This window comes from Equus asinus, chromosome 26, assembly GCF_041296235.1.
Source record: "Equus asinus isolate D_3611 breed Donkey chromosome 26, EquAss-T2T_v2, whole genome shotgun sequence".
In the NCBI taxonomy this organism is placed as follows: Eukaryota; Metazoa; Chordata; class Mammalia; order Perissodactyla; family Equidae; genus Equus; species Equus asinus.
Window position 1 is genome coordinate 38,348,796 of NC_091815.1, and position 72,089 is coordinate 38,420,884.

General features: G+C 43.1%; 1 protein-coding gene and 2 pseudogenes across 13 annotated transcripts; all 3 read left to right on the top strand.

Moving 5' to 3' along the window:
- Nucleotides 1-2,763: 2,763 nt before the first annotated feature.
- LOC106840891 (leukocyte immunoglobulin-like receptor subfamily B member 3) lies at nucleotides 2,764-9,397 on the top strand. Of its 13 annotated transcripts, none has more exons than XM_070498516.1 (14): nucleotides 2,764-2,892; nucleotides 3,282-3,343; nucleotides 3,505-3,540; nucleotides 3,732-4,016; nucleotides 4,165-4,467; nucleotides 4,690-4,986; nucleotides 5,233-5,535; nucleotides 5,848-5,898; nucleotides 6,580-6,699; nucleotides 7,012-7,087; nucleotides 7,171-7,238; nucleotides 7,444-7,496; nucleotides 8,297-8,455; nucleotides 8,534-9,397. In XM_070498516.1, exons 1-14 carry the CDS (start codon nucleotides 2,858-2,860, stop codon nucleotides 8,675-8,677), a joined length of 1,992 nt encoding a protein of 663 aa, XP_070354617.1. In that variant the 5' UTR covers nucleotides 2,764-2,857; the 3' UTR covers nucleotides 8,678-9,397. The 13 variants fall into 13 exon arrangements, 8 of the variants coding, with proteins under 8 accessions (XP_070354617.1, XP_070354618.1, XP_070354619.1 ...); XM_070498517.1 differs by having other exon boundaries at nucleotides 8,300-8,455; XM_044759709.2 differs by having other exon boundaries at nucleotides 2,771-2,892; nucleotides 7,171-7,208; nucleotides 7,441-7,496.
- A 23,533-nt stretch (nucleotides 9,398-32,930) lies between these two features.
- Nucleotides 32,931-36,717, top strand: LOC106840902 (leukocyte immunoglobulin-like receptor subfamily A member 5; annotated as a pseudogene).
- A 15,330-nt stretch (nucleotides 36,718-52,047) lies between these two features.
- Nucleotides 52,048-65,982, top strand: LOC106840964 (leukocyte immunoglobulin-like receptor subfamily A member 6; annotated as a pseudogene).
- The last annotated feature ends 6,107 nt before the right edge of the window (nucleotides 65,983-72,089 follow it).

Here is a 72,089-nt window from a genome sequence, read left to right on the forward strand (position 1 = left end):
AAGGTACACTCATGGGACTACAGTTAACAATACTCTTCTGTGTACTTGAAATTTGCTTGGAGGGTAGATCTTAGGTTTTCTCACCACACATGCAAAAAACGGTAACTCTGTGAGGTGATGGATGTGGAAGTTAGCTTGATTATGCTGATTATTTCACAATCCATACACATATCAAAACATCATGTTGTACACCTTCAATATAAACAATTTTTATTTGTCAACTATACCTTAATAGAGATGAAAAAAATTGTTTCATGTAATAGATGTGTGCATGTGTGCAACTGTGTGTCCATGAGCGTGTGTGTGTGTGTGTGTGTGTTTGTAGAATTTTCCTTTACTCGTCATTCCTTTAGTCACCCTTGCATCTCACTTTTTCCATTTTGGGCTCATTGCTTGCCTAACTCAACTGCATCACTTAGTATTCTTTTGGCTCAGTGGGAAAATAGTAAAATATCTAAGAACTTGAAGATCCAGAAATGCCTTCTTTCACTCTCGTTCTCTTTATCAAGTTACTTGGAAACATTTTCTTATTTCAAATAAAGTGTAGGGTTCAAAGTGCTAGGAGACAAAAATCCATCAAGGATCCATCCCCCTAAAGCTCTTCTTGTCTCTCATGAAAACATGGCCCCACGTGGTGGGTTTAACCTATGAGATTCAGGTCGGAGTCTCCTGCTTGGGGACTTGCCCCTGCTGACCGTTTCTCCTTTGTCCCTTAAAAATAATTTGGCTCCATATACAATTCTCCACAGACTCCTAATTCCTGGAAAGTATTTCTCCAATCTCTTCTGGCATCTCTTTTTCTATGGGGGAAGTCTGGTCCCAAGAGCTTGTCATTCTATTGATGGTTATTTGCATTTTCTTTAGGAAATAATTTTAGGACTTTTCATAGGGCTCCAGGACAGTCCTCCTCAAATTTTTCTTTTGAGTTGAAATTCACGTAAAAGAAAATTGACCATTTTAAAGTGTACAATTCAGTGTAAGATATATATATATATATATATATATATATATATATATATATATACATACATATATATTTAAATCTACCTTCACTTTCTTCATTTACCTAAAGGGTCAAGACAAAAATGTCATTTTTAATTATATGCCTCCTAGCACTTAGTCTTTCCTCATCTCTGTAAAAAGTTCAATTCTTTATCTCTTGAGCTCTTGCTAGACATCATTTCCCTTCTTTCCCCTGACACTTACAAAAATTATGACATCGGTCCTCCTCATTCTGTTACCCTTGAATCTTAAATTTCCATGTCTTGTCTCTCTGCATGGCATTCTGTAAAACTCCCTCATTATTACATTCCATTTTCATAATTGGCCTTAAGCTGCCTTGTCCATGAGGGATGAATTTTTTTCAATGTCTTAATTCTACTGGATTTCTCATCTCTAAAATTTCTTACTCATTAAAATAGTTTCTTATTCTATGAAAACGATCCGTGTTATTGCATCAAAAATTCAATTTCTCCCTTTATGTTACAGATATTTAAACTCACAATTTAAAATTACTCTCCTATTTTCCTATTGACCCTATTTCTTGCATATGACAATCCCATTAATCAGTAGCTTGTTTCTCACAGCATGTTCATCATGATTAGGACAACTCGACTGTCCATTCTTCTTAGAAGGCTCTGCTCCCACACACCTGATCTTCCAGAGAGGGTTTTCCCAGGGCTGTCCTGGATTCAGGTTGGCAATGGGGAACTGTTGAAGCTGCTCCTGCCCCATGGCATCCAGTCTCTCAAACTTAGCACCTGCTCAGGGTTGTGCCTGGCAGGGATGGCCCAATGGGAGCCTCACATTCACATGTGGGCCAGATGCCTAGGACTGAAAACACTGGATTCAATCTGTTTCAGGCCACACAGTGGAGATTGCTCAGTGCTGACCATGGGCTCTGGGCAGTGGGAAGATATTTCAGTGCCCACCTAGAAACATAGAGAAGGGGGAGCCACAGCTTCCAACCTTCACCTGGAGCCCTGACCCTTCCCTTCTTGTGAGAACCTGGGATCACTTTCTGTGTCCACACAGATGACCTCCCCACCAGGACTCCTTGATGGTCTCAGGCACCAGTGGCCATTCAGCTTTCTTCTCTATGCTTTGCTATGGTTCCCTCTCCATCTTTGGAACTTTGTTGATCTTTTTTGCATTTGTGAGTGGCTACGTATTTCAGAAATATTGTAATTTACATTTATCAGCGTTAAGAGCAGAAGAGAGATCTTGGGTGGGAACAGCAATCATCCACTTGACTGTGGAGTCTGAATCCATGATTCCTTCCTGGTCCAACCCAGTCATGTCTTAACCTGGCCTTGAAATTGATTTATCCCTCTCATGAACCCAACACCACTGGCCAACAAACACTCTGAGGAGTGGAGTTCATGACAATATGCTGCCAATGAGGATACCAAGGCTCAGAGACTGGACATTAAAGCTCAACATCAAATGGGCTGTGCATGTTGGAGAAATATTTAAATAAAAATCATCTCTGTCCCAAAATCGGAGCACTGACCCACTCATTGATCCCTGAAGCTGAAGACAGGACTACAGGATGAGGAGGCGATATTGCCCAAGGAAACAAGGGGTTTGAGGAGGTAAGAATGACTCAGAGGTTTGTTTCCAGGAAGATGGGGCTGGATGTTGTTGCAAAAAAATAAAAGTCTGTGAATTGGGCTGTGATAGAACGAAAGCCCACACTCTTGGGCCATGAGAGGAGTGATGTTTCCTTCCCTTATTTCACTGTATTTCTCCTTTGTGCTCATTCTCACAATGACCTCGACCATAACTGTACAATTAGACATTGAGCGTGTGTCTCTGCTGATCTGAGCTCTGCAGGCAGCAAGAACCTGCATCTTCCATGCAGCATCTGGGCCTGGATGATCAGTGTCCATGGTGAGGACCCCACAGGGATATTCTGATGTGTGGGCTGAGGATGAAGGATACCTCATGGGGGAGGATCTGAAAAGGAATGATGTCCCCTGGGTCACCTTTACCTGGAAGGGGCATTTCAGGAAGACACTGGGTGTGTCTGCTGTGAAGTCTTGTCCCTTGGTAAGATGAGTCCAGATCAGGCGGACAATGTAGATCAGGGGAGACACCATTTCTATTTAAAATGTCTCCAGAGAGCCTGGTACAACATCAGCCCCAGGCCTTGGGAGGGGCACTTCCTCTTCTTGTGGGGCTGCTGACATGACAACCCCATGACTGGGAGGACCAGTCTCTGAGTGTTCACAACTCGTGCATCTGTCTTTCCTTCCGGGTACCCTGATCTCCTCTGCCAGCATACCAGAGGAACCCAGAGGAGACGCCATGACTTCCGCCCTCATAGCTCTCTTCTGCATTGGTGAGATTTGAGGAGGAGGAAGGGAAGCCCCAGTCTTAGAGGGACCCACCCCACAGCCAGGACCTGGTCTGTCAGGGGACCTCAGGACTCAGGAGGCTCATGGGGAGGAGGTGTTCTGCTCAGCTTCAGGGGCAAATCTCTCACAGGGAACTCTCTTCCAGGGTTGAGTGTGGGACTGAGGACCCCAGTGCAGGCAGGTGAGTCTGTTCCCTGGTGTCCCAGATCCCAGGTCCTCACTGGAGACAAGAGACAACTTCCAGGAGCTGGGGAGGGAGAACAGCACTTCTGGGCTGAGAGATGGGGACTGTCTGGGATGGTCTTGTGAGAACTGGGGAACTCGGGGTGGCGTGGGGAATGTGTTGTGACCCAGCTTCTGACTTCCTTCCAGGGACCCTCCACAAACCCACCATCTGGGCTGAGCCAGGCTCTGTGATACCCAGGGGGAAGCCCGTGACCATCTGGTGTCAGGGGACCTTGGAAGCCCGGGAGTATCTACTGTATAGAGAGGGAGTCTCAGTGCTCTGGGACAGACAACAACCACTAGAGCTGAAGGAAAAGGTCAGGCTCTCCATCCCATACATGGCAGAGCAATATGCAGGGAGATATGTCTGTTACTATATCAGCCCCACTGGCTGGTCAGAGCATAGTGATAACCTGGAGCTGGTGGTGACAGGTAAGAGGACGCTCAGGGGTCCCAGCCCTAGGGTCTACCCTCAGGATGGGGGTCTGGTCTCAGGGATGTGTCCCCTCTCTCAGACCAGCTGTGGGGGATAGGAGGGAGTTGTGAGCCCCATTTAACACGCTGCCTCCTCCTCTCCTAGGAATCTACAGCAAACCCACCCTCTCAGCCCTGCCGAGCCCTGTGGTGACCTCAGGAGCGAAAGTGGCCCTACAGTGTGGCTCATGGCTGGGATTTGACAGGTTCATTCTGACTAAGGAAGGAGAACACAAGCCCTCCTGGACCCTGGACTCACAGCCAAAGCCCAATGGGCAATCCCACGCTCTGTTTCCTGTGGGCTTTGTCACCCCAAGCCACAGGTGGACATTCAGGTGCTATGGCTGTGACAAGAACAAACCCCAGGTGTGCTCACGCCCCAGTGACCCCCTGGAGTTCCTGGTTCCAGGTGAGGACGTCTTACCCTTGCCCAATCCATATTTTAAGGCAACAGACAGGGGTCTATACTCCAAGGATAGCCCCAGATGAGAGGGTGGGGTGAGGGAAGCAGGGGTGTCACCTGGAGCAGAGACACACAAGGTGAGAGATAGTGAGGCCTGAGGTCCAGGATGGAAAAGGGGGTTTATGGGAGGAATCAGCCCTGACAATCTACATGAGGTTTTTCTCTCAGGTGTGTCTGGGAAGCCCTCCCTCCTGAGCCAGCAGGGCCCTATCGTGACCTCTGGACAGAACTTGACCCTCCAGTGTCTCTCTGATGTCAGCTATGACAGATTTGCTCTGTCCAAGGAGGGGGGACATGACCTTCCCCAGCGCCTTAGCCAACAGTCCCAGAATGGACGCTCTCAGGCTGGTTTTCCCCTGGGCCCTGTGAGCTGGTCCCATGGGGGCCAGTACAGATGCTATGGTGGACACAAGCTCTCCTCCAAGTGGTCAGCCGCCAGCGACCCCCTGGACATCCTGGTGGCAGGTGAGGAGCAGTGGATTCCATCAGGGACCCAGACTCTGCACAGACTCTTCCAGGGGGAAAGCTCCAGTTGGTGATGCTGGAAAGAAGGATGTGGGGTTCCCAGAGAGTGATGGAGACAGAGAGATGGGATGGGTAGGGAAAGACTAAGAAAAAAAACAGACAGAGATGATGAGAGTCCTCAAAGAAAGGCCTGGGGACTTAGTTCATAACAAAGTGCAGCCCTTCACCGACACTTAATCTCTCTAGGAGTACTGCTTGACAAACCATCCCTCTCGATGCAACCAGGCCCCACAGTGGCCTCAGGAGAGAACGTGACCCTGCTGTGTCAGACATGGAGCCCGAGGGACACTTTCCTTCTGTCCAAGGAGGGGGCAATGGATCCCCCACTACGTCTTAGATCAAAGTACCAAGCTCAGCAGTACCAGGCCCGATTCTCCATGAGTCCTGTGACCTCAGCCCACGGGGGGACCTACAGGTGTTATAGCTCATACAGCACTGCTAGCCACCTGTTGTCACACCCCAGTGATCCCCTGGAACTCGTGGTCTCAGGTGAGGGGCCCTGACCTTGTCCTTTCTGAGTCACTCAGCTCAAGGCCCTGTCCCCAGAGAGCTTTGGACTGGGATGGGAGTGAGGGGGCTCTGAGGAAGGGGCGCCCAGAGAGGGATCTGCCCTTCAGAGTGTAGCAGGGAAAGAAGGCTCTCTCATGCCAGCCCGTTCCCACATCCTCATCACCAGAATCCTCCAGGTAGGCAGAGGGAGAGACCCAGGGACCCCAGGGCAGATGCAAGAGAAGAGTGTGGACAGAGACAGGGTCTCTGGAGAACCTGCACACCCTCATGTCCTCTTGTCCTTTCTCACAGGACCATCTGGGGACCAAAACCCCCCAGTCACAGGACTCAACTTAACATCTGGTGAGTCACAGGGGCCTCTGTCCAGAGAGTTCACAGTTTCTCCAGGCTTGTCTTGAGACTCAGCTGACCTGACTCCTAGTTCCTCTCTCAGCACAGCTTGTCTGCAGGGGGCTGGGAGTCAGGCAGAGATGGGGGATCCACCGGGCTCCAGGCCTCTTAGGCTGGGTGGATGGTGAGTGGGGCAGTCATGGCAGAGGGAGATGTTGGGGTCTAGCCTAGGGGAGGGGCATCCTGGCTGAAGTGGGGAGAAGAAGCCCCCCTCACCTCCATCCTGATCCCCAGGAGGCCCTGAGGATTTACTTTTCCCAGTGGAGTCAGGTGTGCAGTGAAATTGTATGGGTAGGAGAGGGGCAGGACAAGGGTCTGGGGCATTCAGGCCCTTTCCCTTCACCTCAGGGTGCTCAGATGGAATGGAAAGTACAAGGTCTGGAATCAGCACCTTTGAATTCTGGTCCCAGCTCTGCCACTTCAGGCTGGGTTTTCCAAGATGTTTGATTTACCTCTTGGTGCCACAGTTTCCTCATCTGTGAAATGAGTGGGTGGGAGTGGAAGCCCTATGTTGTGGTTGATTGTTGGGAGTTAGAGGAGATGAATGCACAAACCCCAGCACACACCTGGCACACAGTAGGCACTCAATTAAATAGCATCAGTCACTCATTCTTGACATCACTGGTGCCCAAGGTCTCAAGTGGTACCTGAAGGCTGTGATCGGGATCTCCGTGGCCTTCATCCTGCTGCTACTCTCCCTCCTCCTCTTCCTCCTCCTTCAACGCCAGCGTCAGGGCAAACTCAGGACATCAGGTGAGTGGGGAACAGGGTGACCTGGGTCAAAGGAGCAGGTGGGCTTAGGGCACTAGCCAGAGGGAAACCAAATAGACGGGAAAGTCAGCCTAGAAAAAGACTTTTCTAGAATCTCAAATCACAAAATACTATAGAAACACTTGATACAGCACACATACACATTTAAGATATTCTTCCACCTTTTCAGTTTCATGAAACATTGAAACATACAGACAAGTATGTGTCAAGGTTTCCTTCTTTCCTCTTGAATCACATGTGGAGGGCGGGTGGTCATCACCTCCCAGGGCTGAGACTCTGTCCGTCTTGACCCAGCCCAGAGACAGGCTGATCTCCAGCTTCCTTCAGGGGATGCAGACCCAGAGCCCAAGGACAGAGGCCTGCAGATCAGGTAATTCCTGCCCTGAAGACCGCAGACTCCCACCCCGCCCTCGGCCCCCTCTCTGCCCCTAACACTCCCGTCTCCTCCCCCAGCTCCAGCCCAGCTGCTGACGCCCAGGAAGAGATCCTCTGTGAGAGGAAGAGGAGGGATCTCCCTGGGGGTGGGGACAGAGATTTCAGTGGGCCATGGGGAGATAGGCTGGGAGGGTCTGGGGATTCGGGGTGAGAAAGACTGAATTCTGAGTGACTCGGGCCATCTCCACATCCCTGGACCTCAGTGGCCCATCTGGGAGCAGAGGGGCCTGCAGCCCTGAGAGACCTCAGGGAATCCTGACAAGAGACACACCCCTTGTTCTGCCCCAGCAGATGCTGCCGTGAAGGACACACAGCCTGAGGAGGGGATGGAGCTTCACCATCAGGTGAGACCCCTGCCCTGTCCAGGCCACCAGGTACCTTCCTGTTGCCAAACTTAATCCATGGGACACCTTGCTGTCCTCACATCACCCAGCTCTCAGCAGCGTCCCACACTGACCTCTCCTCTCGGGCACCTGGGTTGTCCTGCTGTGACTTCACTCCTCCTGGTTTCTATGACCTCGTGACCCCTCCTACATGGTCTCCTTTCTTGATTCCTCATCCTCTGTCTGACCTTCTGGTTGTTGGACTCACCCCCAGGTCCCAAGAGGATGCATGAATTAGTGAGTCACCCACAAGTCCCCTAGGCTCCCCTTCTTTCATTCACCCAACCGTGTGCACAGGGAGCTCACTGTTTACCTGGCTCCATTCAGGTGCTGCATCTACAACAGTGAGAAAAACTTTCTCCACAATCCTTGAGCTCACCTCGTGGGTGAGAGACAACATGAAAATATGTGGGCATGGTCCTAGAGTGCACAATGATGTTAAGGAAAATAAGTAAGGAAAGGGGATAGAATGCTTGGAGGGGTAGAAGGAACAGCAGGTTCAAGGGTCCTGATACAGCAACATGCTTTTTCAGGAAGATGGCCTGCGTGGCTGGAGCCAAATAAGTGAGAAATAGCATGTTAGGATAAGAATCAGGACATCTGGATGCTTCCTATAGCATCCAGATGTGCAAAGCTTAGGAAGTCCCTGAAGATTCCATCAGGAAAGTGATCTCACTCTGGCAGCAGTGTAGACAATTGATTGAAGGACGTCAGTTGAGAGATCTAGGAGACAGTGTTTCTAGCCCACTCTCTCCCTCCAGCAGGATCCCAAGGATGAAGATGCCCAGGGAGTGATGGATGTCCAAGTGAGCCACTCAAGATCAAGGTGGGGAGTGGCCATCTCTCCTTTCCCCCTGTCAGGGAAGTCACTGGACATGAAAGATAGACAGGACGAAGAGGACAGACAGAGGGACAGACAGGTGGGTCCCATCTTTCCTGGACCCCAGGCTTCCCCCACACCAGCCACATACCTATACCCTCCTCTCCCCCTGCTCCAGGCTGCTGCATCTGAAGCCCCCCAGGATGTGACCTACGTCCAACTGAACCACTTGACCCTCAGACAAGAGATGACACCCCTTTCCTCCCAGTCAGAGAAGGCCCCAGCAGAGCCCAGTCTGTACGCTGCTCTGGCCATCCACTAGCCCATGAAGGACCTGGACCCCACATTCCAGGGAGGCAGACTGCAGAGACCCCAGAAGGCACAAGATCTGTCCCCAGTGGACACTCAGCTAATGACCCCCAGCCAGCCTGGGCTCCTAACATGGACCACCAGGAGCTTCTGGGACTCTTTGGGACTCACCTGATTCTGCTGTCATGATAACTGATATCCTTGCATTTGGGGAACAAAGCAGCAGACTTCTCAGTAATCCACGAGTGAAATGAGAAATCCAAAACAGAAATGAGACCCTGTTTTAAATTGAATGATTATGTAAATATTTCACATTAAACCTACGAAATGGGAAAATTAAGAATCACAGATGAATATTAGAAAAGGATTAAAAAATCAATGAACTAAGCTATCACACCAAGACTTTAGAAAAAGAATAGCAAATTATTCCCAATGAAGGTAGAAAGAGGGAAATAATAGAGACAGCATTAGCTACTAAAGAGGGAAAATTAAAAAATAGAGAAAAATCAATAAAGCCAAGAAACCTCATCTTTGAAAACATTAATCACACTTATAAATCCTAGTCACAGCACTCAAGGACAAAAGAGAGAAGACACACATTACATCATCAGGATAGCATTACAGATCCTACAGACGTTCAGTAGATAACAGATAATTATGATCAATTTTATGTCAATGTATTAGAAAATGCAGAAGAAATGGACAAAATGCTCAAAAATACAATTTACCAAAATGATGGACATAAAAGTAAGTAGAAAATCCGAATTATCTTATATATTAAATATGTTGAATCTCTAATTAAAATTTTCCCAAAAAGTGAACTCTGAGTCTGGAAAGCTTCACTGGTGAATGCTTCTGAACACTTATGCACTTATGAAATACACACATACACACACCTGGATACACACACACAAACACACATGGACACACATACATATATACACATAACAAACTTAAACTTCTTTCAAAAATAGTGAAGGAAGCAATATTTATCACAACACATTTTATCAGGTGAGAAAAAAAGCTGATATGAAAACCTGATAAGGAAACTGCAAAATGGGAAAATCCCCGGAGGCTCTCTCACAGCATCTTAGGTGTAGATTCCTAAACAAAATATTCTCAAACAACACTAAGTGATATATAAAATGGACGATATATCATGACCATGCTGGTATGTTTTTTTCAGAAATTCATGGTTCGTTTCATATTCAAATCATTTAGCACAACCAGAGGCATTCACAATTAGAATAAACAACTATATACTGGGCAGCTTTGGGAAGAAGAAGAAGGAAAAAAAAAAGATTGACAACAGATGTTAGCTCAGGTGCCAATTTTTTTAAAAAAACAAATCAATCAATACATTTCAAACATAAAATGATTAATATAAAAATGATAATAGCATCAGATTCAAAACTTCTGATAAAATACCTCACCATTTATAATGGAAAAAAACCTCCTCGTCAGTAAAAGGGAATTTCCTATCATTTATTGAAACATCTTTAAAAATCTACAATAGAAATAATTTTTGCCGGTAAAATCTTGAAATCTTTCCACTTGCGATTGAGAATGAGACAAGAATATTCACTATGGCCTCTTCTATTCAGCACAACTGTAAGAATCAACCAAATAAATAAAGCAAAGAAAAACCATGATATCCACTGAACAGATGGAATTAAAGCATATTACTCATGGATTACAAAATTTCGTACATGGAAAATCCAAAATAATATGAACATCCATTAATTAATTTGAAGAGGATTGATCCAATGCCACTGGATACCTCATCAATATATAAAAAAAATCAGTAGCATTTCAGACATCCAGTTTTGGACCAGAAGGAAGTAGCAGTATGTCTCCCTAACTACCCATAAGGCACAATAAAACTCCTGGACCTCGTATATACAAGGAACATGAGAACACTCCAAACAGTGGAGAAAAGACAGCAGATGGGCTAAGACTGTTAGGACCCCAGGAGTGACAGAGTGGGTGTCAAGGGAGCCACATGGGGGACCTGGACTGTAGCCTCCACCTGACAATAATGAGCCAGTAAGAGCGAGACAAGAGGATCAGAGTCAGCAGTAGGAAATGCGATGATGGAGTCAAGAGGTTGCAGTGATGGAAGGAAGGGCTCAGGAGCCAAGCACTACAGGCAGTCTCTGCAAGATGGAAAAGGCCAGGAAACTGATTCTCATGGCAGATCCCCCAAAATCAACCACCCCTGCTGATACCCCAACTTTGCCCAGTGACTGATTTTTTTGATTCATCCTCAAGAACAGTAAGATGATAAATTTGTGTTGTTTAAATCCACTAAGTTTGTGATAACTTGTTACAGCAGCAATGGGAAACTTAGGCAGCCACTTAAGCTCTTTTAATTAATGTTTGCATAATATATTTATCCCTTCACTTTTAAACCATGTACATGGTTGTATTAAAGTGAACCTCTGGCAGACTGAATAGAGTTGGTCATACTTGTTGTTATTCCAACCCTACAATCTCTGCCATTTAATTGCACTTGCACCGTTTATATTTAATGTAATTATTGAAGGTTCTTTTTTGGGTTTACCATTGTATTTTTTCTTTTCTGCTTGTTCCCTCTATTGTTTGTTCTTCAGTTTTCCCTTTCCTGCCTCTTTTGGCTTTTTGGAATACTTTTTAGTATTCCATTTTAATTTATCTATCGGTTGTCTAACTGAAACTCTTTGCATGTTGTTTCTTCAGTGGCTGTTGCAGGTATTATAATTACATGTCTAATTTCACAGAGTTCACAGAGTGTTAACATTTTACCTTTTCAAGAGAAATCTAGGAGTCTTTACATGTATAGGTCCTTCCACCCTCACTGCTTTGTGCTGTAGTTATTCTGTGTTTCATCTTCACACATTAAAACTCTACCAGACAATGTTATCAGTTTTGCTTTCAACAGTCAAACACGTTTTAAAGATCTTAAGAGGAGAAAAATATGCTGTTACATTTACTTGGATATTTATCGTCTTTTGCTCTTCATTTATGCTTGAATTTTCAAATTTCCCTTGAGAATAATTTTCTTTCTGCCTGAAGAACTTACCTTATATCTTTTAGAGCAGATCTACTGGCAACAAATTCTCTCAATCTTCCTTCCCCTCAGAATCACTTTATCTCACTTCCATTCCTGAAGAATACATCCAGAAAAATTCCTGGTTGTCTCTTCTTGTCTCTCATAATTTTAATATCTTCAGACCTTGATGGTTTCTGATGTGAAATCTGTAATCGTTCAAGTCATTTTTCCTCTGTGCGCTTCATGGCATGTTTCTATGGATGCTTTCAACCTTTTTTTCCTTTGGTTTTCAAAAATTTGATTATGGTTACAATGTGTGTTGGCATGGTTTTTAAAGCTTATCCTATTTTCTTTTGCTGAACATCTCAAACGTATATTTTTGTGACTTTCAACAAATCTCTGAAATGGTCAACTACATATTTCTTCAAATATTTTTTCTTTGTTAATATCATCTCCTTTTGCTGGAAGATCAATGGTATAAATTTTCTTGTACACCCCTGAGTCTGTGTTAACTTTTTAAAGTATTTTTGGCCTCCAACCCATGCTCTCACCCAGTTCTTGGGGAAAGAACTCACATTATGAGATGGAGAGTTCTGCCCAGGAGAGGAAGTGGCACTGAGGAGGCAGAAATGACTCAGAGGTTTTGAAGGAAGGCAATAAATAAAAAGATAGAAACTCATAGAAACAAGAAAGTCAGTCAAGGGAAGTGTTTATGGGTAAAAAATCCACAATCCTGGCTCAGGAGGGAGGGCCATGCTTTCTTCTGAGTAATGGTAGTCAGTATTCTAAGCATCTCCCCAAGCCTCCTTCTCCCCCAGGGTCATCCTGCCTGTGAGGGCCCCACTGGCTGCTCCGGGTACCAAGGCAGAGAGTGGAACAGCCCTCAGTTCCTCACTCTCTTGCACTTCACATCCAATCATCAAATTCACACCACCACACCCCTTGTGTCCTTCCTAACAATATCCCTTATCTATTGCAAGACTCAGGACATCTCATCTGTGTCATCACATCAGCCTCCTTCCTGGTCCTGCAATCCAGGCCCCCACTCCTTTCTCCAGTTCATTCCCCTCTCTGCCTCCAAAGGACTCTTCTAATAACCCTGTCTGGTCTGATCCTGCCCTGCTCAAAACCCTTCCAACAGATTCCGTCTTCAAGAAAGATTCAAATTGAACCACCTGATGTTCAAGATTGACAGTGATCAGGCCTGAACCAAACTCAGCAGCCTCAGCAAACACAACTTTCCTCCTTAACCAAACTCATCATAGTTAACCACACACATCCACAAACACACATGCAAACTGAGCTATTTAACAATTCTCTGCCTTCCTTGGGCTGCTCCCTCAGCCAGTCTGCACCTAGCTGGCTCCTTTCCAAGCTGAGGGAACAAGAAGCCATCCTGTTTCATTCCATTCAACTTTAAATATATTTTGTGTTATAATTTTGTTCAAGGGAAACCACATAAATGACTTAAAATACTGATCAACACACCATCCAAGGACCAGAGTAATGTTGGAGTTTTATTATCAATAGAGACTTCCTGCATTACATTTCTACATGGTGGTAGTCATTCTAACACAGAAACCTGTTCATAACGTCTGTTTCTTGAAATCTTCCCATTGCCTTAAAGATAAAATCCAAAATACTTGCATAGTGCTCAAGATCTTGTGTGACAAGGCCCAGGCTTCTCCGGACTGCTCTCAATTCTGAGAACAGTTCAGGTCTTTCTGGGAGAGGATGCCACCACCATCTCTGGGCTAACCTCTGCTCATGCCTTGGATCACCGCTTCCCCAGAAGGACCCAACACAACCAGGACCCAAGTTGCAGGATGACTACCTGTTAGTTAGGATCCTCTATTATCTAATCTCCAACCATCAAGAATTTATTCCGCATAATACACGTCATAGTGTATAATTACATACAGTTTGTGATTAGTTATTTGATGTCCATCACATCCCCAAGACAAGTAGGGATCAGAGAAAAGGATCCTTGTCAGTTAAGCACATATTTTAATTTTCATACTTAGCACATTGTGTGAAATATAGTTGACATTTGTAGATAAAATTTCACTGAATGGGTGTATGAGTGTAAACGAAAACAGAAAAAATCACTTATTTCATACACATGGACACACAAACACACACACACTCCAATATTCAATAAATCAAGCCAGCATCCACCCCTGCTGACTTCTCTTTTAATTTCTGTAAATTCGGTCCCTCTCTTACTTTCCTTGTCCAGGATTCCTCATTTTCCAATCCACGCATCTGAGACATAGCCAAAAGTTGATGAACCAAAATGAGGCAATCAAATAGAAAGCAAAACCGTACAAGTGGAATTAACTACATAACTGATGGGGCACTGTGTAAAATGAAAATGCAAGGCCCCATGTTCATATGTCAAGATGCTGACAGCAGAACATTAACCCAGTTTGGAGCCCTGTCTGGTTGTGCAGGTCACCACCCATGAAGCCAGGTCCCCATAAAGCAGTGGGTGACTCTATTACAGTACACTGTGTTACAGACCAGCATTTTCTGATTACCTCCTGGGTGCCAGGACTTTGGCTGAGTGCTGCACACATTACATCACCGAGTAGTCACCACATAATTATTAGCTTGGGGTCATCTTCTCCTTGTAAGGATGATCTCAGGCTCATGAAGTAATTTATCTAAAACACACTGGATTAGAGCAACCACCATCTTACTTGTAGTTTTGTTTCCTAGTTCCTGTGCATTCCTGATCACTCCTCCTAACTTGGTCCTACCCAAGCATTGTGCTTAGTATCTGGAAGTTCCCCCACCCCGCAGCTTCATAGTTCTGGTCTGTGTTTCTCTGAAAGTCTCTATAATTTCAAGCAAGGAAGCTATGTTCAGGGGGTGCCAAACCCTGAGTCATGGTGATATGGATTCCATTCACAGATAGAAAGTTGCTGGAAGCTTGAACTTGAAGAACAGACCCAGTATCCCTAAGCTTTGGTGGCGGCATCAAAAGGGGAGATAATGTTTGAGTAGTAGAGAGGTTCCAACAGAAGGAAAAGCTCCAATGACAGGCTCTGCAATAAAGATACCCCCAAAACAGTAGTTCCTTCACTTATAGAGCTTCCTTCTGGAGAAGAGAGCAAAGTTAGACCCCTTGAAAAGAGACTCCCAATCCCTCCAGGGCTCGCCCTGCACCTAGAGGCCAAGTTTGCCAGACTTGTTCTCACAGCAATGAGCATGTGACCCTCTATACCTGGAAATGAGGGATGCTCTGAGTTCCAGGATGACCGGGCACATTGAGATACCAGAAAAACATAGCAGTCTCCAATCACTGAACATGCACAATGACGGCAGGCATTGCAAATGTTCCCAACGGAAGGAGTCCCTTGGGTGATGGTGACAGGTCAGTGGCCTTCAAAACCCACTCTCTTACTCTCTGCTTTTGTCCTTAGTCCAAACACAGGCCTTTGTCTCCAAGTGGAGCCCATCTGTACCCAGTCCCCATATGGTGCTGTATGGACTAGACCTGGCTCACAGAGCTGCTGAGTATCACAGTGTCCCCATAGAAATATCTCTATAATAATGTTTGCTACCCTTCAGATAACAAGGAGACATGTACTTATGAAAACTTTTAAATGCAATAAATAATTTGAACTTCTCGTAAATATTAGAAGGATGTTACTAATATCATCCACATTCTCAAATTGAGGAAGTTAAAGTTCAGAGAACATGCAGCAGCTCAGAGTTTCAGAACCAAAAAGTGGAAGATCCAAGAATAAGCCATAATTCTAGAGGCTAGAGCCCAGTCTTGAAAATACTACACATTTCTACCTTGTATTAGATTCCTGGGGCTGTCATGACAAACTACCACAAACCACATAGATTAAAACAACAGAAATTTATTCTCTTACAATTCTGGATACTAAAAATCTACAATTAATGTACAGGAAAGCCATGCTCATTTCATTGGTTTGAAGGAAATATCCTTCCCCGCTTCTTCTTAGCTTCTGTTGGGCCCAGGCTCTCCTAGGTTTGGGTAGCATAACTCCAGGCTCCACCTCCATCTTCACATGCCTGACATCTCCTTGTGTGTCTCTGTCTTCACATGGCATTCCTTCCTATGTGTCTCTTCTCTTCTTCTTAAAAGGACATCTGAAATATTGAATGAGGAATCACCATAATTCAGTGTGAGCATCTCTTAACTTGATTACATCTGCAAAGACCCTATATCCAAAAAAGTCATATGTACTGGGGCTGAGGACTTCAGCCTATCATTTTAGGTGACACAATTAAACTCATAACAGTATCCAAGGGAAAATATAAAGAGGAATGAATTTATTACAGGTGTTGCAATACTTATACACTACTTTTCTTTTTAAATCTGGCGAAGAAAATTTTAAGACCTACAACAACAGAGAGACATTCAAGGATCACGGCTTGCAAGATTTAACACTGTCAAGATGCCAACGCTCTCCAAGGGAATTTACAGGATCAATTCAATCCTGATCACAATAGCTCTCAATATAAGAGCTAAAATTATAAACTCTTAGAGAATAACATAGAATAAATCTTCATAAACTTGGTCTTGACAATAGATTTTTAGATATGACACTGAAAGGGCAAGCAGCAAAAGAAAAGAAAACTATGTGAATTGAACTTCTTGAAAATTTACAATGTACATGTGTTTAAAAACCTGATCAAGAGTATGAAAGACAACTCAAGAATTTGGAAAAAATAATTGCAAATCATATATCTATTAAGCATCTAGTATCCACAACATATAAAGAATACCTTTACTCAACAGCGAAGAACAAGCCAATTAAGAACTACTCAAAGGAGTTGGTTATACATTTCTACAAAAAAAGAAATACAAATGAACAGAAAACAAGAAAGACAGCCCACTCATTAGTCTTTAGGGAAATGCAAATAAAACCACAATGAGATAAGACTTCACGCCTGCTAGACAGGCCATGATTTGAAAAAACATAGTAAATGTTGAAAAGGATGTGGCAAAATCTGAACCCATGTATGCTGTTGTGGGGAATGCGGAATAGTTCAGCCAGAGTGGAAAGCAATTTGAAAGTTCCTAAAAGAGTTAAACCCAGAATTGCCATATGACCTAGAAATTCCCCTTCTAGACAAGAGTTTCAGTTATGTGAGACTAATAAATTCTAGAGTTCTGCTGTACAACTATATGCCTATAGTTAACAATTTGCATTTATGGAATCTCATTGAAGAGAAGTGACTTACCTCAGATCCCACAGGTTCTATAAAAGGCAGAGTCAGATTTGGAACAGAAATTGTGCTGGCTCCTCTCCTGCCCTCTTCAAGCCTCATTCTCTGGGACGAGTGTCACTCTCTGTATTTGGGTTTGGCATGAAGTGGAGGCAGAGTGTGTGGGATTTGATGAGTCTCAGATCTGGTCTGAAAAGTCCCCAGAACATGCTGTCTTCTCAGTCTCATCTCAGGGAGAGCAGAGCGAGGCCCTGACAGGGACTGTTCCCCTTCCTGTGAGACCACAGATGAGGACCCTGTGATGTGTCTCATGGAGCCTAGACTTTGTCACACACCTTGCATCTGTCTGTCCTTCCAGCCTACGTGGATTCTATAAATTATATGCGTATCTGAGGACCATGAGAGGAAGTGCAGGACCCCAACCCTCACTGTCCTTCTCAGCCTTGTGAGTTTTGGGGAAAAGAGGAGGGATAGGTCCCCTCCCCTCCAAGGTCCTAACTTCTGAGATCCCAGGACTCAGGATGCTCAGTGAGGGCAGAACTTCTGGAGGACAACAGATGTGCTAAGTATCACAGATGACCCCAGCCCTCAGGGGCCCAGACTAGGCCTGTAGCTTCTATGTGTGTGTTAGGGGGCATGCTGTCTTAAGGAACTCTCTGCCAGGGCTGTTTTGGGGCCCATGGTACCAGGCCCATGTGGGCAAATCCTCCATCAGTTCTCCAGGTTCAGCCCAATAATCCCCCCCAGGTAGCTTGGGGGAGATCCAAGGGTCTGGGCTCATGGTTGTCAGTCTCAGAGGGCCCTTAGACTGACAACTGGGGAAGCTGGGGGGAGAAGGGTTCCCCTGAAACTTCAAGTCTGATTCCTTTCCAGAAGCCCCACACAAGCTCTCCACCTGGCTGACTCAGGCCCTGTGGTCACCACAGGAAGCCCTGTTATTGGCTGGTATCAGGGGTTTCTGAAAGATAATGTCTACCATCTGTATAAAGAGAGGGGTTCTAAACTCTGGGATACAGAGGTCCCACAGGACTCCAGAAATAATACCAGTTTCTCCATTGAACCCACAAGTGCACACACTGCAGGGCTATATTGGTATCCACATCACACCAGCTGGAATGGCAAGTCAGAGTGGAATGACCCCTGCTTCTTGGGGTGACAGAGAAAAGGGAGGATTCTGCTTCTCTCCCCACTGTGGACTCCTCCTCACAGGCAAAAGGGAATGAAGTGTGACTTTAGGGGACCTCAGCCCTCACAGTCTACACCTAGGGCATGTGGGCTGACAGTCTCCCTCTCTTTGATACTGTTTCCTCCTTCCTCAGGAATGTAGGCCGCACCCTCCCTCTCAGCCCATCCAGGCTCTTTGCTGGCATCAGGAGGGGATCTAAGTGGTCAGCATGAGAGGAAATGTATGAAGGGGAAGACCCTCAGCTGAGGTAGGGGAAAAGAGTAGACTCCCTCTCTGTTTGTGGTGCTGATTTCTACGGGTCAATAAGAGTCATCATGGCACCTTTGAAAGAGGAGAGTAAAGATAGCCCCTCATTTTCAGGTCGAGGAAGCTGGGGGATTCAATAGAACTTATAACCTGAAGTTGAATTTGCTCAGCCTCCTTGGCTGAGACATTTATAAAATTCTATCCATATCTGAAACATTATTCTCTCATCTCTCAAAAGTAAAATCCTATCCTGGATTTCAAAAGGTTCAATTAGTTCTGAAGTTCTCTGCCAGTGAATTTCTGTGGAGGAAGGTCCATAAATTCTCCTCTAGGAACTTCTGTCCATCCTCAGCATGTTCTGTCCCCACCAGGAACCACTGTCATTGCATGAGAGGAAAGAAGAAAGGTAAGATCTCTGCCCAGTTTCCATGAGCAGCAGGTTCTCAGCCAGATCTGGTCATTCTCTTAAACTTCTCTCATAAGAACTCATGTTTAGTATCTCTTTCCTCACCCTCAGGGTTACCTGGTATTCCTTGGTATTGATTTTGTCCAATTTTTAGAGACTGTTGTACATCTATAGATATGTGTAATTTGTCCTTGTGTCCTTATAAATATTTTCTTTTATCATTTACCTTTTTTGCTGGTTTCTTATCAATATTCCTACATAGAATACAAAGTGAAAGAATAATTAGAAGCTCTTGTATCTGGAAAAGTTAGCTTACATGGTTCATATCCCAGAATGAACAGAGAGCATACAAGAATTCAATTATTTCTGTGTTAGGAGACCACTTTTTTTCGACAGTCCTGAAGTCTTGGGGTACATTCAAACTCTATTCCAAAGTGACTCGGAAGCGGGCTCTAAATTCAAAAACAAAGGGAGACTGAAAGAATCCAACGAGAACAGAGGGAATCCTTCCACAGCAGAGAAAGTGTTCATGAAGGGACTGCATAGCAGTTATGTCATGAGAAACAGGGAATTATAAGAACACAGAGACCAGGGAAAAGGCTTCAGTCACATCAGCTTCTCATCCATCCCAAATTTTTCATGATTCCCGGAAGCAGCTGACACCATCAGCCCATCACAAAACAAATAAGACTCCAAGAGCGGTGAGTAGAAGAAATTCTCAGTTATGGGGAAGGTGCAGAAGGTCATGTCCTGTTCAAGGTGATGCAGGAGCCTGGGTGGACATCCAGGGATCCTGGGGTGACTTTGCTCTGTCCTGACCTCTGTGACCTTTCTGTCCATATTTCCTAGTCTCACATCCCCAAGACTACACAGTGGAGGATCTCATCCGAATGAGCGTGGCCAGTTTGATCCTGTTTGTCCTCAGTATTCTGCTATTTCAAGCTTGACACAGCCTGAGAAGACCCCAACATGAGGCCAAGAGGTAAAAATAAGAGAGACTGATGCATTATTCATAGTGGCAGAGCCTTGAAAATAAATCCTGTGTGCCCAGGAGGTTCCAGAAGAACATCTGGAGCATATGCTGTGTGAACTGTCTATAGGTCATTGCGAGGTGGAGGAATCATTGTTCATGTGCAGGGACAATGTCTGGACTCTTCTGCCATTAGACTGTGCAACATTCCTTATCAACCACTGCTGAGTTATTTTGATGGGTTCTTAGCTTTTCCCACTTCTGTGAAATCAGCATATATCCCACATGGCAGATGCGGGTCCACACCTCCTTACTCTTTCATGTTGTGTTACACATTCATGTAATATATATGTATTTAATTTAAAAATATTTAATATATACATTAAATATACATATATTTAATTTAAATGATATATAATTAAATTTATAATTGCCACATATCTTGATGGATTTTAAGGAGTCTCCATCTCTTCATTCAGAGCATGCAGTCTCTTTTAATAAGTCAATAAATTGCCATAATAAGGATCCAGGCTGAAAGAGGTAAATCCAGAAGGAAGCCCTGATGCCCTCTCGGGACTCCAAGACCACTTTAACTTTCATCAGATGCTATCTCTGTAATTTCTTCAGAAATATTGGGGCTGGCCCCGTGGCTGAGTGTTTAAGTCTGTGTCCTCCACTTCGCGGCCCAGGGTTTTGCTGGTTTGGATCCTGGGCGCAGATCTAGAACTGCTCATCAAGCCATGCTGAGGCTGCATCCCACCTAGCTCAAGCAGAAGGACCTACAACTGGAATATACAACTATGTACTGAGAGGCTTTGGGGAGAAGAAAAAAGATATCATCACTTGGAATCAAGACATTACTGTCTGAAGTGATAGCAAGGTTCTTACTGCTCTTGAAAAACCCATTGTTAAATAGACTAATTCAAGGCCTTTTTCAGTTTCCCTGTTGTATATACTCTCTTCACAGCCAACTTCAAGATGTCAATATGTGGTCCCTATTGTAGAGTTGGGAAGTGATGTGCAGAACTGATTTTACAAAACAGTCTACACAAACAGGACACCTTGAATTCCACTCTGATACATCAACATGCACCTGAGTTTCCTTGTGTTTTGTGCATAATGGTTATTCCTACCTCGATGTTGGGGCACAGTTTCAGTGAAACCGCAAGGCCAAAACTCCAGCACATTCAGGAGAGATGCAAAGAGAAAAATGGTAATATCAGTTGTAGGAGACAATAGTTAGCACACAGAATTCTAATTCACTATTTGTAGGAGTGCAAAGTACATCCACCAATTTAGGGAGTAGATGATATTTATCTAGTTAAGGTAGGAGACATGCAGCTATGATCTTTAAGTATATATCTTAGACAAAATGTGTACATATGCACCAGGACCCATTCACAAGAACATTGACAAGAGAGTTATTCATATTAGTAAAAACCATTTTAAGACTACATGCACCAAAAAGAGAGAATTTTATGTTCTTCAGAAAATATGAAATGTTATTTGTCTGTGAAAATGAACAAACTAAAATTCCAGTGGTCATGCGTATCCATCTTCATACATGATAGTGAATACATGTAAGAAGATTATATAAACCATGTCTTTAAGATTATCCCACTTACCTAACGTTAAAAAGCAAATATCATGCATTATTTCAGAGTATATACTTAAGCTAAACTGTATGAATAAAGGAGAGAAAAGAGTTCCATCAAGTCCATGATGGTGGTTACAAATAAGGTCAGGTTAGATGATTTTGGTCAAGTTGGAGACCATAGAATCTTCTGGAATACAGGTAACCTTCTTCTGGACTTTCCTTTGATGATCCATGAGTATACTTGTCATTTATGGTAGACATTGCATTTCTACTCTACAGATTCTCTTTATTTTCCATACAGTTTAGTGGGGTGGGGTTGAAGTAGGGTGGTGAGAGCCACATCCTACACTAGTGACTAATTCCTAACAAAGCGGCTGTTGGTTTCTTATAGCAAATACTTCCCATGTTGCATTGAGTTTTCCTCAAAACATGACCTCCACCTGCCTGATCACTCTCACCTGAATCTAGTCAGACAATGAGCCACATTTCAGGTGAGAAACTGGGTCTCTGAACAAACACTTTTGCCAGTCCTAGACCATATCCTGTTGAGAATTTGAAGTGGTTCTTGTGAATACCTGAAACTGTAATGGCCCAAGAATATGAATTCAGATGAAACCACTAAATATGGACTTGGGGGTGATTTCAGAGATGAGGTTTAACTCCGTCAGGTAGTGGTTTGGGGTCACATCTCTGGGGTTTGTTCCAGACTCAACTACAATCATAATGTCTGCTCTTTTATTGGACTTCAATGAGCAGGAATCATATGGAGATCATGGGAGGGAAGCAGCTCCCATTTTCTGCAGAAAACCTATGTCAGAGGCTCTCATGTGCCATGTTCTGTGAATCTGTTCTATATGGTTCTGTTTACTCCCCTCATGTGCCTTGAACCAGACAAGGTGACCTGGGGCAGTGCCTGGGTCCTCATATGCCCACCTTGTGTTTCCTGGAATGGAAGTGATGCGGACTCCAGGAAAATAAGCCCAGACCTGATTCTACGACAATATGGTCCCCATGGAGCTCAGCAACCATGATCCCTTTCAAATGGCAACCTTTATCTATCTGCTTTCTTTTTCCAGGAATTCTCATTATTCCTGTCCAGTTCAGCTAAGACTCCTCCACGTCTCTGAGCTCTGTCCTCTCAGTTTACCTCCTCGAGGTTGACCTTCCATGATGCTCAGACTAGTTAGGATCCTCTATTATCTAATCTCTAATCTCCAGTGATTTATTCCACATGTGTCATATTTGATGATTACATATATTTTGTAATTAATTATTTGATGTCCATCACATCCCCAAGACTAGTAAGGATCAGGAACAGGGTCTATGTCAATTAAGCACATATTTTAGTTTTCATGATTGATATATTGTGTGAAAATGGTTGATGCTTGTAGATAAACTTTGTCTGATTGGATGAGTAAATGCATTTATTGTAAACAGAAAAAATGAACAAAAAGTTTCTTTTACACACACTGCAATTTGACGTAAATCAAGCCTGTATTCCCCCCCCCCCGCTGCCTTCCTCTTTCATTTGCGTAAATTTTGTCTCTCTTTCACTTCCCAGATCCAAGGTTTTCCACTTTGCTCAGCTGAAACATGAGAAAAAGTTGGCAAACCAAAATGAACCAATCAAATACAAAAAAAATGATGAAAGCAAGAACAACTACGTAACTTTTGGGTAGCAATACAAAATGAAAATGCAGGGCCCTTGTTCAAATGTCAAGATGATGACAGAAGAACATTAACTCAGTTCGGAGACCTGTCTGATTCACAGCTCACCACTCATGAGGACTGACCTGGATAGCGCAATGGGGAATCCAGTTATTGCACACTGTGGTACTGACCAGCATTTTCTGAGTGCTTCCTGGGTGCCAGGACCTGGGCTGGATAATGCATACATTCCATCACTGAGTCTTCACCATATAACTATTAGGTGGAAGTCATCTCCTCCTTTGTAAAGATGATCTCAGGGTCATGAATTAATTTACCTAAAACACCTTGGTTTAGTACTACAATCGGTTTACAAATAGGTTTGTCTCCTATCTCCTGCCCATTCCAGCTCACTGCTTCCAAACTCAGTCCTACCCAGGCATTATCCTGAGTACCTGGCAGGACCCTAACTCCCAGCTTTATGGTGCTGGTCTTTGTCTCACCCCCAATCTCTCTAATTTCAAGGAAGGCAGCTGTGCAAGGAGGTGCTGAACTCTGGGGTCAGGGTGCTCTGGATTCCATTCCCACACGGAAACTTACTGGAGATTTGACCTTGAAGAACAAACACAATATCCCTAAGCCTTTGTGCTGTCATCTTTAAAGTGCAGATGATATTTAAGTGTTAGAAAGGATCCCAACAGAAGAAAACCTCCACTGACAGGCCCTGAAATAAATGAGGCCCCACAAACAGTAGCTCTCTTACACTTTCCTTTGGAAAACGGAGAAAACTGGGGCCGCTTGGGGAGAGGCTCCCTTTTCCTCCAGGGATCTCCCTGCACCAAGATCCAAGATTTTTCAGCATTGTTTCCACAGCAGTGAGGATGTGACGATCCATGCCTGGAGAAGAGGGATGCTCTGAACTCCAGAATAACCAGGCACATTGAGATCCCAGAACAAGGTAGCAGTTCCCAATCACTGCATGTGCACAGCAACTGCAGGCTTTACAAATTCCCCCAACAGAGAATGCCCCTGAAGCTGGTGTTAACAGGTCAGGGGCCTTCATAGCCTGCTCCTCCACCACCAGCTTCTATCCTCTGGCTGGACATGGGTATGTGTTCCCATATGGATCCCATCTTTACCTGGCCCCCTCACACTACTGTAAGGACAAACATGGATCATGGTGCTACTGAATCTCATGGTATCCCCATAAAAATATATTTATAATCATGATCAGTAGGCTTCGGAAAACAAGGTGGCATGCAGTTCTGTGAAGTTCTCAATGTAATAAATAATTTGGTCCTCATGTAAACCTCATGAGAAAATTACGAATCTCATTTACATTTACATGATGAGAAGATCGATGTTCAGAGATCCTACACCATGTTCAGAGTCACAGAGCCAGAGAGTGGAAGACCCATGAATGAGGCCGGGATGCCAAATACCAAAGCCCAGTCTTGAAAACACTATAAACATTTCCACCTCCTACTACTTTCCTAGGACTGTCATAATATTACCGTAAACCAGATGGATTAAAATAAATTTATTCTCTAACAATGCTAGAGACTAGTAGTCCACAATCAAAGAGTCAGAAAGCCCCTGCTCACTATGTGGGCTCCAGGCAACAATCATCCCTTGCTTCTTCTTAGCTCTTGTTGGCCCCAGGCACCCCTAGACTTGTGGTAGCATGACTTCAATCTCCACCTCCATCTTCACATGGCTGACATCTGCTCATGTATCCCTGTCTTCACATGATGTACTCCTTATATGCCTATTCTCTGCTTCCGATAAGGACAATGGAAATCCTGGATTAGGGCCCATCCTAATTCATTAAGATCTTATCAATTGATTACGTCTGCAAAGGCCCTATTTCCAAAAAGGTCACAGTAACAGGTACTGGCACTGAGGACTCCAACATATTATTGTAGGCTACACAATTCAATTCATATGAGCACCCAAAAGAAAATGTACAGAGGAACAAATTTATCAAAGGAGATGCAACACTTATGCACTATAATATTACTTTTTTAATCTGCTGAAGGAAATTTGAAAAGGCCTAAATCAATGGAAAGACATTCCAGGATCATGACTTGGAAGATTTACCATTGTAAAGATAACAATACTCTCCAAGGCAATCTGTAAAATGAATTCAATCCCTTTCAAAATAACAAAGGCCATTTCTGCAGAAATGAAAAAGCCTTTTCTCTAATCCAAGATAATTGCAAAAGACCCAAAAAATCTTGAAAAAGAAGAGCAAAACTGTAGAACTCACACTTCCTGACTCAAACTTACTTCAAAGTAATCAAAACAGTGTGGTTTTAGCGTGAGGACAGACATATAGCTGCATGAAACAAAATGGAAAGATGAGATGTAAACCCATACATATGAGCAGTTGACTTTTGACAAAGGTGACAATACCACTCAATGGTGAAAGAATGGTGTCGTCAACAAATTGTATGGGGAAAGCTGGATATCCACAGGCAAAAGAAAATAACTGGACACTTCTTATGCACAAATTACCTCAAAATGGATCAACTTAAGAGTTAAAATTTAAAAATTCTTAGAGAAAAACATAGAGTCAATCTTCATAATCTCGGACTTGACAATAGTTTTTTAGATATGACAAAAAAGAAGCAGCAGCAAAGAAAAAAATAGACTCATTGAACATCATCAGATTTTAAAATATATATCAAGAGTGTAAAAAACAACCTACAAAACTGGAAAAGATATTTTCAAATCATATATCTAGTAAGGGTCTAGTATCCACAATATATAGAAATCATTTTTAACACAACCACCAAAAAAAATGACCCAATTAAAAAATAGTCCAATGGTTTGAATAGACATTTCTACAAGGAAGATATACAAATGGACATCAAGCATAGGAAGGATGATCAACTCATTACCAATTAGAGAAAGGCAAATAAAACCACTATGAGTTGTTACTTCATACCTACTTCATTGAACATAATTTGAAAAAAATAACAAGTGTTGATGAGAATGCAGAGAAGTCTGAATCCACATATAATGTTTGTAGGAATGTGAAATGATTCAGCCACTGTGTAAAGCAGTTTGGGAGTTCCTTAAAAATTTAAGCCAAGAATTACCATATGACATAGAATTCCCCTTTTAGTTTCAAGCTTCAGTTATGCAAAATTAATAAGTTTTAGAGATCCGCCATTCGATTGTGTGCCTATAGTTAACAATACCGTACTGTACATGAAAATTTGTAAAGAGAGTAGATGTCATGCTAAGTGCTCTTACCACAATAAAGAAAAGAAAAAAGAATTATAAACACATATTTGAACAAACACTTATGCAGTGTGTTCATAGAATAATTATTCATAATAAACAAAAAGTAACAGCCCAAATGTCTGTCAACGGATGAATGGAAAAAGAACAAATGAAACCCATCAATTGTCTCCAGCTAGTGATTTCCCAAAGTGTGGAGACAGAATCCACAGTTTCAGATGAAGAGCTGTTTTCTGGGGGACAAGAGGTCATGAGGAGGCAGAAATGACTCAGAGGTTTTGATGGACGAGTGATGAAGAGGTGGTACTGCTGCTCATAGAAACAAGGAAGTCAGAGAAAGGAAGCGCTCGGGAGAAGCAAAACCACAGATCCAGGCCAGGAGGGAAGTGGTGCTTCCCTCTGTGATTCAGTTGACAGTATTACAAACGGCTCCCCAAGCCTCCTTCTCCTCTTGGGGTCCTCCATTCTGTGTTAGCTCCATTGACTCCTCTAGCCAAGCAAGGCATAAAGTAAAATAGCCCTCAATTCTTCACTCTTTCCCACCTCACATACAATAAACAAGTCCGCTCAACTTGTTAGAGTGAAAAACATCTGGTATTTAAGAGATCTGTCCACCACCGCCCTCCTTATCTCTCATAAGGGCTCAGCCTGACATGGTGAGTTTAACACATGAGACACGAGCCCCAATATGTCAGATATTCCTTGAGTCGCTTAGTGTTTAAATATTTGTCCACTGCTGACAGTTCAGCTCTGCCCCTTAATAATGCTAGGTTCAGTATAAAATTCTGTATTCACAATTACTATCTTGAGGGTATTTCTGCAGTATTTTCTGTCACCTCTTTTTGCTCTTGAGATGTCCAATCCCAGTAAGCTTGTCAGCGGAGGGTAACTTGCATTTTTCCATTAATTTCAGAATTTTTAAAAAATTTATTCTCAATTTCTTTACCAGGGTAAAGATATGATTTAATTTTTAATTTCCTGCACTTTAAATCCATGTTATTCTTCATTTCTGTAAAAACTGCAGCCACTCTCTCTTCAGGTTGCCTAACGCCATTCTCACTTCTTTTATCCTGAAACTGTGATAGATGTCTGTTTACTCTATTCATTGTATTTCATTTGTATATTCAAAACTTTTCTATTTTTCCATTTCTGATCTTGCTGTGATGCTTTCTAGAAATTAAATCCATATTTTCTTCCAGTGATTTCAGCAGGGTGGCAGAATAGGAAGTCCCAGCTCTCATTCCCACATAGAAACACTGAAAAAACAACAATATTTGGGCCAAAATATCTTTAAGATATTTTGATTCCGGAATCCAGTTAATAAGTTGCAACACCTCGGGGAAGCATAAAACCAAGAAAAAATACTTTGAAATGGATAAAAAAAGCAGTTTCACTTTACCCACGTCACCCTTCCCCCAAGCCACTGAGAGAGCAGCTCAGCCCAGGATTTCTCCCTAGGAGAAAAGAGTGGGTGAAGCTGCATCTGAGGGCACTGCCCCAGAGACCTACTGGTGTCTCACCTCACCCAGAGAATGAACTGGCAGATGCACATGGGGAAGCCGAGAACAGCAGATAGGGGCTCTCTGAACAGGCACAGCCCTGAGACTGCTCCCCCAGGAGGGAGGGAGAAGAGTGGAGCTTGCACCCAACATCCTAATATTTCAGGGCACTGCCCTCTGGGAAAAAGATGCATGAGGTGTGTGGTGGCCGACACCACTCTGCAAGATTGGGAGAAGGTGCCCAGCCTTGAGACTGCTCCCCCAGGAGGAAGTGGAGGAGTGGAGCTTGCACAGTCACAGAAAATGTGTGATAGGCTCACAGAGCTGTAACTGGGCTGATTGGTGGTCTTTCCCTGCCAGAACCAGACCATAAAGACTGGAAGAGGTGACTGCTTCTTCCAATGTGAAACACCAAAGCAAAGCTATAAGAAACACGAAGAATCAGGGAAATACAACACAGCCCAAGGAAAAAAATCTCCATTGACTAACCATAAGAAAAAGGAGATCGATGAGTTGCCTGACAAATTATTCAAAATAATTATCTTAGTTATTTTAGCTAACTAATCTTCAACAAGTGTACCAAGAACATAAAATGAGGAAAGGATAGTGTCTTCAATAAATGGTATTGGGAAAGCTAAATATCCACACAAACGGGAATGAAATTGGGCCGTCAACCCACATGATATACAAAAATCAACACAAAATTAAAGACTTAAATGCAAGACCCCAAACCATAAAACTACTAGAAGAAAACATAGGTAAAAAGCTTCTTACGTCATTTTGGGCAATGATTTTTTTTGATGTGACATTAGAAGCCCAGGCAACAAAAGCAAAAATAGACAAGTGGATTGCATCAAACTAAAAAGCTTCTGCACAGCAAAGGAAAGAATCAATGGAGTGGAGGCAACTTACAGAATGGGAGAAAAATTTGCAAACCATGTATCTTAATTTTCAAAATATATAAGGAACTCAAACAACTCTATGCTAGAATAATAATAATAATAACCCAATTAAAAAATGGCAAAGGACCTGAATAGGTATTTCTCAAAAGAAGGCATCTAAACAGCCAATCGGTATGTGTAAAGATGCTCAAATCACTAATCATTGGGGAAAAGTAGAGCAAAACCACAATGAGATATCACCTCACATCTGTTACAATAGCTGCTATCAAAAAGACAAAAGATAAAAAAGTTTGGGCAAAGATGTGGAGAAAAGGGAACCCTTGTGTACTTTTGGTGGGAATATAAATTCGTACAGCCATTTGGGAAAACAGTATGGAGATTTCTCAAAAATTTAAAAATAGAACTACCATCTGATCCAGCGATTTCACTTCTGGGTGTACATCCCAAGGAAATGAAATCAGGATCTCAAAGAGGTATCTGAACTCGTATGTTCATTGCAGCATCATTCACAATAGCCACGTTATGGAAACAACCCAAATGTCCATCAGCAGATGAATGGACAAAGAAGATGTGGTATATATGTACAAAGGAATATTATTCATCTTTTAAAAAAGAAGGAAAGGAACGTCTTCCATTTGTGGCAACATGGGTGAACCTGGAGTATATTATGCTAAGTGACATAAGCAAGACAAAGACAAATACAATACAATTTCATTCAAGTCTAAAATAGTCAATCTCATAGAAACAGAGTAGAACAGTGGTTGCCAGGGGTTGTGGAAAGGGGGAAATGAAGAGATGTTGATCAAGGGGTACAAAGTTTCAGTTATGCAGGTGAATAAGTTCTGGAGATCTGATGCACAGTCATGTGATGACGACTAGCAAAACTCTATTGTGTGCTTGAAATTGGCTTAGGGTGTAGATCTTAATTGTTCTCACCACACAAATGCAAAACAGTAACTATGTGAGGCGATGGATGTGTTAATTAGCTTGATTATGCTGATTATTTCACAATGTATACATATATTGAAACATCAAGTTGTACATTTTAAATCTAAACAATTTTTATTTGTCAGTTATACCTTAATAGAGCTGGAAAAAATGTATTTCATTTAATTACACCAAGCATTTTGAAAGTTATTCTATTTCTAAATTTAAGTACTCTCATTTTTAATATATGTATTTACAGGTTTATTTCTGAGGAAGTTTTCATTATCCTCTTCCTTTAGAGAAGACAAGGTTCTAGTTACACTTTACCTGAATTCTGAGTACTCATATATATAAATATGTGTGTGTGTACATCTGTATGTCTATGAGCACCTGTGTGCGTGCAAAAGTGGGAGTGTGTGTATTGTGTGCAAGTGTGTGTTTGCATAATTTTCCCTTACTTATCATTTTTTCCTCACTATTGCATTTCACTTTCTCCATTATGAGTTCATTGTTCTCCTAACTCAATTTCATCACTTAGTATTCCTTTCACTGAGTGTGAAAATAGTAAAATATCTAAGAACTTTCAGCTCTGGAAATGCCTTCTTTCACTTTTGTTCTCTTTATCAGGTTACTTGGAAACATTTTCCCATTTCAAATAAAGTGTGGGATTCAACTTCCAGTTGAGGAAAATCCACCTGATGGTCAAGGATCCACCCCCCTAAAGCTCTTCTTATCTCTCATGAAGAAGTGGTCTCATGTGGTGGGTGTAACATGTGAGATTCAGGTCAGAGTCTCCTCCTGTTTAGGGATCTGCCCCTGCTGACCATTTCATCTTTATCCCTTAAAAATAATTTGGCTCAGGAGAAAATTCTTCACAAACAATTAATTGCTGGAAGGTATTTCTACAATCTCTTTTGGCATCTATTTTGCCTAAGAAGATGTCTGCTCCCAAAGAGATTTTGATTCTATTGACAATAATTTGAATTTTCTCTAGGAAGTAATTTTAGGACTTCTATAGGGCCCAAGGGCAGTCCCTCCTCAATTTTTTTTGAGTTGAAATTCACATAAAATAAAACTTACTGTCTAAAGTGTACAATTCAGTGTATGATACATTTTTTTTTTAAATTTGCCCTCCATTTTCTTCATTTACAATGAAGGGTCAAAACACAAATGTCATTTTTAATTACATGCTTCCTAATGTTTAGTCATTCCTCTTCTCTGTAAAAAGTTCAATTGTTTATCTCTTGAGCTGTTGGTAGACGTCATTTCCCTTCTTTCCTCTGACACTTACAATAAATATGACATCAGTCTTCCGCATTTTATTCTCCAAGTATCTTAAATTTCCTTTTCTGGTCTCTCTACTCTGAAATCTGGAAAATTCCCTCCTTAGTGTGTTCCAGTTTCATACTAGGTCCTTAGGCTGTCTTGTCCTTGAGGGGGTGAATGTTTTTAGTGTCTTAATTTTGCTGTAATTTTCATCACAAAGTTTGTAATTCAATTCAGTAGTTGCCTATTCTATGAAAACAATCCATAAACTTGAATCAAAAATTCCATTTCTCCATTTATTTTTAAGATATTTAAACATGTTTAATTTAAGATTACTCTCCTATTTTCCTGTTGACCCTATTCCTTGCATATGATATCCCCATTAATCAGTAGCTCGTTGTTCATAGCACATTCGTCATGATTAGGATGACTCTCGACTGTCCATTCTTGTTAGAAGGCTCTGCTCCCACACACTTTGTCTGCCAGAGATGGTTTTCCCCAGGGCTGTCCCAGGAGTCAGGCTGACAAGGGGGAACTGTTACAGCCATTCCTGCCCCATGGCATCCAGGCTCTCAAATTTAGCATCTGCTCAGGGTTGTGCCCTCAGGGATGTTCCACTGGGAACCTCACGTTCACATGTGGGGAGGCACCCATAGCTGATGATACCGTATTCAATCTATTTCAGGATACACAGGAGGGGTTGCTGAGTACTGACCACGGGCTCAGGGCAGTGGGCAGGTATTCCAGAGCCCACCTAGAAACACCTTCACCTGAAGCCCTGAACTTTCCCTTCTTGTAAGTATGGGGATCACCCTCTGTGTCCACACAGGTGATCTCCTCACTAGAATCCCTTGATGGTCCCAGGCACCAGTGGCCACTCTCCTTTGTTCTCTATTCTTTCCTGTGGTTCCATCACCATTATGGGAACTTTCATGTCTCTTTTTCTGCATGTGTCTGTGGCTATATATTTCAGAATATTGTAAGTAGGATTTCTCAGTGTTAGGAGCAGATGAGAGTTCTTGACTGGCCACATCAACTATCCACTTGACTGTGGAGTCTGATCCCATGATCCCTTCCTGTCCTAACCCACTCATGTCTTAATCTTGCCTGGACAGTGATTGATCACTCCCATGAACTCATCACCACTGACCACCCAAATCACTCTGAGGAGTGGGGTTCACGACAGTGTGCTGCAGATGAGGAAAGTGAGGTTCAGAGATTGAGCATTAATTCTCAAGGTCACATGGGTAGTGGATGATGGAGGAATATTTATATAAGAAACAGATTTGCCCACAAATTCAGAGCACTAACCCACTCACAGGCTCATAAAGCTGAAGAAATGACTGCAGGATCAGGAGGGGAGCTCTGCACAAGAAAACCAGGGGTGCCGAGGGGGCAGTAATGACTCAGAGGTTTCTTCCCAGAGACAGCTGGGGGTGGATGCTGTTGCAAGAAAAAAAGAGAAGTCTGTAAAGGGGGCTGTGATAGAAAGAAACCCCACACTCTGGAACTAGGAGAAGAGTGATCTTTCCTTCCCTTATTTCCCTGTATTTCTCCTTTGTACTCATTGTCACAATGACCTCGACCTGAAAATTGAGCGTGTGTCTCTGCTGATCTGAGCTCTGCAGTGCACCAGGAACCTGCATCTTCCCCGCGGCATCTCCAGGGCCAGGATGACCACTGTCCGTGGTGGGGACACAATAGCAATGTTCTGATGGATGGGCTGAGGATAAAGGAGACCCCATGGGGTCAGCTCTGAGAGGGAAGGACATGCCCTAGGTCTCCCTCATCTGGAAGAGGCATCGCAGGAAGACACCACATCTACTTGCTGCTAAAACTTGGCCCTTGGTGACATGAGCCCAGATCAGGCAGACAGTGGCTGGAGGTGAGAGGAGAACTGGTTTTTGTCTGAAATGTCTCCAGAGAACCCAGTCCATGCCTCTGCCCCAGCCCTGCTAAAACAAGAGCTAGGCTCTTGGAGAGGACAGTTCCCCTTCCTGTGTGGCTGCTGCAATGACAACCCTGTGGCTGGAAGGACCAGCCTCCTAGTGCCACACCCTGTGCATCTCTCTGTCCTTCTGAGCACTGTGGTCTCCTCCATCTGCACAACTTGGACCAAAGGTAGGAGATGTCATGATCCCCACTCTCACGGCCCTGCTCTACCTTGGTGAGATTTGAGGAGGGAGAGGGGAAGCCCTGGTCTGGAAGGGAACCCACCCCACAGCCAGGCCCTGGTCTGTCAGGAGACCCCAGGATTCAGGAGGCTCACGTTGAGAAGAGGTTCTGCTCACACTTCAGGGGCAAATCTCTCACAGGGAACTCTCTTCCAGGGCTGAGTGTGGGCCCAAGGGCCCCAGAGCAGGCAGGAGAGTCTGTCTGCAGGTGTCCCAGGTCCCACTTCCTCACTGGGGACAAGAGGTCGCCCCGAGCAGTTGGAGACTGAGAACAGCATGTTTGGGCTGAATGTGGGAGACTTCTGGGAGGTTCTGGAGCTGAACTGGGAAACTGGGGCAAGGGTGGCAATATATTGTGACCCAGACTTTGATTTCCTTCCAGGGACCCTCCCCAAACCCACTGTCTGGGCTGAGCCAGGCTCTGTGATCCCCTGGGGGAGGACCTTGACCATCTGGTGTCAGGGGATTCTGGAGGCCCAGTAGTACTGTCTGGATAAAGAGAGAAGCTCATCACCCTGGGACCAACAGAAACCATGGGAGCCCAGGCACGAGGCCAAGTTCTCCATCCCATACATGACAGAGCAACATGCAGGGCGATATCGCTGTTACTATATGAGCCATACTGGCTTCTCAACACTCAGTGACCCCCTAGAGCTGGTGGTGACAGGTAAGAGGACACTCAGGGGTCCCAGTCTCAGGCTCTGTCCTCAGGAAGGGAGTCTGCTCTCATGAGCGTCTCCCTTCTCACAACCCAACCCTGGAAGATATGAGGGAGGCGTGAGCCCCATTTTGCATGCTGCTTCCTCCTCTCCTAGGAGCATACAGCAAACCCTCCCTCTCAGCCCTGCCAAGCCCTGTGGTGACAACAGGAGAGAACGTGGCCCTACAGTGTGGGTCATGGCTGGGATTTGACAGGTTCATTCTGACTAAGGAAGGAGAACACCAGCCCTCCTGGACCCTGGACTCACAGCTAAACCTCAATGGGTATTTCCAGGCTCTGTTCCCTGTGGACCCCATGACCCATAGTCAAAATTGGACATTCAGGTGCTATGGCTGTTACAGGAACAAACCCCAGGTGTGGTCAGACCCCAGTGACCCCCTGGAGCTCCTGGTCCCAGGTGAGGAAGTCCTTTCCTGGCCCCAACCATGTTTTGAGACACCAGACCGATTATTTGTGTCTTTATTCTCAGGAAATTGCCTTGTGAGAGGTGGTATGAGGGAAGCACAGGGATCCAGGACCAGAGACACAGAGGGTTAGAGATAGTGAGACCTGGGGTCCAGGATGTACAAGGGGGTTTATGGGAGGAATCGGCCACTGCAATTCACAGGTGGTCTTTCTCCTAGGTGTGTCTGGGAATCCCTCCCTTCTGACTCAGTAGGGCTCTGTTGTGGCCTCTGGACAGAACCTGACCCTCCAGTGTCCCTTTGACATTGGAAAGGTCAGATTTGCTCTGTAAAAGGAGGGGCTACGTGGTCTCCCACTGTGCCTGGGTCTGCATCCCCAAGGTGGTATCTCTCAAGTTTACTTTCCGCTGGTCCCTGTGAGACTCTCCCACAGGGCCAGTACAGATGCTGTGGTGAACACAACCTCTCCTCCAAGTGGTCAGCCCCAAGTGACCCCCCAGACCTCCTGGTGGAAGATCAAGAGACAGCGGGTCAGTCAGGGACTCCAGAAGTGCACAGGCCCTGTAGGGGAGCCCCAGGTGGTGATGTCAGGAAGAAGCGTGTGTGGTCTCCAGAGAGGAAGAGAGACAGAGAGACAGGGAATTGATGGGAGGAGACTCAGAGAAAACAAGACAGACAGAGATGAGGGTCCTCAGAGAGAGAGGCCTGGGGACTCTCAGTTCAGAACAAGGTGGGTGGGCAGCCCCTCACCCACTCTTCCTCTCTCTAGGACAGCTCCCTGACATACCCTCCCTCTTGTGAGGCCGGGCCCCACAGTGACCTCAGAAGAAAACATGACCCTGGTGTGTCAGTCATGCAGCTTGAGGGGCACTTTCTTTCTATCCAAGGAGGGGTCATCTGATCCCCCCCTGCATCTTAGATCAAATACCAAGCTCAGCAGTACCAGGCACAATTCTCCATGAGTCTTGTGACGTCAGCCCACAGGGGGACCTACAGGTGTTATAGCTCCCCCTACCTGTTGTCACACCCCCGTGACTCCCTGGAGCTCGTGATCTTAGGTGAGGGGCCCCTGTCCCTATCCTTTCTGAGCTCAGTCAGCTCAGGGTCCTGTCCTCAGGAAATCTGAGACAGTAATAAATGAGGGGCACAGGGGAATCTCCAGAGAAGGGGATGTTCAGGAGCCCCTGACTCCAACCTCCAAACCATGAACTCTGTTGCCTCAGCTGTTCAGTAAGGGGGGCTCTCAGCTGTAGGGGAAAAATTATGCATTCTTATATCTAAGACTGAGCAGAGGATGCACAACACTCATTATTTCTGTGTTGGGAGACCTAATCCATATTTCATCCTAATCGTTAGCTCTTGGGACACAGCCATACTCTTCCAAAGCGACTCAGATGCAGGTTCTGAATTCAAAGAACAGGGACGCTGAGGGAATTCCACTGAGGAGACCAGAGGGTACCTGGTGAAAGGAAAGACGGGTTCATTAAGGGATTATATCAAAGTTCAGATATGAGAAGTGGGGAATATGAGAGCAGAGAACCCAGGAAAAAGGTTTGTATCTACCCAACTCTTCATTCACTCCTTCATTTTATGATTCTCAGAAGCAGCTGATGCCATCAGTCCATCACGAAACAAGTCAGACCCCAAGAGTGGTGAGTAGGAGAAATTCTCAGTTCCGGAACTGCTAAGGAGTCAATAGGAGGCGGGTGCCCTGGGTGGACATCCAGGGATCCTGGGGTGATTTTGCTCTGCTCTGACCTCTGTGACCTCTTTGTCCACAATTCCTAGCCTCACACCCCCAAGACTACACAGTGGAGAATCTCATCCGGACGGGCATGGCTGGTTTGATCCTGGTGGTCCTTGGGGTTCTGCTATTTCAGCCTTGGCACAGCCAGACAAGGACCCAAGATGCAGCCAGAGGTAAACACAGGAGAGAACAATGCACTGTTCAGAATGGCAGAACTTTGGAAATGCATCTTACATGTCGAGGAGTTTCTCAGAGAAAGTCTGCAGCATATGTTGGTTGAACTGTCTTTGAGGATCTCAATGGAGTAAACGTGGTTTGGGTACAGGAAAATGTCTAGGTGTTCCCAGTCTGGCAGTTCCTTGACTGCCCTCTCGTCTTTTCTCACCACTGAAACATGGGGTACGTCTCTCACCTTTATCCACCTTCATGTTCTGGTCCACTGGCTTGTAACACATTTTTCTTTATTTTTAAATTCCACGTTCACTGATGTGTGCTCTTGACCTGCATCTCTTCAGCCCAGAAGCAGAATACTGTTTAAATACCTGAATAAATGGGCGAATATCAAGTCCTGTTTGAAACAGATAAAAACAAACCCATTTACTAAAATCCCCTCTAGACCTGTCAAACTCTTCTCTTTCTATCAGATGATACCTGGTATAGTTTCTTTAGGAATATCACCAGTTTGAATGAATGTACTGGTGCTTGAAGAGACAGCTTGGTGGTGAGCTGGTAAACCAGCTTTATTAAAAAGTCATTTTCCCAAAAGCACTTATTTGCGGCACTTGTCTATTTCTTTGGTGTAAATACTCACTTCATGGCCAACTTCAAGATGCCAGTGTGAATGTACTGAATTCAGAGTTGGGGAGTAATGAATAGAATTGTCTTTCTCAGGTGAGTAGGAGCCAGAGGCGGCTCGCCTCACCAATAGCCCTACGCGGACAGTTGTTTCCTTCTATATTAAATGTCATTATAGCATTGTTTCCTCTTCTATTTATGGCAGTTTCAGTGAAATTATGATGTCACCACCCTAGCACATTCATTTAAACACAAAAGAGAAAGCAATGGCAATATCAATTGTGGGAGAAAATATTGAGTCTTAGAATAGCAATACTTTACGGGTAGGAGTACAAATTGCCTCAGCCAGCTTTTACAGTAGATAGTAATTATTATTCAAAGAAAGAGACACTCATCTCTGACCTATAAGTATATTCCCTAGAGGAAAATGTGTGCATGTGCATAATGATACATTCATGAGACTATCGACAGGATGTTGTTCATATCCGACAAAATGCACAGAAATAAATCTCACAAAAAATGACTAGTTTGGTATATATACGCAGTGGAAATTTATACATTAGTAAAATTCACAAAGTAAAACTACTACAGTAATACAGATCCGTTTTTAACCATAATAGTGAACGAATGGAAAAAATTATGGGGAGTGTAGAAGTGTGTGGGTTACTGAATTACGTGAAGTTCAAAGGAGAAATATTTATTATTTATGGAGGCATAATTAAGTTTAATCTTTTAAATAAACAAAGAAAAAATTCCATGCAATCCCAGTGATTGTTACATACAAGGTGAAGTGGGAAGGTTTGGTCAAGATGGAAACCACAGTGCTGTGAGAACACCGCTAATATTCTTCTTGACTTTCATTTCGTGAACTTATGTCAACTCATCATTATTGGTAGATAGTGCATTTCTGCTATAACCTATCATTATTGCCCATGCAATTTAGTGAGGTGGGGTTGAAGTAGGGTGGTGAAATCCACATCCTACACTAGTGACTAATTTCCAACAAAGTGGCTGTTAATCAGTTATAGCAAACACCTCATGTATTGGCCTTGTGTTTTCCACAAAACGTGACCTCCACCTACCTGATTAGCCTTACCAGAGTCCAATCAGACAATGAGCTTCTGCCTGGGTGAGAAACTGGGCCTCTGAAGAAACACTTTGTCCAATACCAGATGGTATGCAATTCAGAATTTAAACTGGCTCCATGTGGATTTCTGAAGATATCATGAACCAAGAAGCTAAATTCAGATGGAGGCCACCAACATGGGTGTGATAGTTAATTCAGAGATGGGGTTCAGATCCATTATGCAGTAGTGTGAGGATCACAGAAAGACTTGGTTACAGACGGAACCATATTCAGGATGCCTGGTCTCTGCTTGGTCCTCAATGAGGGGAATAGAGAGCTCATGGGGGAGAATTCCTGTGGAATTCCTATGTCAGACCTTCTTGTATGCCACGTTCTGTGCCTCTGTTCTCTCTCACTCCATTATCCCCTCATCTGACCCAAACTATGCAGGATTTGTCCTGGACTTGACCGCCTGGAATGGAAGGCAGGTGGACTGCACGGAAGTTAGCCCAGCTCAGATCCAAGGACACTGGAGACTGTGTGGTACTCAGCAGCCTTGATCCCTCTTAACTTGGGACCTTTACCTATTCCACTTCTTCTCTATGGAATTCTTAACACTCTTGTCTACTTCCACTAAGACTGCTTCACATTTGTCAGCTCTATCCTCTAACTTCACCTTCACAGGGTTAATCTTCCGTGATGCCCAGACTAGTTATGATCCTCTATTATCTAATCTCCAATCTCCAAAGATTTATTCTATATAACACATGTCACAGTGTATAATTAAATATAGTTTGTAACTATTTACATAATATCCATCACATCCCCATAACTAGCAGGGATCAGAGAACAGGATCCATGTCAGTTATGCACATACTTCAGTCTTCTTTGTCAGCACATTGTGTGAAATATGGTTGATATTTGTATAGAATGGGTGGATGAATGGATTGATTGTCAACAGAAAAGAGATAAGACAGGAATGTTTATTTCACACAGTAACACACGCACAGGCACACACACACACACACACTCTCAATCTACTGTAAATTAAGCCGACAATCTCCCCTGATGACTTCCCCTTGAGTTGGAGTAAATTGACCAACTACCTGTTCCATGGTCCCAAGACCAACCTCATTATTCTTCTTCACATTGATGCAGCATAACAGAGAGACAACAAACTGAAAACAGCCTATCAAATACAAAAACAAAATCATAGAGCTAGAACCAGCTGTATACTTTGTGAGGTCCAGTGAAAAATGAAAATGCAGGGCCCCATGTTTAAATTTAAATATAGCAAAAGCAGAACATTAACCCAGTTCGGAGCCCTGTCTGGTTGTCCAGCTCATCACCCGTGAATCTGGCCCTGCATGGAGCAGTGCATGATTCAGCCTCCTGGATGTCAGACCTTAGGCTTGTTCTGCACACACCCCATCACTGAATCTTCACCACGTAACAATTAGGTGGGAGAACTCTCCTTCTTTGTAAGAACGATTTCAAGCTCATGAAATAATTTGCTTAAACACACTGGATTAGGACAACCATTTCAACTATTTATACGTCTTCTGCCCAGCTCACTGCCCCCTGACTCAGTCTTATCCCAGAACTGTCCCCAGTAGCTGGCAGGACCCTCACTCCCAGCTCCGTGGTCTCAGTTTCTGTCACATGTCCACTATCTGTAATTTCAAGGCAGGCAGCTGTGTGAAGTGGGGAGCCAGCCTATGAAGTCAGGGTGATCTGGAATCCATTTCCAGATGGAAACTTAATGGAAGCTTGATCCTGAAGAACAGACACAGTATCCCTAAGCCTTGGTGCTCTCATCAAAAGCAAGATGATATTTGTGGGGTGGAGAGGATTCTAGAAAAAGAAAAGTCCCAATGACAGTTCCCCTCACCACTTTGGGCCCTTCCTCAAAGGAAGAAGGGAATAGACTGGGGGTTCAGGGGACCTCAGCCCTCACAGTCCACACCAGGGGAATGTGAGCTGATGGTCCCCCCTTTAACACCACTCACTCATTCTCCCTCAAGAGTATATGATGCACCCTCATTCTCAGCCCATGACAGACCCTGTGGTGGCATCAGAAGGCAATGTGTCCCTCTCGTGTAGTTCATAGCTCACATTGGGCACTTTCCAAGTGCGAAAGGAGGGAAGAGCTGACCTGCCCCATCACGTGGAACTGAGGCTCTATCCTTAAGGGGGCAGGCTATCTTGCATGTGGGCCCAAAGAACACCTCCCATGGGGGACCTACAGATGACGTATCTTTTACCCCTATGTGTGGTAACACTTCAGCAACTCTTTGCGTCTTGACGCCATAGATGAGTCCCTGACCCACCTCTTTCCTGGGACCTCGAAATGACTAACCTAAGCTGTGTGCCCAGTGGAGCTCTGAGGTTGATGTGGGGTCGGTGACATGACCTCCTGGGGCTTATACCACATAGTGGGATGTTTGCAGGGTAGACCAGCAAGAACTCTCATTGCAGACTCCAGTGGGCAATGTGGGGTGTGCATCCCCTGCGAAGTAGCTGTCCCCTTCTGTCCTGCTGTGTTTAAGGAACACTCCCTCTCAGTCCAGTCAGGCTGACTGGTGCTCTCTGGAGACAACCTGACCCTCCAGTGTCACACGGAGGCCGACTTTGACAGATTCACTCTGATAACTACAAGGGACTCATATTCCTTTCCACCATCTTCATGGATAGCAATGCCCTGAATTCCCTCGGGGCCATGTGAACCACACCCAGGTGAGTCAGTACAGTGCTATGGCGCACACACCTCTCCCATGCATGATCAGCCCCAAGATCCCCCGTGGTCATCCTGATCATGGGTGATGAGCCCCTGCTCTGTCCAGTATCCAGATTGTCTGCCCAAGGCTGCCCTTAGTGGTGATGGGGTCCAGCGAGAGGGTTCTGAAGCAGAGGCTGAGATGGGGCAGTGATTGAGGGATAGTGACTGAGACAGGGGAGTGAGGGGCAAGGAGATAAAACAGACCCACACAGAAGGACTGGGAGGAGCTGAGAGGGGGTCACAGATAGAGTCCCTGGAGAGAGGACTGTGATCCCTCAGCTTGGGGTCAAAAGCATGTGGGAATGGGGCAGATCTCTACACACCATAACTTTATCTCCCCTAGAATGTAGGACAAATCCTCCCTCTTGGCCTAGCCAGGGCCTTCAGCACCCTGGGGAGAAAACATGACCCTGCAGTGTCACTCTGAGACCTGGTAGGATACCTTCCATTTGTCCAAGGAGAGGTCACTTGACCTCCCCAGCACCATCATCTGCAGGACATGGCTGCACTTTTTCAAGCCAACTTCACCATCAGTCCTGTGGTCTCAGACCACAAGAGGACCTACAAGTGATATGGTTCAGACAGTGCCGCCCCCTGCCTGTTCTCACAACTAAGTGAGGCTCTGGAGCTCCTCGTCTCAGGTGAAGAGCTCCCATTCCATATCCATCGAGAGTCCAGACCCTCAGCTCATAGCCCTGTCCCATGAGAGCTCAGCTGGGACTTGAAGGAAGGAGCAACAGGAAGGTCAGCCACAGGAGGATCTCACCTCATAAAGGGACGGAAAAGATAGGCATTCCCAAACGTTCTCCATGCCTTACCCCAACTAAGGGACCAGACAGTGTGGTTTGCATGCAGGGAAGAGACTAAAGAGTGTAAACATTGACCTTTGAGGGAAAACAATGGGGCTAAAGGTGACAGGAAGGGGCAGTCATAGCCTCACAGCATTCTTCTGTCCTTGTTCCAAGTAATATTTGAGATCTTCAGACCCTGACCTACATGGATCAACTTCATGTCTGTTGAGTAGCAGAGTCCTCTTACCCTAGAGGAATCACAGACTCCACCAGGTGTTTGCTAGTTTCCTAGCTTATCCCACAACAGGACAAATATTTATGGAAGGGATTGTTTCCCACAAAAGTTGGAGACAAAGGTGGAGATTTGACGAAGGGGTGTCCTTTCTTAAATAGCATTAAGATCATCGGTGACTGTCAGGTGGTCAGTATGGGAGGAAATGCATGAAGGGGAAGAGGCTCAGCTCAAGTGGGGAGAAAAGAATGGAAGCCACCCTTCACCTCTGTCCATGGTGCCAACTTCTAGGGGCCCCTAGAATCATCATGGTGCCTATGAAATCAGCCCCATAATATGAAGTGTGGAGTACAGGGGACCTCTCACTTTCGAGTCAAGGATCTTGGAGACCCACTGGGAGTCATAATTTGAAGATTAGTTGTCTCAGTCACTCGGGATTGAACTCATTCACAAAATTCTATCCATATCTGGGAATTTGTTCTCCACTCTATCAAAGGCAGAATCCAATCCTGGACTTAAGAAAACACTTAATTAGTTCTGAACTTCGATGCCAGTGAATTTCGTAGAAGAAACCACAGGGATTCTTCTCTTGGGACTAGTCTCCTCTGAGCGTGTCCTATCTCTACCAGTGACTGTTGTCATTATGTGGGAGGAAAGGAAGAAAGGCAGGATTTCTGCCCAAATTCCATGAGCATCAGTTTGTCAGCTGGATCAGTTCATCCTCCAAAACATCTTCCATAAGAACTCAAGTTAGTATTCCCTTCCTACCTTCCATGGTTACATGGCAGTTCTTAGTATTTGTTTTGTCAAATTATCAGAGACTGTCTTATACCCATAAATATCTGCATTTTTGTCCAGGTGTCCATCTAAAGATTTTATTTTATCATTTCTATTTTTTGCTTGTTTGTTATCAATCTCCTTATCTAGATCACAAAGTAATTGAATAATAGAAGTTTTGGTTATCCTTTTTTTTCTTTTTTGGCGGAAGATTAGCCCTGAGCTAACATCTGTTGCCAATCCTCCTCTTTTTGCTGAGGAAGACTGGCCCTGAGCTAACATCCGTGCCCATCTTCCTCTACTTTATATGTGGGACGCCTACCACTGCATGTCATGCCAAGTGGTGCCATGTCCGCACCCGGGATCCAAACTGGTGAACTCTGGGCCGCCGAGAAGTGGAATGTGTGCACTCAACCGCTGTGCCACTGGGCCGCCCCCCATGGTTATCCTTGATACTAGAAAAATTTCCGGAAGTGTCGTACATATTCCATCATTTACTTCCAAAAAGAAAAGATGCAGAGATGGAAGAAAGCAACATGACTTGGAAATACATCACCCCACTCAGAGACAAAATGAGCTGCCTGTAGTGGGAAAGACCCAGCCTTTCACTCCTTCATGTTTCTGATTCTCAGGATCTACTGAAGTCCCAAATCTTCATCTCTTCCTCCTAATTAGATGCAAGGTGAGACCTCAGAGATGATCACTTTGAGGGATTGAGAATGGCACTATTAGTTTTGGAGACTCACTGGAGAGCAGAGAAGAGACAACATAAGTGTTCCTGTGTCTCCTCACCTACACACTACTGTTTTTGTTCTCAAGAGTAGCTGATACCCTCAGCCCATTGCAAAGCAAGTCAGGCTCCAAGAGAGTTGAGTAATGAGAAATTCTCAGTTGTGGGCCTGGGCTCAGAGGTCAAATCCTGTCAATGGCATGCAGATGCCCCCGATGGACATTCAACGATCATGGGGTGATTTTGGTCTGCTCTGACCTCTGTGAACTCTTTGTCTACAATTCCTAGCTTCACACCCCCATGATTACACAGTGGAGAATCTATCTGGATGCACATGACTGGATAGATCCTGGTGGTCCTCGGGGTGCTGTTGTTTCAGACTCAACAAAGCCAGAGAAGCACCCAACATGCAGGCAGGAGGTAAACACAAGAGGCAGCAAACCCGTCACTCAGTGAGGTAGTATGAATCTTGAAAATGAATCTTGTATGATCCAAAAGTTCTGGAAGAATATCTGCAGCATAAATTAAGGGAACTGTGTGCTGAGATTGTCAAGAGGAGGAAAATATGTTAGCATGAAGGAAATGTCTGGAGAGCTGCCTGTAGAGAACTCTGCTGCTGCTCAACTGTGGTGCTTTCCCTCCTTCCATTTGATTTTCCTTCATGGTCCTATTCTATTCTCACTCTTATTACGTGAGACTACGTCCACACGGCAGGTTTGGATCCACATCTATATGTACCTTCATGCTCTGACCCACCATTATATATACACATTCTTCTTTATTTTGATTTGCCAAGTTCCCTGATGTATATTTCTCTTCAACTAAGAACACAGAATCTGTTTTAGATAAGTGCATAAATGGGTGAAAATAGGGTCCAGTTTGGAAGACATAAATCCAAAATCATTCCCTAAAACCCTCTCTGGACTCATCAAGCCATTCTCTCTATATTAGATGATACCTGGTATAGTTTTTCAAGAAATAGCATCAGTTTGAAAGAGTACACTGGTGTTTGAAGAGAAATTCAGAGGGTTTGCTGATACACCAACTCTGAAAAAATAATTTTTCCAAAAACCTTGATTTGTGGCATTTGCCTACTACTTTGGTGTAAATATTTCCTTCATGGCTAACTTCAAGATGCCAGTGTGAAGGCGCTGTATGCGTAGGTAAGATATAATGGATAAAATAATCTTTTGCAAGTCAATCCAGCTTCAGCGCACCTCACCGATGACCCAAATGTGCACATATGTTTCCTTCTATGTTAAAGGTCCTGATAATTTCCACCTCAATGTTATGCCACAGTTTCAATGAAATTATGATTCCAAAATCCTAGTACATCCACACAAGAGGCAAAAGAGAAAACAATCGTAAAATCAGTTGTGGGAGAAAAGTAATGATTGCCTAGTATCCCAACACATTTCTCACAAGAGCACACATTACTTCACTTAACATGGGGTTAAATAACAATTAAAAGTTAAAAAGAAGAGACACACAGCTCTGGCCCATATCTATATACCATAGAGAAAAATGTGTGTGTACCCACGATGCTACTTTCATGAGAATGTTGGCAATGGTGTCATTAATTTAAGACAAACACAATGGATGTCAATATCACAATTAATGAATGTTTGTGTTTTACATATGTGGTGGAATAATTTATATCAGAAAAAAAGCACAAACTGAAACTATAAACAGTAGTACAGATAACTTTTCAAACACAACAGTGAAAACTGAAGAAATTTTAAGAAGCGTGTATGTAGATTTATTCCATTATATACATAATTGAAAAGGAGGAACACACTATTTATGTAGGCGTAATTACATTTAACCCTATAAATAATGGAAGGAAAAGTTTACCATATAATGCAATATGGTAATAAACTATAAACAGATGTTGGAACATTTAGTCAAGATGGAACCCATAGGATCTTCTGGAACACTGGCAATATTCTTATTAACATTCATTTGTTGACTCATAAGACCACTTGTTCTTATTGGTAAATAACACATTTCTATTTATAACTAATTTTCTGCTAATTTTCCATACAGCTTAGTGAGATAGGATTGAAGTAGGATGGAGAAAGCCATAGCCTTCACTCAACACTGAATATCAACCAAAGGTGCTCTTGATCTGTTATAGCAAATGCTTCACATGTTAGCATTGAGGTTCCCTCAAAACAGGATCATCATGTACCTGTTCAGCCTCACCTGAGTCTAATCACAAAATGAGCCCCTTCCAAGGTGAGGAACTGGATCTCTGAACACTTTGCTCCATATCACAGGATGTGTAATAAGGAATTTTAATTGGGCTCATGTGAATTTCTGAAACCAATATGTCCCTTGATCTGAATTGAGATTGAGATCATCACCACAGACTTGGGATTATTTCAGAGATAAGGTTCACAGATCTTCAATTTCAGTTGTCAAAATTGTTGTTCTATGGGACATGATGGTAGGAACTCTTATTCTGCCATCCTGCTAACAGTTTTCTGTATGTCTGCATTTTTATTCTGATATTATCCAAGTTTTGATATGCTGTAATTTCATCATCCCTTTTTCTTAGCACTTCACAAATTTAAATATTCCATGTTTTAGTATTTTACTAATTTCATGAAGTATTGAATTTTTGATGATCTCCTCTGATTGTTGATTGCTAATTAAATTGCAGCATACTCAGGGAATATATTGTATATGCCAGTAATATGAAAAAGTTTGAAAATACTTGCTTTTTTGTCTAACAAGTGTTCAACATTTTAGATACAATATGGGCCTTAAATATGTGCATTCCTTCCTTGTTAGTATATGCACAATATTGTATTTTATTTACTCACTTATTTTTGCACATATACATCAAAAATCATTCTATGCATATCATATTTAATATTAAAAATACTAATTTTTACACATTACATCAATCATTTTTTAAATTTTATAGTTGTGTTTTAATATGTTTGGTTTCTTTTTATATCCTATATAATGTATTTCATGCATTGAAAGTATTTTCTGAGAAGAATTCCACAGATTTCCTCAAACGACCAAGGGCATCCATAACACAAAAATGGCTAGTAATCCTTAGTTACACAGAGAGGAAAGATGAGGTAGATATGAGAAAGGAGCAGGGACAAGAGTCCCTACTCCTCTGGAGAGAAGATTCTGATGAATTTCTACTTTCCATTTTCAATATGGTCCCCATTTTGCTTTAGCTGGACTGAATCCAACTTCAAGATGCCTTCATACCACCAGTGTCAGCTGACATCATAATAAGCCCAGTCGTTTCATTGTTGTCCAGTGAAGAAGTTTATCACGTAAGAAAGATGAATCCATTCAGGTAAAGCCAGGTACAGATTAGACTTCCAAGCCATTAGAGCTCTTCCAGAACTAAATAGTAAATCACCACTTCTTAAGTAATCCCAACTCTTTTCAGACCAGTTACTTGGGTTATAAAAACAACTCCCTAGAGAAAAGAAATGCACTAGAGTAGGCTGAAGGCCAAGATTCATTATGTTTGCTGAAATGCAAAGCTACTCCAAGCTTCTCTGGTTTTTTGTACCAAACAAGCCTATAGAACTTGATTGAATTTTATAGACTTCCTTCCTGGTTCTATGCATCATTATCCTGTGTCCTCTCACACCATAACCATTGACTTTTCTCTTTGGACTAGTACAGAATCTCACCTTTCTTTTCTACAAACAAAAATTTGCTTGGGGATATTTTCCTACTCACTCAGAAATAGTCACTTAAATTTTTATTTCTCATCAGTTGCCTAATACCTAGACTGAGGTCCAAAAGGCATTTTGATTTACAAGTCAAAGTTGACTCTCTAGATCTCCAAACAAAAGCCATTCTTGGAAAATTAGCAAAGAAAAAATGAGAAGGGAGAAGAGACAATTCCAATTTTTATTTTGACATATTTAAATATTTAATTCCGCTTTCCTGTATTAGTGCATACTTCCCAGTAAGGTGTGTGCTGGCATGACTTAATCTGTCACATACTTTCTGTTTGAGCTGGCACAGCAAGGTTGGCCTTGAACTGCCTGTACCTTCCATAACAAGTACCTCTGTTCTCTTTTGTCTCTTCCTCCAGAAAACTGAAAATGCTACTGCAGGCTCTCCTTCTTCAGGATTCAGCTTAATTTCTATTAAGCCTGGAAAAGAAGGACTTGATCCCTGACAGCTTAGGCAAGGTGTGGAGATGCACACTTGATCATACTTACTTTATCAACAGCTGCAGTATAATTTGGATTCACAAGCTTGTCTTTAAACAAGAAAATCTGCATCATTTATACCACAGTGTTAATAAATTTAATTTGTAAAGTTCAAGACTCCAAGGGCATTGTGTTGGTGTTGAATAGGTCAAGAAGATTTTGTGTGGAGATGGAATATGGAGAGGGGAGGTGGGGGAGGCTCTCAGCAACAGAGCAAGGGCACTGACTATCTAGGGGATGAGAGAGAAAGCACAAGATAAGATTGAGAGGGGAATGTGGATATGCAAACTTTGAGTAGTTTGCAAGTTTCCTAAGGGCTTTACTGGCAGAACATGTATATTGTTGCAAAAGAAGTGAATTACTAATTTGGAATATTGCCACCCTGTGCTAAGATAGTCCTGCTGTTCTTCTGCTGGGAGAAGGAGGAGAAGCAGCATGAGTCCAGAAGCCAACTCTAAGTTAATCACCACTAAATGTGCACACGCGGCATAGGCCTTGGCATTGTGTAAGTACCAATACCAACAGAGGACCCGCAGTCAGTATTACCTTTCTCCTGTTTGTTACTCTGACACTAGAACACAGTAGAATGAGGGACATGGTCTATAAGAGGGGTTATCAAACTATGGCATTTGGGTCAAATCCAGCCTGCCATATGTTTTTGTAAATAAAATTTTACTGAAACAGGGCCATGGTCATTTATTTACATATTGTCTGTGGCTGCTTTCACACTACAACTTGCATATTGAGTAGTTGCGAGAGACCATTTGGCCCTGCAGAGGTGAAAATATTTACTATCTAACCCTTTAGCAAAAAAATTTGCTGAATCCTGGTCTACGCTGAGGGATTGAAAGTTTCCCTGAGGTCAAAATAATTTGAGAATCATTTAAAAGAACTTTGGGATGCTTCAGGGCAGTGCCTAGAACCAGAAGAGGGCTCTAGTTCTCACTAAGGGGACAAAAAGGAGACTTCAAGCATATGTAGGGTGGGAAGGAGGCACAGAAATTGAGGCAAAAGGTTGTCACATTACATCAATCATTTAAATGTGTCATTTTCTCTTGTAAATATTTTCTTTTTACCCTCTTAATCTATCTTATGAATATTTATTTGAATCTCCAATTATGTACCGACATATTTTCTTTATTTCAAGGATATGTTATTAGACAACTGTATGTTTATGAGTTCTGTATCTTTGAAGTGAATTTATTATTTATAATGACAAAATACTGTTTTATAAAACTGTTTTGTGTTATATTCAATCTTGTTGAATATTTATAAGCTATGCTAATTTTATTAAACAAGAATAATATTATGTAAAATACCCTTTAATGATTTTGCAGTGGATGACAGTTTATTGTTAGTATAAATCTGTTTTTCTCTGGGAGATGTGCTTCATTCTAACCCTGGAGTAAGTTCATTAACCTTTTAATGTTTGGTAATAAATGAGCACTTTCAAGTATTCCACCATTTTATTTGTGTTGGTTCATTACAGATTAAAACATCCTGCAATCTCATACTTTTGTTTCAAATTTCCAGACTGCTTTTGGTTTGATTAAGATTTACTTGTTTTATATAATGACATCAACCAGTTTGGAGGTTATATAATTGCATTTTAATTTTAGATAGTTACCCCCATTGTTAATATTAGTATTTAAATTCATAATTTTGAACATGCTTTATTCATCCTCTCATTCAGGTAAGAAAAGAACATTTCACATTAGCTGAACTGCTCTCTCCCATATGCTCACATACACACTCCTCAATTTTTTATTTTGTTTTATTTTATTTTTTGCTGAGGAAGACTCGGCCTGAACTAACATCCATTGCCAATCCTCCTCTTTTTTTGATCAAGGAAAATTAGCCCTTAACTAACATCAATGCCAATCCTTTCCTCCATTTTGTACTTGGGACACCACCACAGCATGGCTGGTGAGTGGAGTAGGTTGGGACCCGGGACTGGACCCCGAACCCGGGCCACAGCAGTGGAGAATGTGAACTTTAACCACTGGATGGCAGGGCCTGGCATCACACTCCCAATGTGTTGAAAACGCTTCCTTAAATATAAATGTGCATGTGCATATATATAAAAATAGGATTTTCCAATGTTTGTTTGCCATTACTTTTCTCACTTTTGCATTTCACTTTCTCCGTTTTTTTTGTGTTTTGTCCTTTTAGCTTAAGTATATATTTTAGTATGACTTTTAGCGAGTATGTAAATAGTAAAATGTCTAAGACTTTGTATATCTGGAAATACCTTATTTTTACTCTCTATTTTTATTAAGATACTTGAAAATATTTTCTTATTTCACGTATAATCCAACTGCAAGGGGGGAGAAATACATCTGACGGTTAAGGATCTACCGCAAACACTCTCCTCATCCCTCATGAAGATGTAGCCTGTCGTGGTGAGGTTAATCTGTGAGACATGAGTCTCATCAGGTCAGATGTGCCCCAGGTCTCCTCGTACTTATGGATTTTTCCTCTACTGACCCTTCCACTTTTGCCCCTTAATTGTAATTTGGGTGAGTGTAGAATTCTTCACTCACAATTAATTTCTTGAATGTACCTTTCCCATATCTTTTGTAATTTTTTTTGTTTGAAAGTCACCTAACATTGATTTCCTTCACTTTGCCATGAAACGTCAAGACTCACAGTTCATTGATATATCCATGCACCCCAGGGCTTACATGTTCTTTCCATATCTCTGTAAAATGCCCAGCATTTGCCTCTAGGACTGCTGCAGACATTCTCACTGCTTTCTTCCTGAAACTCACAGTACACATTGTCCTTCTCTTTCTATTCCCCATGCATCTTAATTTTCTCATTCCAGTTTCTCTGTGTCGCATCTTATAAATTTCCTCAATATTGTCTTCCAGCCTCAAAATTGGATCTTCAGCTGCATCGTCTCCTTGATGGAAAGATTCTTTGAGCAAGTTAAATGAAAGTATTATTTTGGGCTTTAAGATATTTGTCTAATTCATCTCTAAAATAATATATTCTTCATCAATATGACACTTTTTGCTATTCCAGTAATTCAATTTCCTCCTTTAATGTTTAAGATATGTAGACACGCTTAAATTAAAATGTTTCATATATTCCTAGTATTTTATTTCCTCGGACATGAAAATCCCCATTAATAACTCCATAGATGATCTTTCCTAACACCATGTGTCACTATTAGGATTTCTCTTTGATGTCCACGACTGTGGGATGCTAACCCCCCCCCCCCACCTAATTTTCCAAAAAGAGTTTCTCCAAGACTTTCCTGACCTTCAGGGCTGAAAAGAGTGGATTATTGCAGTTGCCCTGCCCCATAGCATCCACTCTCCCAAACTTAGCATCTGACTAGGGATGAGCCCAGCATGCGTGGCTGCACCATGAGTCTCACACTGATACATGAACAGACGCCCATGTTGGACTATCCTGAATTGAATCTGTTTCACACACCATGCTTGATATGGCTCAGTGCTGACCATGGTCTTGGGTCAGTGGGCAGAGATAACTCAGTGCCCACCTCCAAACATGGAGGAGGGGCAACACAGCTTCCAACTTTCACCTTGAGCCTTGCTGCCCTCCCTGCCTGTGAGGACCTAGGGTCCCTCTCCTGTCCACACAGAGGTGGAAACCTCCACCTCTAATAATCCTTTGCTGGTCCCAGGCATCTCTGGCCGCTCAGCTTTGGTATTTTTTCTTGTGGTTCCCTGTCTATTTGGAACTTTCATTTCTCTTTCTCTGCAACTGACTGCAGCTATATATTTCAGAAATATTATAGACGGCATTTCTCAGTGGTAGGAGCAGATGGGGCTCTTGAGTGGGCGCATCAGTCATCCACTTTGACTGTGGAGTCCAACAGTTGATCCTCTCACATCTCAAGCCCCATACATCTTAATGCGGTCTGGAAATTGACAATGATTTATCCCCCCCATGTCCCAGGACCACAGACCTCACAACCACTCTGAGGAGTGGGACTCATGACAAAATGCTGCAGAGGAAACTGAGGCTCAGAGATTGGGCGTTACTGCTCAAGGTCACATGGGTAGTGGATGATAGAAGAATATTTAAGTAAAAATCATCTTTGTCCCTCAAGCCAGAGCACTAATCCACTCATTGACCCCTAAAGCTCAAGACAGGACCCCAGGATTAGGAGGAGAGATCTTCACAAGGGAACAAGGGACACTGAGGAGGCAGAAATGACTCAGAGGCTTGTTCCCAGAGAGATGAGGGTAGACGCTGTTGTGAGAAAAAAGAGAAGTCCGTGAAGGGGGCTGTGATAGAAAGAAAGCTCACATTCCAGGGGCAGGAGAGGAGTGATGTTTCCTTCCCTTATTTCACTGTATGTCTCCTTTACAGTCATTGTCACAACGACCTCGACCTGAACTGTACAGTTAGATGTTGAGCATGTGTCTCTGTTGATCTGAGCTCAGCAGTGAAGAGGGAACCTGCGTCTTCCCTGAAGCATCTCCAGGGTCTGGATGATCAGGGTCTGTGGTTAGGACACAAAAGGCATGTTCTGATGGATGGGCTAAAGATGGAGACCCCATGAGGGAGGCTTTGAGAGAGAAGGACACGTCCTGGGTCACCTCATCTGGAAGGGGCCTGTCAGGAAGTCACATCTATTTGCTGCTCTGCTTTGTAAATGAGCGCCAGGCTCCTGGAGTGGGGTGGTTCCCCTTCCTGTGGGGCTGCTGCTGTGACAACCTTGTGACTGGGAAAACCAGCCTTCAAGTGGCCACACCATGTGTGTCTGTGTGTCCTGCCAAGTACTGTGGTTTTCTCCATCTGCATATCAGAATCAGAGGGTTTAGATACCACAAGCCCCAGCCTCATAACTATGACCTGCCTTGGTGAGATTTGGGGAGGGGTGGGGGAAGCTGCATTCTGGGAGGGACCCACATCACAGCCAGGCCTTAGTCTGCCAGGAGACCCCTGGACTCAGGAAGCTCATGGGGAGGAGGGTTCCGCTCAGGCTTCAGAGGTAAATCTCTCACAGGGAACTTTCTTCCAGGACTGAGTATGGGTTCAAGGACTCCAATGCAAGGAGGTGAGTCTGTCCTCAGTTGTCCCAGGTCTTACCTCCTCACTGGAGACAAGGGGCCACCCCAGGCATCTTGGAACAGAGAATAAGGATTTGGGGCTGAGGGATGGAGGGTGTCTGGGAGAATCCTGGGACTGAGAGCCAAGGAACTCAGGCTGGGCAATGACTGTGAGCCAGCCTCTGATTTCTTGCCAGGGACCCTCCCCAAACCCATCATCTGTGCTGAGCCAGGCTCTGTGATCCCCTGGGGGAGGCCCCTGAACAGCTGGTGTAAGTGCACCCTGGAGGCCCAGGAGTACCATCTGGATAAAGATGGGAACCCATTCCCCTGGAACAGACAGAACCCACTGGAATCCAAGGACAAGGCCAATTTCTCTATCCCACACATGACAGATATATCTGCAGGACAATATCACTGTTACTATCACAGACTCACAGAATTGTCAGAGAGCAGTGACCCCTTTAAGATGTTGATGACAGGTGAGAGGACACTCAGGGGTCCCAGCCTCAGGCTCTGCCCTCAGGAAGGGGATGTGCTCTCAAGGGTGTGTCTTCTCTCACAGCCTAGCTCTGGGGGATATGAGTGAGGTATGAGCCCCATTTAGCTCGCTGCCTCCTCCTCTCCTAGGAACTTACAGCAAAACCACCCTTTCAGCCCTGCCAAGCCCTGTAGTGATGTCAGGGAGGAATTTAACCCTTCATTCTAGCTCATGGTTTGGATTTGAGCTTCATTCCTAAGGAAGGAAACCACCATGCCTCCTGGACCCTGGACTCACCCCAGTGAGCAACACCCCAATGAGCAGCCTCAGACCCTTTTCCCTGTGAGCCTTATGACCCCTAATCACAGGTAGATGTTCAGATGCTATGGCTATAACAGTAAGTCCCAAAGGGGTAGTCAGTCCCCAGTGACACCCTGGAGCTTGTGGTCTCAGGTGAGGAGCCCCTGTTCCCGTCCTTTCTGAGCTCAAAAGATCAGCTCAGGGCTCTGTCCATAGCAGAGTTCTGATCATGAGGGAAGTAATTGGAGCACAGGGGTGGTTCCACAGGGCAGGGTCCGTCCATTAGAGGATGGAAATAGGCATGGGCCTCTGACTCCTGGAGGACATTATCCCTGAATCTCAGCACAAATATGGAGTAGGGAGAGCTGAGTGAGATGTGGGTGAATCCAGGAGGAATATGACTAGACTGAGGGTAGAAGAAGCTTATTTCGCTTAGCATAATACCCTCAAGATTCATCCATAGTGTTGCAAATGGGATGATTCTGTCTTTTTAATGGCTGAATAGTATTCCATTGTAAATATATACCACATCTTCTTCATCCAATCATCAGCTGATGGGCACTTGGATTGTTTCCATGTCTTGGCTATTATGAGTAGTGCTACAATGAACATAAGTGTGCATATGTTACATTGGATTGTTGATTTCAAGTTGTTTGGGTGGATACTCAATAGTGGGATAGCTGGCTGATGTGGTATTTATATTTCTAGTTTTTTGAGGAATCACCATACTGTGTTCCATAGTGGCTGCAGTGGTTTGCATTCCCATAAGCAGTGTATGAGCGTTCCCTTTTCTCCACATCCTCTTCAACATTTTTTGGATTTTGTCTTGGTAATTGTAGCCATTCGGACTGGTGTAAGGTGATATCTCATTGTAGTTTTGATTTGCCTTTACCTAATAAGTAGTGATGTTGAGCATCTTTTCATGTGTCTGTTGGCCAACTGTATATCTTCTTTTGAAAAATGTCTGTTCATATCCTCTGCCCATTTTTTGATCAGATTGTTTGTTGTTGTTGTTGTTGTTGTTTTTGAGTTGTGTGAGTTCTTTATATACTTTGGATATCAGTCCTGGACTGAGAGTTTGGGAACTGGGGGTGGGGAATGTCTTTTGACCTACCCTCTGATTCCTTCCAGGAACCCTCCTCAAACCTCTCAGGGGACCCTGGAGACTCAGGAGTACCTTCTGTATAAAGAGGGAAGCCTGAATCCGTGGAGAAGACAGAACCCACTGAAGTCTGTGGAAAAGGCCAAGTTCTCCATCCCATACATTACACATCCATATGCAGGGCTATTTCACTGTTACTATCTCCACTGCACTGGCTGGTCAGAGCCCGGTGACTCTTGAAACTGGTGGTAACAGGTAAGAGGACACAGGTAAGGGATCCCAGACTCAGGCTCCATCCTCAGGAAGGGGATCTACTCTCAAGGGTGTGTCCCCTCTCACATCACAGCTCTGGGGTTTATGAAGGAGGAATGACTCCATTTAACACGCTTCCTCCTACTCTCCTAGGATTCTACAGCAAACCCACCCTCTCAGACCTGTGGAGCCCTGTGGTGACCTCAGGAGGGAACGTGGCCCCAGAGTGTGGCTCATGGTGGGGATTTGACAGGTTCATTCTAACGGAGAATACCAGCCCTCCTGGACCCTGGACACACAGCGACACCCCAGTGGTCATTAACAGGCCATGTTCCCTGCGGGCCCTTTGACCCTCAGCCACAGGTGGACGTTTACATGCTATGGCTATGACAGTAAAATCCCCTAGGTGTGGTCACACCTCAGTGACCCCCTGGATCTCCTGGTCCCAGGTGAGGAAGTCTCATCCTGGTCCCATTCATGTTTTGAGGCGCCAGACAGGGATCTTTACTCTCAGGGAGCTCCAGGTGAGTGGGTGGGGTGAGGGGATAATGGGGCTCCTGAGGAAGAGGCACAAAGGGTGAGAGATAGTGAGTCTTGGGGGCCATGACTGGAGAAGTGGGTTCTTGAGAAGAATCTGCCCCTGCAATCTACAGGTGGTCTTTCCCCCAGGTGAGTCTGGGAAGCCCTCTCTCCTGACCCAGCAGGGTTGTTTGGTGGCCTCTGGACAGAACCTGACCCTCTAGTGTCTTTCTGATGTCAGCTATAACAGATTCGCTCTGCCCAAGGAGGGGAGATATGACCTCCCACAGCATCTAGCCTTGAAACCCCAGACTGGAGTCTCTCAGACCAACTTTCCATTGGGTCCTGTGAGACCCTCTCACAGCGGGCAGTACAGATGCTATGGTGGACACAACTTCTCCTCTGAGTTGTCAGCCCCTAGCAACCTCCTGTACCTCCTGGTGGCAGGTGAGGAGCCATGAGGTTAGTCAGGGAGCCAGCACAGGCCCTGGCAGGGGAGCCCCAGGTGGTGACGTCAGGAAGAGGTGTGTGGGGGTCTCCAGGGAAGGAGAGAGACATAGAGACAGGGGATGAGTGGGGAGAGACTCAGAGAAAACAAGACAGACATAGATGAGCATCCACAGAGAGGCCTGAGGACTCTCAGTTCAGAACACGGTGGGAAGGCAGCGCCTCATCCACCCTTGCTCACTCTAGGACAGCTCCCTGACACACTCTGTCTCGGTGCAGCTGTGCCCCCTAGTGGCCTCAGGAGAGAATGTGACCCTGGTGTGTCAGCCATGGAGTCCGATGGATACTTTGCTTCTGTCCAAGGAGGGGGCACCTGATGCCCCGTGCATCTTAGATCAAAGCACCAAGCTCAACAGAACCAGGCCCAATTCTCCATGAGTCCTGTGACCTCAGCCCACAGGGGATCTACAGGAGCTACAGCTCAGACAGCACCACTCCCTACCTGTTGTCACATCCCAGTGACCCCCTGGAGCTCATGGTCTCAGGGGAGGGACCCTGACCCTGTCCTTTCTGACACAGTCAGCTCAGGTTCCTGTCCTCAAAAAATCTGACATTGTAACAGATGAGGGGCGCATGGGGAGGGTCACAGAGGAGGGTGCAGGTCATGAGAGGGTGGAAAGAGACGGAGGCCTCCCATCCCTGGAGCACCCCACCCCTGAGGCCTCCGCAGAGATACAGAGTAGGAATGACAGAGTGAGATGTGGGTGAACCCAGGAGGAACATAACTAGACTGAGGGTAGAAGACAGGCCCCACCATCACCTCCTGATGTGTCCATCTCAGAATCTGGGCCTCTGGTGTCCCAGGGCCCACTGGACACTCTCCTATAGATGGAAGCAATCCCACCTGTGGGTATCGCTCTGTACGGCCCTCCTGTGCTCACCTGGAGGCCTCCAGCCACTCAGTGCACACCTGAGACTAAGGAGGGACCATGCATGGCTCACTGGAGTCACTTAGGGGATTACTGCACAGCACTTCTGTGTGCCACTCATGTCTACTCTGCATTTTCTGTGCACACTACTCTATTATTGTTCTCTCTTTCTCTAAGAACTTGCGTATATAAATTTACAAATTTAATTGGTAAATATTTCTGACTTTAAAACAGGTAATTCTACTACTATGTTCATGGGATTATTAAACTTATACTTTCATTATGGAGAATGATTAAACTTCTTATTAATATGAAGTTTTCTTACAAAAGCTGCTTAAAAGGAAGTTTTATTAATGACTTCTCACACTTTGTATTTCTATTCATAAAATTGTCTATATCCATAGCTTAAAAATTGTTTAACTACTTTAATATTTTATAATCAAGATCTTGATTTCTTCATATTTTTATTTTATTTAATCAATTTATTTTAAAATTTTACTTTTCATATTTTTTGTATATTATATTAATAAGACATGATTTTTTTCAAATGATCATTTCTGGTTTACTGACAATAACTATATCAACCACAAGAAAATGGAAATTTCACTTCTTTGGGGCTTTTGTTAAGAATTTTTCTTTTTTTTTATTTTGCAGCAGTAGATTCTCCCCAAGCTAATATCTGTTGCCAATCTACCTCTTTTTCCTTCCTTTTTCCCCCAAAGAGCCCCAGTACATAGTTGTGCATAGTTGTAAGTTCTTCTAGTTCTTCTGTATGAGCCGCTGCCACAGCATGGCTCCTGACAGACGAATGGTGTGGTTCTGCGCCTGGGAACCGAAACTGGGCCGCTGAAGTGAAGCTGCTGAACTGTAACTGCTAGACCATCAGGGCCAGCTCTGAAATCTCACTTCTTTGTCTAAATTGTATGCCAATTTTATTTGCATCAAATACCATATGATACTGATGACAAAGAAAAGGTTAAGACGTACCTAAGTGTCACTTTAGGAAAACATCTTCATTTTTAGCAGAAATTATTGAAGGCAAATGAATCAAAAACGTATGTTTTCTATGCACAGTGTTATTAATCCCTCCATTTCAGTTCATTCTTCTTTTAAATCAGGGATTTATTAGGAAAAAATATCTTTTAAAAATAAGTCTGAATTTCTTTTCCAGACAATTGTACCTCTCCTGAGCAGTTATATTTTCTCTTTAATTTATAATATGGTGAGATACTTTTTTTTTGAGGAAGATTAGCCCCAAGCTAATAGCTGTTGCCAATCCTCCTCCTTTTTGCTGAGGAAGACTGGCCCTGAGCTAACATCCATGCCCATCTTCCTCTACTTTATATGTGGGACGCCTACCACAGCATGGCTTGCCAAGCGGTACCATGTCTGCACCCATGATCTAAACCAGTGGGCTGCCGAAGTGGAATGTACACACTCAACCACTGCACGACCAGACCGGCCCCAAGTGAGATACTTTTAAAAGTCTTCTTGGTGACAAACATTAATAATAATCCCACTGAATGATATCTATCCTTAGTTCATATTTTCTGAATTGTACAAGCTTATTTAAAATTTTTACATGGCATCTATCATTAGCATTAACCTCTAGTATATATATATATATATATATATTTTTCTTATTTTGCATTTTTAAAACCACATTACCACAAAGTATTTAGACAGTTGTTTCACTTTTTCTGTGTTTATTTCTTTGGTATGATAATTTTTTTAATTGAGCTCATAGTAGTTTACATCAATGTGAAGTTTCAGTTGTACACTATTCCTTGACTCTAACCACATAAGGGCTCCCCTTCCTCCTCTGTGCCCCTTCCCCATACCGCTAACCCTGGTAACTGCTGAACTGTTTTCTTTGCCCATGTGTTTGTTCATATTCCACATATGAGTGAAATCATTTGGTGTAGGTCTTTCTCAGTCTGGCTTATTTCGCTTAGCATAATTCCCTCGAACCCTTTCCATGTTATTGGAATGGGCTGAATCTGTGTTTTTTATGGCTGAATAGTATTCCATTGTATATATATACACCACATCTTCTTTATCCAATCATCTGTTGATGGGCACTTGGATTGCTTCCATGTCTTTGCTATTGTGAATAGTGCTGCAATGAACATAGGGGAGCATATGTTACTTTGGATTGTTGACTTCAAGTTGTTCGGGTAGATACCCAGTAGTGGGGTAGCTGGGTCGTATGGTAGTTCTATTTTTAGTTTTTTGAGGAATCTCCATACTGTTTTCCATAGTTGCTGCACCAGTTAACATTCCTACCAGTAGTGTATGAGGGTTCCTTTCTCTCCATGCCCGCTCCAACATTTGTCATTTTTAGTCTTAGTGATTATAGCCATTTTAACAGGCATAAGGTGATATCTTAGTGTAGTTTTGATTTGGATTTCCCTGATGATTAGTAATGTTGAACATCTTTTCATGTGTTTATTGTCCATCTGTATACTTTGGAAAAATGTCTTTTCATATCCTCTGCCCATTTTTTATCATGCTGTTTGTTTTTCTATTGTTCAGTTGTGTGAGTTCCTCATATATGATGGAGATTAACACCTTGTTATATATATGATTTGCAAATATTTCGTCTCAATTGGTGGATTGTCTCTTTATTTTGATCCTGGTTTCTTTTGCCTTGCAGAAGCTCTTTATTCTGATGAAGTCCCATTTGTTTATTTTTTCTTTTATTCTCTCGTCTGAGAAGACATGATATTTGAAAAGATCCTTTCAAGTCGTAGAGTGTACTACCTATATTATCTTTCAGGAGTTTTATGGTTTCAAGACTTATCTTGAGTTCTTTGATCCATTTTGAGTTTATTTTTGTGTATGGCTTGAGATAATGGTCTACTTTCATTCTTTTCCAGTTTTCCCTATACCATTTATTGAAGAGACTGTCTCTTCACCATTGTATGTTCTTGGCACCTTTGCTGAAGATTAACTGTCCACAGATGTTCGGCTTTATTTCTGAGGTTTCAGTTCTGTTCCATTGATCTGTGTGCCTGTTTTTGTACTAGTACCATGCTGTTTTGATCAATATGGCTTTGTAGTACATTTTGAAGTCAGGGATTGTGATGCCTCCTGCTTTGTTCTTTTCTATCAGTATTGCTTTTGCAATTCAGGGTCTTTGGTTGCCCCATATAAATATTAGGATTCTTCATTCTATTTCCATGAGAGTGTCATTGGGATTCTGACTGGGATTGCACTGACTCTGTAGATTGCTTTGCATAGTATGGACATTTTAACTATGTTTATTCTTCCAATTCATGTGCATGGAATCTTTTTCCATCTTTTTATGTCATTATCTATTTCTTTCAGTAATGTCTTATAGTTTTCGTTGTATAAGTCCTTCACCTCCTTGGTTAAATTTATTCCAGGTACTTTATTCCTTTAGTTGTGATTGTAAATGGAATTATCCTCTTGAATTCTCTTTCTGTACATTTGTTATTAGAGTATATAAATACAATTGATTTTTCTAAATTGATTTTGTATCCCCCAATTTTACTGTAGCTGTTAATTATTTCTAACAGTTTTCTGATGGATTCTTTAGGGTGTTCTATATATAAGATCATGTCATCTGTAAACAACGAGAATTTCTCTTCTTCACTCCCTATTTGGATTCATTTTATTCCTTTCTCTTGCCTAATTGCTCTGGCAAAAACCTCCAATACTATTTCGAATAAGACTGTTGATATTGGGCATCCTCGTCTTGTTCCTGTTCTCAAAGGGATAATGTTCAGTTTTTGCCCATTGAGTATGATGTTGACTGTGAGTTTGTCATATATGGCCTTTATTATGTTGAGGTAATTTACTTCTATCCTAATTTTGTTATGACTTTTTATCATAAATGCTGTTGGATCTTGTCAAATGCATTCTCTGCATCTATTGAGATGATCATGTGGTTTGTATTCCTCAATTGGTTGATGTGGTATATCTTGTTGATTGATTTATGGGTGTTGAACCATCCTTGTGTCCCTAGTATCCATCCCACTTGCTCATGATGTATGATCCTTTCAATGTATTGCTGTCTTTGGGTTGCCAATATTTTCTTGAGGATTTTTGCATCTGTGTTCATCAGTGATTGGCCTGAAGTTTTCCCTTTTTGCGCTGTCCTTGGCAGGCTTTGGTATCAGAGTGATGTTGGCCTCATAAAATGTGTTAGGAAGCATTTCATCTCCCCTAATTTTTTTGACTAGCTTGAGAAGAATAGGTATTAAATCCTCTTTGAAAGTTTGATTCTTTGGGATGCTTTTGATTGGGATTCCTTGTGATTGGTCTATTCAGATTATCTGTTTCTTCTCAATTCAGCTTTTGGAGGTTGTGAGAGTCTAAGAATTTATCCTTTACCTCTAGATTATGCATTTTGTTGGCATATATTTTTTCGTGGTATTCTCTTATAATCCATTGTATTTCTGTGGTGTGTGTTGTTATTTCTCCTCTTTCATTTCCAATTTTGTTTATCTGAGCTTTGTCTTTTTTTTCTTTGTAAGTCACGCTAAGGGTTTGTCAATTTTATTTATCTTCTCAAAGAACTAGCTCTTTGTTTCATTGACCCTTTCTACTGTCTTTTTTGTTTCAATAGCATTTCTATTCTTATTTTTATTATTTCTCTCCTGCTGACTTTGGGCTTTGTTTGTTCTTCTTTTTGTCACTCAGGTGTAATTTGAGGTTGCTTATTTCGGATTTTTCTTGTTCGTTAATGTGAGCCTGTATTGTGATGAATTTCCTTCTTAAGACAGCTTTTGCTGCATCCCATATGAGTTGGTATGGTATGTTTTTATTTTCATTTGTCTCCAGATATTTTTTATTTCTCCTTTAATTTCTTTAGTGATATATTGCTTGTTCAATAGCATGTTGTTTCGTCTCCACATCTTTGTCTCTTTCTCATCTCTTTTCTTGTAATTAATTTCTAGCTTTATAGTATTGCTATTGGTAAAGGTGCTTGTTATTATTTCAATTTTCTTAAATTTTTTGAGGCTTGCCTTGTTTCCCAACATATGTCCTATCCTTGAGAATATTCCGTGCACATTTGAGAAGAATGTGTATTCTTCTATTTTTGGAGAGAGTGTTCTATATATGTCTATTAAGTTCAACTGGTCCAGGTTTCATTTAAATTCTACTGTTTACTTGTTGATTTTCTGTGTGGATTATCTATCCATTGATGTGAGTGGAGTGTTGAGGTCCCCTATTATTGTGTTATTATTAATGTCTTCTTTTAGGTTTGTTAATAGTTGCTTTATGTACTTTGGTGCTGCTGTGTTGGGTGCATAGATATTTATGAGTTATTTCTTCTTCATGGAGTGTCCCTTTGATGATTATATACTGCCCCTCTTTGTCTCTCTTTACCTGTCTTATCTTGAAGTCTACTTTGCCTGATATAAATAGTGTGAGTCCTGCTTTCTTTTGTTTGCCATTAGCTTGGAGTATCACCTTCCATCCCTTCACTCTGAGCCTCTGTTTGTCCTTGGAGCTGAGATATGTTTTCTGGAGGCAGCATATTGTTGGGTCTCATTCTTTAATCCATCCCACTACTCTGTGCCTTTTTATTGCAGAATTCAATCCATTTACATTTAGGGTGATTATCAATATATGAGGGCTTAGTGCTGCCATTTTATCACTCATTTTCTAGTTCTTCTGCATTTCCTTTGTTTCTTGTCCTGTGTGTTTTGGTCTACCCATTGAATTACATAGTTTTTTATGATGTGTTTCTTTGTTTTCTCCTTACTTATTATTTGTGTCTCTGTTCTGCTTTTTGTTTAGTGGTTACCATGAGGTTTGTATTCAGAATCTTGCGTATAAGATAGTCCATTTTCTGATGGGCTCTTATTTCCTTAGTCAAAACCAATTCAGTCCCTTTCCTCCTCCCATCCTAAGTTGTTTTTCTCACATCTGATTTCATCTTGTGTTGCGAGTGTGTGGTTGAAATGAGAAGATTACCTCTGGTTTTGCTTTTGTCCTTCCCTTTATCTTTAATGCTATAATTGAGTATTTGCCATCCTATTCTGATTCTGTCTACCTATTTATCTCCTTAATCTGTGCTTGTAACTCCTTTCTCTCTGTTTTTTTTTTTTTTTCCAGGTTTGACGGCTATCTTGAGGATTTCTTGTAGGGGGAATCTCGTGCATATGAACTTCCTTAGCTTTTGTTTGGGAAAGTTTTTGTTTCTCCATCATATCTGGAGGATATTTTTGCTGGATAGTGTATCCTTGGCTCAAAATTTTTGTCTTTCAAAGACTTGAATATGCCATTCCATTCTCTCCTAGCCTCTAAGGTTTCTGCAGAGAAATCCACTGAAAGCCTGATAGGGGTTCCTTTGTAGGTTATTTTCTTCTGCCTTACTTCTTTTAGTATTCTCTCTTTGTCATTCATTTTTGCCAGTTTTACTATTATATTCCTTACAGTAGATCTTTTTGCAGTGACATATCTAGGAGATCCAGAACTTCTTCCACATGGATATCCATCTCTTTCCCTAGGTTTGGGAAGTTCTCTGCTATTATTTTTCTGAACACACTTTCTGCTCCATTCTCCTTCTCTTCTCCTTCTAGTATGCCTATAATTCTTATGTTACATTTCCTAATTGAGTCAGATATTTCTTGGAAACTTTCTTCATTTCCTTTTAGTCTTTGTTCTCTCTCCTCCTCTATCTGGAGCATTTCAACATGTCTATCTTCGATTATTTTGATACACTCCTCTATGATGTCCACTTGAGTATTCAGGGACTCTGTATTTTGTTCCTATAGACATTGTGGCATGTTTCCTTCCAGAATCTCTTAGTTTTGTTTCTAGAGGCTTAAGGTCAACCATGTTTTCTGAGGGTCCTCGAAGTGGCTAGTTGGTTGCATTATCTGAGAGAACTCCACATACCTTATGGCTTCTAGGAGCAGTAAGACATGGAGATACAGTCAGGAGGCAATACATAATCAGGAAATAGCAGGTTCATGAAAAGACACACACCACACAAAATCAGTCAGCACTGCAGAAAGAAAGGTGACATTGAGAGGCACTAGAAGACATACACTGTGGACACCCTAGAGCAGGAATAGAGAATGCTTTGTCATGACCAAAGACAGTGTTATAAGTCTTGGGCTCTCAGAAAAGGCCTCTTTTCCCCCCTAGGAATATACAAGAAAACTCTCTCTGGCCAGGTGGGCGTCATGGCAATGTCAGGACAGAACCTGACCTTCTTCAGAAACTCCAAGAGCTCTTTTGACGTGTCACATATACTGAGGGAGGTAGAGGCCCATGAATTCTGGCTCACTGGAGGGAAGATCCACAATGGTGTATTCCAGGCCATCCTCCCTCTGGGCCCTGCAATCCAACCCATAGAGGGGCCTATAGGTGCTATGGCTCTTTGAATCAATCTACCTGTGAGTGGTCAGGCCTAAGTGGCCCATTGTACCTTTCTGTCAAAAGAGAGGAACCTCATCCTGCCCATGTCTTATGATACACTAAATCATGGAGCTGTAGCTGAAGAGCACCCTATTGGTGATAAGAAAACCTTAGGGATTCCAGAGAAATCTCAACAATGAAAAACACAGAGAAGAAGAGATAGGATGGTAATCAAGGTACCTTCAAACCTTGCTCCACCTCTTGTGTGGACACCCATGTTGGGGTCCTATGTATCCAGGACAATGAAGAGAGGGGTCAGGGCTGACTCAGCAGGAGAGGCTTGGCACTGTTTGGGGATATCAGAGGTTGCATGAGGTCCTCACCCTTATGTTTTTCTCAGAAGCCCCTCTGACACACAAGTGACTTACCAGTTTTGGAGCATAGATATTCACCACCCAAGATGACATACTGCTTCATGATCATAGCTATCTTTCAGCACTAAGCATATCCGAGTACCTCTTTACACTATCACATCTCAGGGTAGAAGAACCTACTCAAGGCATTCAGGTGGAAGGACCAGAATGCCCCATAGGTCCTTAGGGGGATGGCAGAGTAAGGGGTGGAGAGAGGACCAACTTTTGAGGAATGGTCCTACTTCAGTGGGCAAGGAAAGACACTGGCTCACCCTTCTCTGTCCTTGTTCTTAGTATTACTTACAAGTACTTGCCTGTCACCCAAAAAACCAAGTACCACAAAAGGTGAGAAAGAAATCCTCTTAATTTATTCAAAGGATCCTACTTTCCAGAGGGCTCCCGTGTGAATGTTGGCTCTGCCACCTCCCAGCCCTGTGACATTGGGCTGGTCAACTTCCCCCTCTGATCCCCAAATTCTCCATCTTCATTTGAGAATGTGGTTAGCATGGAAATCAGAAGAGGCCCTTAGTTACTCATGCTCTTGGACAGGGGCCTTTTCTAATAAGGATGAAGTGGTCATGGTGACCATGACCCAGTGCCCAAAAGAGATGCTTATCCTCCCTCCATCAGGGCCTATGGGGATGAGGATGATGAGAAATGGGAAGGATTTAAAGGAACACTTTAAATATGTACTGTCTATCTGTTAATATTCCTTTAGATGAAAATCCAGAAATTAAACAGAGTACGGATCTTGTTATAATGAAGATCATATTCCAGATTTCTGTGGAGGTAGGAGAAAAAGTATGACTAATAAATAAATGAAAATGTTTTAATACTCATGAACCCATATACATTGAGATAGGGTCATATGATAGAAAAAGATTAAGTGGATAATTTAGAGTGGGTGGGATAGAAGAACCTATTGAGGGTGACATTTCAGGTGTGATCTAATGACAAAGAAAGCTAGTCTTGAGAAGATCAGTGGACAGGTATTCCTGACAGATGGAACCATGAGTGCCATGAATCCAATGAAGCAATGTGCTTGGTGGGCTCAGAGAACCAGTGTGCCTGATGTGTGCTGGGTGAGGTGGAGTTGAGAGAGGTGGACAGGGCCAAATTAGCTAAACATGGATAATTAATGAGAAGAAGGCTGGATTTTATTCTGTCTCAAATGAAAAGCCATTAAAATATTTATATCAGAAAAGTGGGATTATGTGCATGATATTTTAGAAGGAACAAATTGGCAGGTGTGAACAGAATTTATTCAATGGAACATGAAGGGAAGTCATGAGCCTGGCAGGAGGCTATGTCAGTCCGTCAGGACAACAATCATGGTGACTTAGCCATGAAAGTTCTGCAGAAGAAGTTTAGTGGGTGGATTCATGACATCCTCAGAGGTAGACTCATTAGGAAAGAGCTTTCAGAACATAGTTCCTGTATTTCTCAGTTGAGCAAACTTGGGTATAGTGATTTCTTTCAGATTCTCTGCAATGGGTGGAAACTCATACTTGGGATGTCAGAGAAAGGGACAGCAGGCAGGGAGCCTAGTGCGGGAGCCATTATTCTTGAAAGACAAAAGTTTGGGGCTCTACTGAGAGCTCTTCCACTTTTAGTGACTAAACTAAATTTCCTCAACTAGAATGTTAGGTTAATGATTCCTCCCTCTATGGCTTGTGCTGAGGAAAAGATACACAGTCACAAATGTGAAAGTCTCCTTAGCCCCAGAAGGAACTCAGGCACAGAGAAGGTGCTCAATCTATGATATGATGCTTACTAACTCCCTCCTGCACTCCTTAATACCTCTACCTACCCCACTCCTTGTCATTCTAGGAGGGTGCATCAATATTTTTCAGAGCAATTTCAAATCTCAGTACTTTGAACTAGATGTATCCTGCAAACTCTTGCCACCTCCACTTCAACTCTCAGAATGTGAAGCTGTGGTGGAGTGAGAAGGGACGGGGGTAAAGACGTTCGGTTATAGTAGATATAGGGGGTACCCTTTCATGCAAAACCCTAATGTCTTGCCTCATGGGCAGCCAAAATACGTATGTTGAAGTTTTTTAGTCCTGGGTTCTGACCTCTGCTTGTCCCTCACTGTCTTTTTGATTTGGAACACCATCATCACTTCTCTTGGATTTTTTTTTTTTTTGCACATGTTAAAAAATTAAGTATTTGCTCAAATTTATGGACATTGAGAGAACTTGAGACAAGATATGTAATGATTCCAGTACATACTCACACAAATAGGAAACCTATAAATGGAGCTTCTATCATTTTCTTATTGATGGAAACACATCTTTCTCAAGGACACTCCAGTACACTGTACATTCTCATTGGACACTTCATAGCCTTCATCTCCTTTGGTGTTTTCCTTGCTGCTATTGTTTGTCACTGATGTACCATAAAAGAAACTCTAGATCTGATGGAAGAGAGGACAACATCATCTGGACTAAGAGAGGGATATGATTGGGGCACAAAAATGCATGTTCACTTCCTGTAACTTGATCTGTGTCGTTTTCTTTTTTGGTGTTTTGTTTTGCTTTCATTTGTGAGAAAGATTGGCCCTGAGCTAACATCTGTCTCCAATCTTCATATTTTTTTTTTCCTCCCGAAAGCCCCAGTCCATAGTTGTATATCCTAGTTGTAGGTCACCCTAGTTCCCTTATGTAGAACACCCCCACAGCATGGCCTGATGAGCAGAATTTAGGTCCACGCCCAGGATTCAAATCAATGAACCCTGGGCAGCTGAAGTAGAGTGTACAAAATTAACCACTCGGCCACAGGGCTGGCCTCTGATCTGTGGTTTTGGTGTTGAGATCCTTGATTGAAGACTTTCCAGAGAGACCATGGGACCCCTGTCCTTTCCCTCAACTCCCCAAACACCCCAATGATGTTAAAAGAAATATAGTGGGGAACACAGGCTGAGCAACATCGGGCACATTAGTACTTTTTCTGGCCTTGATGTCTACATCTATGATGTAAGGACATGGAAGAGTCCTCCCAAGAGTCTTGATTCTCTGTTCCACTCAAAGATGCTACCATTATGGATCCTGAGTCCAAGGAAGATGAAATGATAGATGGGTAGTTGAGCTCTCCCAGCCCAAACCCTCACCACAGCTTCAGCTCCTCCACGTGTCCAATGATTCTGCCTTCAATGATCATTTCTAAGTCCATTATTCTTTACATTTCTCCTCCTACAACCGGGAAGCAGAAGAAACACAGGATGTAATATATCTCCATTTGAAACACTGACATTCTCACAGAGAGGATTCACTCCCACTTCTCTAAGCCCTAGGTATCCCTTGGCTGAGGACAGTGTCTACATGGAACTCAATGGAATCCAAGCCCATGCTGAGGCCAGATATGGCCCCAGTCTCTGAGCAGACAGAGTTCCCAAACAAGGACCTGGAATGCTTCCTAGAAGTTCCTCCAAGCACATTCTTCCTCCTCAGAACCAGCCCCAGATCTCTAAGCTGAACAGCAGACTCTTAAGACTTGTGGCGCCATCTTCAAAATCCCACTACTCCTTACTAAATGCTCAGCTTTATTATAGGGCTCTATTGTGAATATCCAACTATTCCCAGAGATTTTACCATACTCATCCACACACACTGGAAATCTAATCATTACCATCCTACTTTTTCTATCACTAAAGAAAATCTGGAAAGCCTGAAGTAAATATTCTGTCTGTTAATTCTTCAATTAATCAATAAACTATTACAGCCATAAAGTAAAATCTATCTGAGCTGTCTAATATGGTAGACACTAGCCATATGTGGTCTATTTAAATTGAAATTAGAGTAGATTAAACTAAGTAAAATTTGAAATTCAGCACCTCACCTATACTAGGCAAAATTCACATGCTCAGTAGCCACATGCAGCTGCTGCCTGCCATATAGAACAGAGCAAACAAACAACATTTCCATCGTCGCAGAACATAACAGATGTTCTAGACTGATGATGAAAATTTAAAGACATAGGGTCTATATTCTCATGGAGCTCAGTCTGATGGAAGAGACCTAGAGTTAATGATAATATTTAAAATCCATCTATTAGGAGATGACCACATCTCATGGAATGTGAGTATTAAGCAGAATCTCTTCCTGGAATGTCTTATCACCTCCCAACTCCATGAAATTTCTCCCAGATATATTTTCATCCAGACTCTGAGAATATCATCTCCTACTGACACATTTTCTTGGTCCCCACTGTCTTCTGGAGGGAAACCACATGTCTGTTCTTAGCACCCAATATACGTAGGATATGGCTTCTGCTGATGTCTCCGTCTTACCCTTAATTCTTTCCCTTTCTATTTGAATCGGTGTCTACACAAAACAACCTACAAACAGCCATATACAATACACTGGTCACTCACTTCTTGGAATTAGAAGATGCTATTTCTCCACCTGGCAAATTGCTAGATTTCTTGAGTATTCTAATGTAACATCACTTTTCACAAGTATTTTTATCTCATGGTCTTAGGTACATGAGACTTTTGTCCCCAAGGTGCTTATGCCATCGCTCCTACATGAGCAATACGTTGAGTTATAATTGCAAGTTCTCCACTGGTCCTTCATGCCTGGACCATGAGCTTCCTGAAGCAAGATGGAGTGTAACTACTCTCTGCGGCTCAAGTGTCCAACAAGATCCTGCCCATAGGAGGTTTTAGGAAACCCAGGCCTGGTGGAGACAAAGATACCCACGGCCCAACAGACAGAAGATGGTGTTGCCGCTTCTGAAAACACCTAATGTGATGATCAATGAATATCCATTTTGTTGTAGTTCAAAAGGGGAGAGACAAAGAGAATAGCTCACTCTGCTGTGTTTCTGACTTCATCACCAAATTCACCTGCTATTTTACCCTCAAAATGAGTTTATTCAGGAAAAGCCAAATCAAGCAAACAAAGAGGGGAGCTTCTTTGACAGATAAATAGGGGGGAGTAGGGAGAGGCTACCCTATAGTAAATTCCACTGGAGAAAAGCAACAGGTCAGGGTGGCAACCACTTCTCATTGGCTGGGCTGTGCTGTTTCTCAGTGGCTAGATTGTTTCCAGGTGGGGAGAGAAGTCTTCCCTCAGCAGTAAGTAGTTGTACTTCCTGTGGAAGGTGGGAGCCTCCTCTCTTCCTGTTTAGTGTAATTGATGATGTGAGAAAGGGCATGAGAGTTCCAAATACAGGCCTGCCCATATCCAATTTAGCTACGGGTTCTTTTCTTAGTTTCCACAACTTCAGCCTCTCCCCTCAGATTCACAGGATTGACTTGGAGTGAAAGTGACGTTCACACTGACTCATACCTAGAGCAGTGTTTACCAGATGTCCTTAATGTCTTTAGACAGAAAACCATTTAAAATAATAAACATCAAACTGACACTGCTGACAGGAGCACATTTACTATCAGCATCCGAGAGACAGGTCTAAATTCTTGCCTATCCCTCAATTCAGCCAATGTAAGTCATGACGGCTATTTTATTTTATCTTATTTCATTTTTAGTTTAGTTATTAGCCTGTTTTCTGGGGGGAAAAAAAACTTGGTACTTGTACCTGTGTTTAGAAGACATTGATAATCTACCATCCTTTTCCTTCCCAATCCTCTAAACAGAATATTTGAATGAACACAGCAATCGAGTGTGTCCAGGATTAACAAATTTCCTATTTGAGTCTGACCAGAGCCTTAAGCTTAGCCCCAAGCACACCATGCAGGGAAAGTCACTCCTGTTTGGGTGATGTTCCCTGCAAGACTGTGTGTGATGTTAAACTTGAGGAAAATGCACACAATTCAGGAACTTGAGTGTTTTCTTATTAGCAAAGGCAGGTTTCGGGACATAGTTTAAATGTCAATGTTCACTAAAACACTCTGTCTCTGATGAGTGTCATTTTCAGCAGTTATGGGGCTCCTTAAAAGGACATAACAGTTTATTCTCTGTGTGTTCACACAGGAAATCCAAGAGATAGAACTCTCCTCAAACACCTGTATGTCTAATTTAAAGGCAAAATCACTTAAAAGATTAACTCTCTATCTCCTGGATGTGTGTGTTTGTGCGTGTGTTTGTGTGTGCATGGGCATAAATTGGGGGGCATTTGGTCGTGTTTGCAGGCCACTTAGGAGATGGTCACAGGAGATCATGGTGTTCTATCTGTGTGACACGGTTGATGGAGAAACCTTGAGTCGATGCTCTCAGAAAACATGCCAGGGAACCTAGCATATCTGTAAAACACTGTCACCAACTCCTCCACCTCAGAACGAGACAATATGGACTGTGGCGGTGCCAGGATGCTGAAATTCACCCCCTACACTGTCTGGAAAAATGGAATCCACTGAAGAGAAGTGATGGGGACAGAGGTTTCCAGCTCAGCTTGGTTATAGTGCAGGGAACCCCTTTAAAGGAGATCCTTTAAAGGACATGCTATTCTGACATCGGGTGGGACAGTCCTACACAGCACTACACCAGCTCTGTTCTCTCCTCCCTCACACCTGCACCAAGATATTTAGGGCATCCTAAGTCTAAGAGTCAGGGCCCTTGAACCAAATCAGATATGTTCCTGTCTTTATATCTTTGACAGCCCCCCAGCCCCTACATGCCCCCACATGGCCTCACTCATTGACGAGGCTCCAAGTGAAGTGCACCCCCTACAGCAGGGGCTGAAAATGTAGTCTTTCAGGGCCAGCAAGCGACCACTCCACCAGAGCCCCCCAGCAAAAACACTACAGAATCACTGCCACCTGAATACATAAATGATGTCACCCGATTTTTCTGGAAAAGAAGAAGAAAACACAGAAACATCTTTCTACATATTTGATCTGTGTACACATGTGGTCCTTGGATTGGGGAGAAAGAGAGGCAGAGAGAGCTGAATTTTCAGTCATAGTCAGATAAACAAGAAAAGCGAGAGTTTGCATCTTCATTTCTCTTCTAAGAAAGCCTGACCAAAGTCTCTATTAACTGTCTTTGTTCAGTAGGAGAAGTAAGGAATTTGCAGCCAGTACTAGGAGAAAAAATATGAAGTGGGACACATTTGATAACTCTTCTGCAAACGTTCTATAAGATTAAAAATATTTGTATATTGGCTTAGGAAGAGAATATTGTATATTGTAAATTGAATCATAGTTATGACTTTCAAAGTGCAACATGATCTGTTAAAATCCTTACATGATTGTAGCGTTTAGGAAAAGTAAATGTGATACTTTAGACTTGAAGAGTGATCAGTGACATGGCTCAAGTCACACCCTCAGCACCCACCGTCCTTAGGGTGAGAAGAAACTGGTCATCTTCCTGTGTGACAGGCACCTTGTGGACTGTACACACTGAGGTGTGGGAAACCTTGCCCACCACATCCTGTGAATGCATCAGCTCTACTCAGCTCCTGCCTCTTGTCCACCAGAAGCAGCCTCATGTCCCCCAAATTCTTTAAGCTCCTGAGTCTCGTTGCATCATGGAAGGGAAGGGAGGAGAGGGTCATCGTGGAAATCTGGGCTTCTTCATGGCACATGACCAGGTTTCGTGGGTGGGGGTGCATCGAAGACTGGAATCCACGGGGGATGAATCATCTATGATGTGATTTCCTTCAAGGTTTCTGTCTGACCCAGAGGATCTGGGCACATCTGAGTGAGTCCTCCCCGGTCCCTCATTGCTGTGTGGACCAAAAACAACATGTTTCATCCACAGCTGTGTGGGAGCAGAGGATTTGACGCTAGTGAGGATGACACTCAGGGATCCATGTTGATACTTCTGGAAATACAAGGAGAGCAGCGTGCCCTGTGGTTCCTGGCTTCTTATTTTGTCCCGGAGACTCTTCCTACATGCTCCCCGGAGCCTAATCCAGTTCTTTACTTACCTGAAGGAGGCTGTAAATTTCTGAACCTGTGGCCAGGGCAGATGAATGACACTTCTATAATGAATGGAGGACAAAATACTGGACCCCCAAACCCCTCCTAAAACTATGACCTCACATGCTTTCTCCAAACTGTCCTTGAAATTAGGATCTGCAGGGCCTCCCACTAGACTGGCCTCAGGGGAAAGGACTGGTCAGCAGGCAGGGCCACCTGGACCTCGGGGCA

Bases quoted from the DNA above. Each gene is read 5' to 3' on its own strand.
- LOC106840891 (XM_070498516.1), top strand. From the start codon at position 2,858: ATGCAGCATCTGGGCCTGGATGATCAGTGTCCATG. The intron at 5,536-5,847 runs GTGAGGGGCCCT...CCTTTCTCACAG, and splicing joins CCTGGAACTCGTGGTCTCAG to GACCATCTGGGGACCAAAAC. The intron at 7,497-8,296 runs GTGAGACCCCTG...CTCTCCCTCCAG, and splicing joins GGATGGAGCTTCACCATCAG to CAGGATCCCAAGGATGAAGA.